The sequence below is a fragment of the Volvox carteri genome (assembly GCF_000143455.1).
Source record: "Volvox carteri f. nagariensis unplaced genomic scaffold VOLCAscaffold_60, whole genome shotgun sequence".
NCBI classification, from domain to species: Eukaryota; Viridiplantae; Chlorophyta; class Chlorophyceae; order Chlamydomonadales; family Volvocaceae; genus Volvox; species Volvox carteri.
This window is the reverse complement of record NW_003307603.1, coordinates 109,297-178,151: the sequence shown is the minus strand read 5'-3', so window position 1 is coordinate 178,151 and position 68,855 is coordinate 109,297. Positions and strand designations below refer to the sequence as shown.

The 68,855-nt window shown below is 57.9% G+C and overlaps 8 protein-coding genes across 8 annotated transcripts in view; 5 read left to right on the top strand and 3 right to left on the bottom strand.

Annotated features, from left to right (window-relative positions):
- Positions 1-4,832, top strand: part of VOLCADRAFT_97335 (uncharacterized protein) — a gene marked incomplete at both ends in the record, with an annotated part of 6,053 nt that extends 1,221 nt beyond the window's left edge. The window contains 5 exons of the mRNA XM_002956362.1: positions 1-251; positions 677-2,202; positions 3,620-4,014; positions 4,305-4,460; positions 4,821-4,832. The exon at positions 1-251 is cut by the window's left edge and continues 859 nt beyond it. Of these exons, the coding sequence (XP_002956408.1) occupies positions 1-251; positions 677-2,202; positions 3,620-4,014; positions 4,305-4,460; positions 4,821-4,832 (2,340 nt within the window). The remainder of the gene's footprint in view (positions 252-676; positions 2,203-3,619; positions 4,015-4,304; positions 4,461-4,820) is intronic.
- Positions 4,833-6,634: 1,802 nt separating this feature from the next.
- On the top strand, positions 6,635-11,824 carry VOLCADRAFT_107185 (uncharacterized protein; the record flags this gene model as incomplete). The annotated part of the gene is made up of 6 exons (XM_002956361.1): positions 6,635-7,579; positions 7,676-7,883; positions 8,487-8,623; positions 8,940-9,938; positions 10,474-10,757; positions 11,323-11,824. Exons 1-6 carry the CDS (start codon positions 6,893-6,895, stop codon positions 11,822-11,824), a joined length of 2,817 nt encoding a protein of 938 aa, XP_002956407.1. The 5' UTR covers positions 6,635-6,892.
- Positions 11,825-20,251: 8,427 nt separating this feature from the next.
- On the bottom strand, positions 20,252-22,479 carry cyc36 (guanylyl and adenylyl cyclase family member; the record flags this gene model as incomplete). The annotated part of the gene is made up of 4 exons (XM_002956302.1): positions 20,252-20,491; positions 21,049-21,152; positions 21,683-21,694; positions 22,383-22,479. 4 exons carry the CDS (start codon positions 22,477-22,479, stop codon positions 20,252-20,254), a joined length of 453 nt encoding a protein of 150 aa, XP_002956348.1.
- Positions 22,480-36,246: 13,767 nt separating this feature from the next.
- VOLCADRAFT_107184 (uncharacterized protein) lies at positions 36,247-38,419 on the top strand (the record flags this gene model as incomplete). The annotated part of the gene is made up of 5 exons (XM_002956360.1): positions 36,247-36,299; positions 36,461-36,941; positions 37,094-37,159; positions 37,482-37,661; positions 38,195-38,419. 5 exons carry the CDS (start codon positions 36,247-36,249, stop codon positions 38,279-38,281), a joined length of 867 nt encoding a protein of 288 aa, XP_002956406.1. The 3' UTR covers positions 38,282-38,419.
- A 271-nt stretch (positions 38,420-38,690) lies between these two features.
- On the top strand, positions 38,691-50,178 carry VOLCADRAFT_107183 (uncharacterized protein; the record flags this gene model as incomplete). The annotated part of the gene is made up of 11 exons (XM_002956359.1): positions 38,691-38,847; positions 39,065-39,278; positions 39,513-40,006; positions 40,362-40,489; positions 40,970-41,268; positions 41,580-44,706; positions 44,957-45,169; positions 45,881-45,988; positions 46,364-46,369; positions 46,855-48,675; positions 48,736-50,178. 11 exons carry the CDS (start codon positions 38,691-38,693, stop codon positions 49,144-49,146), a joined length of 6,978 nt encoding a protein of 2,325 aa, XP_002956405.1. The 3' UTR covers positions 49,147-50,178.
- Positions 50,179-51,281: 1,103 nt separating this feature from the next.
- VOLCADRAFT_119361 (uncharacterized protein) lies at positions 51,282-53,169 on the top strand (the record flags this gene model as incomplete). Its single annotated transcript, XM_002956358.1, has 4 exons — positions 51,282-51,500; positions 51,812-51,943; positions 51,974-52,163; positions 52,973-53,169. 4 exons carry the CDS (start codon positions 51,282-51,284, stop codon positions 53,167-53,169), a joined length of 738 nt encoding a protein of 245 aa, XP_002956404.1.
- A 1,924-nt stretch (positions 53,170-55,093) lies between these two features.
- VOLCADRAFT_107181 (uncharacterized protein) lies at positions 55,094-57,511 on the bottom strand (the record flags this gene model as incomplete). The annotated part of the gene is made up of 4 exons (XM_002956301.1): positions 55,094-55,967; positions 56,218-56,373; positions 56,698-56,832; positions 57,319-57,511. The coding sequence occupies 4 exons, from the start codon at positions 57,509-57,511 to the stop codon at positions 55,819-55,821; spliced, it is 633 nt and encodes a 210-aa protein (XP_002956347.1). The 3' UTR covers positions 55,094-55,818.
- Positions 57,512-58,908: 1,397 nt separating this feature from the next.
- On the bottom strand, positions 58,909-67,462 carry ttlE (tubulin tyrosine ligase TtlE; the record flags this gene model as incomplete). The annotated part of the gene is made up of 13 exons (XM_002956300.1): positions 58,909-59,106; positions 60,682-60,713; positions 61,156-61,729; positions 61,941-62,003; positions 62,314-62,391; positions 62,726-62,770; positions 63,100-63,182; positions 63,702-63,820; positions 64,228-64,389; positions 65,051-65,484; positions 65,563-65,849; positions 66,414-66,598; positions 67,377-67,462. 13 exons carry the CDS (start codon positions 67,460-67,462, stop codon positions 58,909-58,911), a joined length of 2,346 nt encoding a protein of 781 aa, XP_002956346.1.
- Between the last annotated feature and the right edge of the window lie 1,393 nt (positions 67,463-68,855).

Below are 68,855 nucleotides of genomic sequence, written 5' to 3'. Positions count from 1 at the left end.
GAGGAGGATGCAGCAGCGGCAAGAGGGGGAATCGGAGCTGTGGGAGACACGGCGGTAAACAGCAATGGAGGAGGCAATGCAGTGACGGCGAAGGCGGCCAGCACCTGGGCTGGGGCTGGGCTTGGGGGCAAGTCCGTAGCGTCTGCCCCGCAGACAGCTTCCGGGTTGCTGTCCCGCTTCCTCGGCGGCCTTACTGGCGCCTTCGTGTTCCCTGCCGCGACGAGGCGGGCTCGGTCGTCCTGTCCGAACCGGTGGGCGGAGGCTGTCGGTCTGGAGGGGGACTTAGGGCTAAAAATTGTTGGAGCCGGGCCCCGGGGATTCAAAAAATAATTGGATGCACGAGTTTGAAATACGTTTTTGGTTATTGTGGGGTTAAGATTTCCTCGCTGCTTTCTGGTGCGTTGGCCGTCTGCTTGGTTGGTTGGTTGGTTGGCTAGTTCACTGCCGCCGCAGTCGCAGCAGCTGCTGTTACTGCTGCCACGCTGCCGCTAACACCGCCGCTACTGCTGCTGACCTGTTGCGTCCCGCCATGCTGCGGCTGCTGCTCCAGGCGGAAGCGCTCTGTGTCTTCCGAGGACGGCTTCATATTGGCTCTGGAGGAAGTGGCGGCAGGCCTCAGACCCAAACTAGCGTCCATGCTGCCGCAGTCCGCCACCGCGCCCAAGCGCCTGATCAGGATAAAGAACGGGGTAACGAGTTCGGGTCAGCCGGCGGCGGCTGCGCCAGCTGCCGGCGGCACGACACAGGCGGCGGCGTGCAGCGGGGCGCAGGGGCCCCAGGATCGCTGCGGCGGAGAAAGGAGCTCGACGGGGTGGGGCCCTGCAGTGCAGCCGGGATGTGGGGCGGGAAATGGCGCAGGTCCTGGCCTCTCTTCCGTTGCCACGGGCGGCAACGGAGGCGTTGCCTCCGCGCCGGCGGTTGGCTGCGCGGTTGGGCCTAAGGAAGGAACTGGGTGCGGCGCGCGGGCAAGTCCCGCCGCTAAGCGCGGTGCACAGCCGCAGTCGCTGCAACAGCACGCAACGAAACGGCAGCAGCAGCGGCAGGCGAGCATTGCGGCGGCGACGGCAATTGCGGCAGCGGCGAAATCGGAGGACGTGGCGGAAGGGGAAGATATGGAGGCAGCGGCGGAGGCGGCGTGCGGCGGAGGAGAAGGAGGAGGAGGCGCAGCAGCAGCAACACAGCAGGACGCCACTGTACCTTCGGCAGCATCAAAAGCCAGCGCCCCGGCCCCGCCCGCGTCGGAACCTCCGTCCTCCTTGCCTCAGGACATCTCCACGGCTATGGAGGAGCCCGCCAATGGCGCTTTCGGGACCGACCCGGCAGCAGTAGCAGCAGCAGCAGCAGCATCCCAACGTCCCGTCGGGGCCGCGGCGGCCTCAGCCCTCCCGCATCCCCCGTCAGCTCCCCCTGGCGCGGGTGGGGATGCGGATGTAGCAGGGAGAAGTACCGCCAAGTACCCTCAATCCGGCCCTCCTCAAGGCACCTCCCCGGTGCAGCACTACCAGCAGCAGCAGCAGCGGCTGGTTGGTGCAGCAGCTGGGTCGCAAGGGTCATCGCCCGGTGTGCTGCTGGCGGCGGGCTTTGCGAACCGGAAACGACCAGCGGTTCAGGAGCTGCTGCGGCCCGGGTCCCGGCTGCGAGGCCAGATGCTGGTGACTGGACCCAGACCTGTCGGTGTTGGCGCCGGGGTACCACAGCAAAGACCCCTTCCTGGCGTCGCCAGTGGCAGCGGCAGCAACGGCGCGGCGGCAGTTATGCGAGCTCAACAGCCAGCGCAGGTGTCAGGGCAAGGGCCGGTGCTGGGGTCGGGCCAGCCCATGCAGCGCAGCGGGACTGGACCCTTGCCCAGCCAGACGGCTGGATCGGGGGCTATGGGCGGAGTTGCGCCGCCGGGTCAGCGTCTGGTCGGGACCCAGCCCCCTAATTCCAAGGCCCCTGGCCTGATGCCCCTGGCGGCTATGGGGGGGGCCCCCGGCGGGACCATGAGTGGTGCGCTGCGGCAGAGCTCCAACGGGCTGATGCCTCCGGGCATGATGCCGACACCTGGCTCGGGGCCGGGGATGATACCCACACCTGGAGCGGGACCTGGAGGCATAGGGCCCAAGCAGGCCAGCGGAGGCGGCATGATTCCCACACCTGGCGGAGGCGCCTCACTGACTCCCGTGCCTGGCACGTTCATGATGATCGCAACGCCGGGGCCCGGTGGAGGCGGAGGCACATTACCGGGAGGGCATGGCGTGATGTCGACGACATGTGGCATGATCCCCACTCCAGGGATGATGATGCCGATGCCGGGGGGCTCCAGGCCGACCTGTGGCGGGGCCGGGGCCGGGGCCGGGGCCACACACGTGCCGCCGGGACCGTGCCACCAGCAGCATCACCAGCAGCAGTACCAACAGCAGCAAACGGCGGGCCCCAGGGCTCATCCTCATCAGCAACCCCATCCGCACACGCACCCACATCAGCAGCAAAATGGTCAGCAGCAGCACCAGCAACTGCCTTCCCAGCGATCGCTTCCAGCGCAAGCACTGAGCCACCAGAATCCTAATCATGGATTGCCGCAGCCGCATCAATGGGGCAATACAACGCAGCAGCAGCAGCAGCAGCGGCCGCAACACAGCCAGGCAAGTGCAGGCGTCGCGCTACATCACCAAACGCCGAACGGACAGAGTGCCGGTGGCCCCGCATGCCAGTCGCAGCAGCAACAGCAACACCAGCAGCGGCTGCCGCAGCAGCACGCAGCAGCTACGGCCCTTCCCCCGCAGCCCATGAGGCCAGGGCCCCAGGCCGTAGGGACTAGTAACCCAGCTCCTGCACCCACACCCGTGACTAGCGGACCGGGAGGGTTGAGCTCCCACACATTCCACCAGGACCACCAACAGCAGCAACAACAACAGCAGCAGCAGCAGCAGCCGGGCATGTTGGCAGCAGCAAGTGTTGGAGCTCCCAGGCCACAGGCTGCAGTAGCTTGCAACACCCCGGCTGCGGCGGCTGCAGCCGCAGCAGCCTCGTCAGCAGCGCAGCAGCAGCAGTACATGCTGGCGCATGTACGGCCGCAGCAGCCGTCAGCGGGGCCCCAGTCCGGGTCTGCTGCGGCCCCGCCAGCTTGCGGGCTCCCACCGGTCCCCGGTTTGCCTGGTGAGGAGTCTATCGCGTGTAACGTCAGGAGAAACAGAAAACCAGCTCAGAACCTTTCATAACTCCTTTTAGACTTGGTTGTTGGTTAACAGTTTGTTACCTTTTTGGTCACCTACCACCGCCGGGTTGTACCATTAAAACTCTAATCAAGAGCGAGCTTTACGATCTACGGATTTAGGAGTGCAGCGACAAATTATGTTCCCTGGCATCGGGTAGCGTTGATTGCTGCGCGACACGGCGTGGTTGTTTGCCATTCCAGCTGGTGAACCAATTTATACCGCGCTGGCGGACTAACGAGCAAGGACCCCGTGCCTGTGCCTGTGCCGCTCGTCTCCAGTTATATCCTTTCATACCTGCCCCTCCCCACCATTGCCCCAAACCCCCAAAGGTTGGCAGTTGGCATTTTGCTTCTCTTGCATTTAGTTACCCACCCACGCACACCAAACAAAACTTTGCCTCTTTCGAATCTATTCTGTTGCAGGATCGAATGCCGGACCTATGAAGCCGCCCGCGCTCATGACTGCGCCGGGATGTGCAGGACTGCCGGCCGCTGCAGCTACGGCGGCGGCGGCGACGCCAGCGCTGGCGGTTCCCCGCGCTTTCGTGCCTGGCACTCTCCTCACTCCGGCTCAGGTCCAGGCCACGGCGCAGGCGTTGCTACAGGAGCAGCACCACTTGCAGATTGCGGCGCAGCTGCAGAAGGCACAGGAACAGCTACAGCATGCACAGCAGCTGCACCAGCAAGCGCCGCATGGCTCACAGGCACAGCACGCGCAGCAGCTACAGCAGGCACAACTGCAGCTGCAACACGCACAGCAGCTGTTCCAGGCGCAGGTACAGATGCAGCTGCAGCAGCGGATCATGGCGGCGTCGCAGGTGGGTGCGCCGCCGGGTCTGTGTTGTTGACGCCAGGGAGGGAGGGCACCTTTTTTGGCCCTCGCAAGATAGCTATGGTGGGGAGGCTAAGGTGGTGCTGAAATGCTTTTACGGTTAAGTCTCCGCGTAACTGTCTCCTATAACTTTTATAGTTGGTTAAAGTCTCCGTTTGCTTCTCGAAAGGGATAGAGCAGCGCTGCCCTGCCATGCACCGCCTCGCACCGCCCGGTGTCGCGTCGTCGACTTCACTTCCCTTTCGCTTTTATGATTGGGCCCTAATCCCCTTGCAGGCACAGGCCCAGCTACAGCAGCAAGCCCAGGCTCAAGCTCAAGCTCAGGCACAGACGCAGCAGCAGCAGCAGGGCCAGCCGCAAGCAGTGCAAGGGCATCTGCCGCAACAGGCACAGACGCAATCGACGCAGCAGCACTATACGCCTGCTACACAAGTACAGCAGTCAACGCAGCAGCAGCCAGGGGGAGGGGGGACGCAATACCCCGGAGCAGCAGCCCCGCACATGCAGCAGCACCACCACCACCAACAGCTCCAGGGGCAGCAAATGACGCAGCAGCACTATCCGCCGCAACACGTCCCGCTACAGCAGCACCACCAACAGCAGTATGCCCATCAGCAGCACCAACAGCAGCACCAACAACAGCAAACACAGCAGCATTCGCAGCCCGCCTTCGCGCCGCCGCATCCTTATGGGTCCATGCAGCAGCACCCCCATCAGCACCCCCATCAGCCTGTATTGCCGACTGGCATGGTGCCGGTGTCTAACGGAATGCCGCCGCACACCCATCCGCAGCTGCAACAGTAGTTGATGAGGTGCTGACCTTCTGTGCCGCAGTGCAGGGGGCATTTGGGTGAACCTCGGTGACCTAGGGGCCTTATGAGAGAGGCCAACAACACGCAGGTACCTAGGGCGGAACTCCACAGCGGGGAAGGGGTAGCTACGACATCCGTAGGGGAGGTGGGAGGTTCAAGGGGGAGAGTGCAGCGGGGCCCCGCTTGAGGAGGGAGACTGGGCAAGGGCCCAACGAACAGAAGGGAGCCTAACTATGGCGAAAAGCCAAGCGGGGAAGGCTGGGGGGCATGCAAAGAGTAGGGAAGGGCGCAGGAGGGGAGCTCAGCGCAGGAAGTTCTTGGTTCAGCTCTGCCCTCACCGGCGCTGTGGGCGTTGGTGAGGGGCTGCTGCAGCGGCAGGCGGCGGCAGGCAGCAGGACTGAATAGCGTCAGAGGGTAGTGATTTTTTGGTTTTGAGCTGTGCAGTTTACGGTTACCTTTGGTGTTTGTAGTGTTGGGGTTTCGGAGTCGAAGTCGGCAGCCAGTCAAAACTGGGGACCAGCGTAGGAGGTCGAAGAGTAGGAGCAACTGAAGGCGGTGGAGGTCATTGGTCTTGAGGGAGGAGGTGTTTCGTTCAGCCCATTTTGGGGCCCTCGCCCTCGTTTTGACATCGCGACGAGAGACAGACAGAAAGGCGGGTAGACGGACAGACAGACAGGCAGGAAGGCCGGTAGGCGGACAGACAGACAGATAGACATTCGGACAGAAAGGTAGACCTGTCGCCGAATTGCTTGCTAATTTCCCGTAAAGCTCATGCATGTAGTTGCTTGGTGGGGGGTTAAGATCGATGGACGGATGGATGGATGCCACAATGGTCCCTTATGAACTTATATCCTGTCCCGGCAGCAGCTTGGTGCACTTGGTCGTGGTAGTGTCTACCAGCAGCATTTTTGTTTTAAGATTCCGAATGACACCGTGCTTGTCTTTTTTGAAAATGAACAACTGTTTGCGATCATCATGAGACATGTACATGGGGCATGGGGTGTGCTCGTAGTGTTTCTTAGAGTTCAGACATAGGGTAGGGCATGCGGTTTGGCAGTGAGGTAAGCACGGGGGGGGGGAAATCGGGAAAGCGAGCCAGGTGCATCACCGTACATAGCTGATGCACAGCAATGCACGACTCCCCGTCGGTTACTCTCTTATCGTGCGAATGGTCAGGACGCTATGATTCCTGTCGGATTGTTGGCTGGTTTAGGCGCAGTTGGCTCGCGTGGCTGGCATTTCAGCAGTACGCGCTACGTGCACAGAATGCGTCCATGGATGTTTTCAACTTCAAGCGGCTTTCTTTTCCGCCACTGCACTATGCCCGTGCAGTAGCCTTAGGGATTCGATACAATCTTTGGGTCCCTGTTAGCGCCAAGGTAAGGCTTTTACGAGCAAGTGGACACTAACATTACGAATAAACGGCCATGGAGTTGGCTCCCAAGCTAAGGATTGCATTGTTAAAAGCTTATGCCCCGATTCATCCTGCCGGCCCGGATTTCCACGCCATGAAAAGGGCCAACCTCAACCCTGGGGCCAACGGACCGCGTAGAAGGGTTTCTTAAAAACGGTCTTACCGAGCTGGACTATCCATAACAGTTTCAGGATGGCTTGCACTTCCTTTTCTCAAATGAGAAGCGCTGGAAACCTAATTGCGTTGGGCCTTAGCCTGCGAACTTGAGTCGGGTGTACTTTATCTACGCTATCCGTACCGAGCAGAAACAATAGACGAGAAACCTTGCAGCACCACTTCAGGGTTTCCCACTTGTACATTTATGATTAGAACCTATGCCGTTATACATAACCTTGAGAATCTGTAATCTCTAAGTCGACGCCACCTTGGACCTGCCAACGCTATCGTTCTTTGAGTAAAGTTATTTTGTCTAGTCGCTTTGTCTAGCACACACCTTGCCAGCATGCTAGGTTATCAGAGCGCACAGGGTTGAGCAGTCGCTTCCTGAGGGCTGCCATGGAGCCTGGATTGTTATTTGCTTGTTTTTATTAAGTAGAATGCTACTTTACATCGGTTCTCCTTTGCTGCGTCTGACGTGAATGGGTTGCAATACCTCAAAATCTGTGGATTCCCTAACGGTGCCAGGTGGGGGCGTACCGTATGGATGGCAGCGGTCTGATGACAGCAGCAAACCCTGGAAGAAGAACCAGGTTGTGCCTGCGCAGCAACAAATTGCGTCAGGCGAGGGCGCGGCTTCCCGGCAGCAGCGCCAACAGGGCAAGGCCGCGTTTGTTAATGTTGGCAAGGATACAGAGCTACCTTTGGACCAAGGCCCAACGGACGTCCTTGATGAATTGAAGGGCCTATGCTCCGAGAGGGTCGGAGGTGATAAACTCGCAAGCCTGGCAGAGCGACTCTTCGAGGTCCTCAAGCAGCAGTTACCTGGCGCACTCCGTGGCTTGACATCGCCAAAGGATCTTACTGGTGTCATAGACGTTGTCAAACGGATAGTACAGTGCTGTAACTCCATTCTCCAACCTGTCCTTGTCCATATCAACCGAGTGCTCAGCAACCGGCAATCTAGCACTTCATGGTCAGAATTGACAAGCTGGGAGCAAGTAGAGTTCCCTGATTTCCTGGGTGTGCTCGAAGACGCATGCAACGCCGTTTACGACCTGGGCGTCATGGAAGTGGGCAGACCAGTCGTCGCTCTCATTGAACTTATCCATGAGCTGCGGCGGCATTATGATGCGCACAAAGCTCCCCTGGAAGATTCCACCTGCCGGGTACGCAACCTCCCACCACAGCCGCTGGGGTTGGCTTCCCACAGAGCCCCGCTGGAGGGGTCCTTGATAATAATCACTTCCATCCTGTCACCGCAGGTTCCCGCTCTCGACGAGCTGATGGGTATGCTGGGCATTATCTTCTTCCGCAAGGTGGTTCTGGAAACGCCTGATTCTGCACAGAGCAAACTGGACCAGTATCAGCAGCTTCGGGAACAGATCGGCTGGTCGGACGTCCAGCTGGCTACATGCACGGGGCCGGAGGCGAGGGCCATGCTGCTCTACCTCAACCAGGTGTCCTCCTCAGGTGTGTGTGAAGGCGGTGCTCCAAATCCGTGGCGGCACGGAGAGCGCAAGTGCCGGGAAGGTTGTGGCCGCTGACTGCCGGGAAGATGGCCTCGTGCCTTTCCCCCTCGCTCGCCCCCCGTTTCCCCTAGTGGCCTCCCGTGCAGCTCTCAGTGTCGCTGCTGCTCGTAGCTGGTTCGGTTGGGATTCATACGCAAAAGCAGACACAGTCCCGGACCCAGACCCAGATGCATCCGGCCCCGCTGCAGAGAGTAACCTTGATCCTGAGTGGGTCTTTCCTCGGGTTGAGGCTTGGGATTGGCCCCATACGGACCGCGTGACCTTCTATCGGGAATCTCCCCTAGTCATACACGCGTATGTATGCACGGCAGCGCAGCGTGGAAGTGCACTCTTCCCCTTTTCGGTTGCATGGGGGCCGCACACATGAAGCTGCTCTTGCCTGAATCCCCCCAGGGAATTACCACGCGCACTCTTGCCTTTATTTTGTAACACCTTGAAGCCGTGCATGCACTGTGCCTCAATTTTACTCCGACTTGTACACAACTTATCGCACATCGTGCTTCTCATGTAGCAGTGCGGCCCCGGCGTTGTGTGCGTACCGCAGGTGAAAAGCGCACTAATGTGACGGTGCGGCGCTCCGCGGCTTTCTGGGATGCCTTTGAGGCCTTCCGTGGCGCCGGTCTGCCCGCGGAACCGATGTGTTACAAGTATTTCCCAGCCTTTGTGGATGTGTATAGCCAGGTAGGACCGCATAGCTCTGTACAACAACAAAGCGCACGACGCGCGTTTAACGCCCTATGTTCCCTGCCAAGAGGGCTTTTGTGGGGTCGGAGGTGAAATTGCACATCTTGGAAGCGAGTGCTGACGATTGTTAATCTATGCCGTCCGGGTTAGAGGTTGTGAACAGGAGAAGGTGTCGATTCACTCCCCTGCTCTCGGCGCAAGCAGCTAGCAAGCGCGCACATAAAAGTGCACATCGACCTCCTGAGACGCCGTGATCGCGTTCATTATTACAACATTTATCCATGCTGCGTCATTTATTTTGCCGAATGTGCAGGACGGTAGCGGCCGGGGCGGCAGCGGCCGCAAGCCGGCTGTGGAGGCTGGCGAGGGCCACGGGCCTCGCAAAGAGTTCTTCTCCCTGGCCGGTCAAGATATGGCAGGGCAAGCACACCAGCAACAGCAGCAGCGATCGCAGCTGCAACAGCAATTGCCGGACTGCCCTCCGGGGCCGGTCGGCGCCGACAGCAACGTCCCCCGCCGGCCAGCGCTCTGGGTTTTCAACCGCACCGCGGGCGCATACTGGTACAACACCACCCTAACAGAGTCGGAGGAGCTTCGTGACGCCTACAACTTTGCGGGCTGGCTGCTGGGCCAGTCTCTGCTCAATCGCGCGCCGCTGGGGCTGCCGTTGCCTGCAGTACTCTTTCGCGCGGTACTGGAGGGCCATGGCACGGACTGCGGCAGCGGCGGCGGCGGGTTCCTCCCCTCCCTGGACATGCTGTCGGAATTCGACCCTGACGCCGCGGCGGGTGTGCGCAACGTGGCGTCGTTGCCGGCGGACCAGCTACGCAGCATGCTGGAGCTTGAGGGCTTGCCGCTGGACTGGTCAGCGGAGCTCTACACGCAGCATGCTGTGCGCAGGATTCTCCGCGACGACGTGGCGTGGCAGTCGGAGGCGCTGGCGAGTGGGTTCTTTGCGGCTGTCGACCGCAAGCTGTTGCGGGCCTGGCAGCTGAGGCCAGCGGCGCTAGCGGTGCTGGTGGCTGGCGGCACAGCCGCAGGCGGTGGTGCCGGGGGCGAGCCACCCGCAGACCTTTCTTCTCTGTTCCGACTGGCGCTGGACGACGAGCTTTCGGGGAATAGCGCCGTGTTGGTGGATTTGTTGTGGGCGGTCCTGGCGGAGTGGTCGCCAGAGCGGCGGCTGCGGTTCGTGGAGTTTGTCACAGGCACGTCGCGGCTACCGCTTCCGGGCAGCGAGCTGCTCAAGATCCAGGCCCCGTTTGTGGCGATGGGCGCGGCAGAGCACAAGGCGACATTGGGGATGCTGCCACAGGTAAGGGTCGGTGATGCGGTGGCGGTGGCGGGAGGCTGTTTGGGATAGGCGAGGATTCGGCTCCAAAGGAAAAGAATACTGAAGGCAGGTACGGAGCATATCAATTATAGAGTTAAATTCATAAAACCAGGAGTGAGCTGCTGGACGAGGAGGACGGGGTTGACAGAGGGAAACGGAGAGGTCCAAGAAGACCAACCCACAGGGCCCAGGAGGCGCGTCCGGGTAGTTTGGGCCTCGGCTTAGTACGTGTGTGAATACCCACCCGGTAAAAGTAGGAGGGGACGAAGGAGGAAATCTCTCCTCCCGTGCAAGACGGCGGAGGAGAAGGCATCTCGACGTGCGCCCTGGTGCAAGTCGCCAAGCCCCTTGTCGTTAAGCCCACCGGCGCGGCAGTTGAGTTGCATCATGGCCCTTTTGTCTGCTCTTCTCTCCCTATGCCCTTGGCCTTAAATACAAACGTATCGAGCCGCAGCATGTCCTGGCTGAAGCCGACTGTATCGCGTCATCCCTCGCTGCCGTCGTTACCCCTCCTCAGGCTCATACGTGTGATAACCTGCTGGAGCTGCCCAACTATTGGGAGAGCCTGCTGGCGGTGCGCGGCGTGCGGGGCGGCCCGGCGGCGGTGGCGCGCGGTACGTCACAGCTGACGGAGGGCCAGGTGGAGGAGCTGCGGGGCGAGGTGCGCCGCATTTTGGAAAACCGTCTGGAGATGGCGGTGCTGAACTTCCAGGGATACGGCCTGGACGAGCGGTCCGGCGGGCGCGACGACGACGACGACAACGGCGCTGGCAACGGTGACGAGCTGGGCGGGAAAGGATTGTGAGTTTACATGTCCAGGATATCTAGGGACGCGGGGGTTAGATATAATGCGTCGGCGTCATAGGAGCGGTCTGTGTGCAGAAGTGATGCCGTTTTTGCGGCGGATGAACTTTGCCTGTGGAGAGGTATTCTACCTTATGGATACCTTTTGTGAGTGTATTGTCGCGTGATGACTCCTCTTCCATTAATGTGTTCGGGCGTTACATCGGGCAGCGCAAGGGGGCATTGGGAAAATCATCGGACGTCGTACAGTAAGCTGCGCGATGCAATGAAGCGCACAGGCGAGGCGAGGGCACACAAAACAATCTCCGGTCCTTAGTTTGCGTCCGACCAGTTGCCGCGCCTAGGCACACCCTCGCCCACTGCTGTGGAACCCACTTGCCACCAGGGCCTTGGCACCAGCCCAACGCCCGTCTACCAGTGTTCAAAGCCACGGTTACGAGAACAGCCACATCGGTATCGTTGTCGATTGATGGCGCCGCAAGCAGCTGAACCCTCGGCCCCTCCGACAGCGTTCTTCCTAATTTTTGTCCCCCCCCCTTTCACGGCAACCCAACCAACGTAGGCGGGGACCCGAGCCCTCGTCCGAGCCCGACATTCCGCAGCTCCGGCCAGTGGCTCTGACGGCGGACAGTTTGGCCTCCTTGGCTCGGTTCTCCGCTGCCAGCAGCTCCGTCCTACATTCCTCTCACCCGCTGGCCTTCAGCGCCGCTGCTGCCAGCGCGCCGGCGCCGACAGGCCTGCGCGGCAGCGGCGGGATAGGGGCACGTGCATCTGGTACCAACGTTTCCAAGCCGGGAGCCCGTGGCAGCGGTGCTGCTTCTGGCCTGGGGTTAGGGACTGGGGTTGCAGGAGCTGGGGGGTGTCCTACGCCGCCACCGTGGGGGAAGATCAGCATGGAGTTCAAGACGGAGGAGGAGGAGCGCCAGGCGTCGATTCTGGCGAGGTTTGACGTCGATACAGTGCCGGGCATACGCAGCGGCGAGCGAGCGTTGAGCGGGCCACCGGCGCGGCCGCCTTTGAGGCAGCAGTCGTCTACGGAGGAAAGCCAGGACGCGTTTAAGTGATCCTTCTTGCTTTTGCGGGCGTGGGGTATATATCCCCGTTGTGCATCCTCGGCGGGCGATGACTGGGAAGGGAGGCTCGCCCGGCCCGGCTGTGTGTGTTGACCGCATGTTGGGCCGTGAGGGGCATGCAGGCCAAAATTGATATTTGATAGTGCTAATGTTGCAGTTGGTGATTTATTCTTGTCCGCGCATGGGCCCCTGGCTGGGTACATGCTATCCTGCACTTTCTGGGACCTGGCCAGGCCCTGTTTTGTTGTCGGCCTAAACTTTATCATCTCTCCTGGACATCTTCTAGTATCATATATTCTTGGGAGAGCGGGGGAAAGGAAAAGGCGGCGTCTTGAAGAGCTCGGAAGCCGTCGTTGAAGAAAAGCTTGCTGGGGGAGCGGTTGGTGGATTGGTCTCATTTTAGGTTTGGGTTGTGGCGGGGCAGTTTCGGACAGCCTTCATATCAAAATAATAGGCAACCCGCGATAAGGTCCTAGGATGCATGGACGGGGTTTAAGAATGCATGGCTTTCGATGCTTTTGGCGGTTAATTTTGGACGTAAATGAGTGTTGGCGGGTCAGGCAAGGTTTGTGCGTTATCGGTGTGGTTGGCTGTGGCTTAATTGCAATTGAGGGCTGTTAAGGGCTCCAGGGCATGCTGGGGAGAGCGCCTCTGCTGGCCCCTGCGCCGCACACCTGCAACGCGCCGCGCTGTGCTGCGCCCCTATACCCTGCACTCGTAAGGGTTCGGTCACCCTACCTGTACACTTACGTCTCCTGCATTGTCGAGTGTCCAAACCCGATTGTGGCACCCTGCGGCGACAACTGTCCGGAGGCTTGCTGCTTGGCGCAGTTGAGCCTGTTGGTAGAAAACACTTGCGTGCGCGTGTGGGTCCCGTACAGGCCGTGGGATTGCTGATGCGGGGCTTCCCGGCCGTGTCCCCCATCAGAATAAAAGCCGCTGTTGCTGTTTGACGGCGCGCAATACTCATTACGTAGGGAACGGAAAAGTATGGGAAGGCAATGCAATGCGGACGGTAATGCATATACCTTAAGTTGCGGTCACACGTCTTGTGTCATCGCCCTCAGTGTGCAGTCCGCCAGAACCTGCAGCTCCTTGGCAACATCACCTGTTCCGAGGTTCCTTAGAACTGTTGAGACCCCTGGAGTTGCAGTGTCGGAAATGCAAGTTGGTGCTGCCCGTCTTAACTCCACCTCACGAAGCATAACTCGGTGCATGGCGTTTTGGGGATATCTAGTGCTGATGGACCCGAGGACGGTACGGGGTTTTTGAAGTCATAGGTTGGGGGTTGGCCCCTGGAAGGGGGAAGCTGGTGTTCCCATGCCGGCGACAGTGCGCCTGACTGACCGCGCGCATACTTCGCTGCTTAAATGAGTGTGTGCTTGGTTCAGTTGATTATGGTCTGGGTGCACGCTACCTGCGCGCCCCTCGAGTTTAGCTCAGTTGCTTCCGAAACGCGGCCCCCCACAACAGCAACCCGTCAATAAAACAACAATAACCCTCCAATTTCCTATTCCCGGGAGGCAGCCCCTTGGCTCCCAACAAGCTGTAGGTTGCAGCTGTTTGTGCACTGCTGTGTCGTATATCACATGCTCTCGGCCATCGTGGGTGTGCGAGTGCGGTTCTGTGACATGTTTATCTGTTTACCTGTCTATCTATCTACCATAATATGGTGACAGCGGTTTAGCTAATCATGGATGCAGCAAGTTGACACAGTAGGCATTGATGTGGGGTATGGGTGTATGTATATGTTCGTATAGCGCAGGGAGTTTTGCTGTGACTTTTGACCATGCGGTATGATTTGGGTTTTTTAAGGGTTGTCTACAAATTGGTGTTGGTGTCAGGGACAACACCAACTTCGTGCTAGGTGCGCTAATCGCCGAGTTGCAGTTGTGGCGGAGGTCGTCACTGACTTCAGGGCTCCTCAAAAGCCACGACACTGAGCACGCAGTGCTGCAGCAGTTTACCATATAGGACCACCATATGGATGTCGGGGGATTGTTGTGGGGCGGAGGATGCTGCCTTGCACCGAGGAGCGTCTCCGGGAGAACATAACCACGTCATTGGCTTTTAGCATGTGCTTTCGCTGTGCGGACCGGTATCCGAAGCGTTTGGACTGTGTTTTGCATTTGGTTGTCGTTTAGCATATGTAATTGCCGGAGGAACTTTTCGGCACAGGGCGCTATGCCCCAACACATTTATACATATGGAGCATGCAGGTACGTGCGAGATCCTTTGGTAATGTGGATATTGGAATTTTTCGGAAGGGTTTGTGACCAGTATGCTTTATTCTAGCAGCTTGTGTCAGACGTTTACAATTAGTAGCGGTGCGTCTGACGGGAGACAAGTGTAGTGTTTAGGGTTGTGTACAGTACAGCCATCCGGGAGGGCAGATAGCTCTCCTGATAGACTGGGGCCAGTTCAGTCCGCGTGTGTGAAGAGCGGCTGCGTAACAACTGATGTATGGGGTGTGGGAAGGGAGCAGGATTGAGGGCGCTGTGCAGACTTGCCCAATATCGCCGCTGACTTGTAATTGTACCACGCGCTGCTGCTGCTGCTTCCGTGATCGCACTCAACACGAGTGAATCTAACGTCTACTGAGTGCGATGTTGAACCACGCTGGGATCAGGGCCCGACCCCACCGAAGTCGCTGTGTAGTAACAGGTGACATTCAGGGGCTTTGGCTAGGGTGAGAAGTGTAAAGAGGCCGGCATGAGAGCCGGGGGAAACGTGGCTTGGGGGACGCGAGTGTCGCTTCCCTTAATGGCTTTAATGCGTGACTTGTTTCGGAATGATGTTTAAGGGGGCACTCGCGCTCTGTAAGCAGATCGCACGCCTCACTGTCCGAACGCAACAACACACGCACATGCGAGGTGAAAGGCCTGGCATGTTCGTTCCTCCAGGTCACCCATCCCTCTGCAGCTGTGTGGTCCCAACGCATCCGTCCAGATCATGCGTTCCGAAGTTAACTTATTGAAAGTCTGCGTACACAAGCGAATCGGGATATTAAAGCTAAGGTCTTGTATGTAATTTGACGAAAGCAAAGGCGGACACGTCAGCGCCCACCTGGCTTCTTGTGTTGGTTGTCATACAGTGTTTGGTCTTTGATTTCATGGTGTAGGCGCGCGTTGATGAGTGAATTGTGAGTTTATTAGGCAGTACGATATCATCGCATCGTGGGCATTTGCCAGTAGCACCTGGCAATTAGCAGCCTGTGCTTCGATGGACCAGTAGGCGCTCAGGCCATCCCTTAACGAAGGTGTCACCATCTCTCTCTGCGTGGAGGTAACAAGGTGACACTGAACACTGTAACGGTGCGCCTCGCATCAGTCGCACGAAAAATTACCAGCACAACACTCGGTGTCATTGATTACTTCAGCCACCTTAGGCACCAGCCAGGAACGAGCGGGTCGTACAGTCACCCATTCGAAAGCAGAGCACCTCGTCACAGGGAATTCGCCATCATGGAGAAGTCCTGACGCGGGTGGTTGGGCAGCCTTGGCTTTCAGCTATGCTTATGGCATCGCATCGCTTGCGTCAGCAGTTGTGACGAACATGCAGGCTGCGTGTGGATTGGCGAATCATTCCCCCCTCTTCCTCTTGTATGCCCTTTCGTACGAAAGCACATCCCAGCGCCGCTACCAACAGTTCTTATACACGGCGAAGGCAAAACAGCGGTGCAGCTTCGGCATCATGCAAAAACAGCAGTGCACAGGAAGCGCTTCAAAATCAACTCGCCGGCTACGGTCAAGCAGCAGGTCTGCAATTATGGCAAGGGCGAGGAATCTGACAACTCACTTGACGTACAGTCTACAATTAGACGATGCCTCGCCCCAAACAGCAGCTCCGAGGCCCCCAGCGCCCCCACACCGTTCATGTACCTATGAAAGCACTATATATCTCCATTCTCTGTATCCCTACCAAGCGATTGCTCGTAATGATGTTGCACTTTCTGCTGGTGGAAGTGAACGCGCATCGCGGATTGCAAGGCAACCGCCCGCCCGACCGCAGCCAAGAGCGTGTTCCGCAAGCACTCAGTCAGACAGGGCGACCCATCGACACGAACATAACTTGTTGATGTTATTGCTAATAAACGATAACCAGGTCCGTACGGTGAATAACACATGGTAACACAAAATTACGCGTATGGCCGGTTAGCGTCGCAGAACGAAAACACAAGCACACCATCCCCAGCCGCTGCTACAATTCGCGGTGTTCTACTCCAAACCACCAGCAGGCGTTTTTTCTTCCATATCGAAAAGATGAATCCAACTGCGCAAAGGGGCCGCCTCCGCGGCTGTTCCGGAACAGTTTCGTGCTACAGTTCTGTTTGAGTGAAGGTTCCCGTGGTGCCATGAAGTCTCGCCAACCTCGCAATGTCACATTGGGGCCCAGAAGAGGAGTAAGCACGGGTTTGCCAATAGGGGTCCTCGAGATCAGAACGGCATGCAGTCAGCAGGTAAATGTGTCCAACCACGACTACAAGAATAAGCCATGAATAAGGTTGCGATGCACGCCCGTTAGAGCTTTAAGTTCATAGCCCAGTACAGTCAGCTGGTGCTTTCATTTCGGCTGGCATGGTACCAGGCTTCGCCGCCAGGACGGCGTACCGAGGCATATGTGTTTGAAGGAACAGACTAGCTCATGCACACTAGGTCGAATCGGCCCGCTTGCCAGTTCACAAGAAATATAGGACGCACGCACGCGCCAGAGCTTCGCCGCACCCCGCGCAACCGCGTAGTGGCGTCAACCACAGAGCGGCCGGCGGCCCCACGCACACACCACAGCCTCTCCGAGCTCAACGAGCGGCATCCAGACGCTCCCACGCGTGGTTTCAGGGAAAGCCGTGTGTTTATACGTGCGCATTAAAGAAAAGTCAGAGCGGAGATATCTGTCGTCGACCGCATCAGAAATTTGACGCGGCCTAACTCTAAAGGCAGTAGTGCCCCAGCTTGAAGCCATTAAAGCCGCCGCCCCGCGCATAGGTGCGCCGCTTAAGACCGTTCGTGCAGCTAGACACCCATGCAGGTAGCTAGCCGTGCCGTGCGCCTCCATGCGGTCCCCCGGCCGTGAGCTCCCCCTTCCTAATGGCTCATCGCCAGCGCTTCTTCCTCTTGTTCATTGCGGCCCAGAACCGCGTTCCATGTCCATGCCTGATAGCGGTTACGACATTTCCAAACACCGCCATCTCATGGACCCCCCCCTCCGGCGAGAGAAGCCGGTGCTGTCAGGCGGCTATGGTGCCCAGAGGAGCTCATGCCGCTACTGCCGTGGGTGTAGCTGCAGCTACAGCTCAGCTCAGCTCGCATCATGAATTTCATGCATTGCCCTGAAATGAAGCCCAAGAACCCCAGGGTCACAAAGGCGAGGCGCAGTGGCGCGGCAAACCTTTGTGGCCGATTGGGTAAAATCCGCAACTCTATCACCACCAAAACAACCAGCTTAGGGATTAGGATTCGTTTTTATGTTCGCGCAAAACGTGTCAGCACCACGAACACAAAGGCGAACACTTCAATCCAACGCACCAAGCCCACAACGCATTAAGCAAATAGTCCAAAGCAAAACAGTCTCCACCAGTCCAGCACGGTGTCGACAAATTACAAGGCAAATTATGTACGCGGACCCGTACGTATTTGATGTACGTGCAACGCGAAGCAAGGGATAAAACAGCGCGCATGGAAAAGTCAAGCAGGGAGGACCTACCGGCCTGTGCTTGCTGTACATCCCAGCTCCTGCCTTCCCTGGCCTCGAACTCACGTCCCCCCGTGTGGAATCCACCTCAATATTAACACCTACCTTCAGCGGGTCACCCCCTCGTTTTGCCTTCATAGGGCACCTGGGACGCATTCGTCCATTAGGCAAATTGATGTGTTTAATACCTGGTGGGCTCTCTGTGGTTTTACCTTTGGACGCAGCGCCGGACGCCCGGCTGCACATACGTCCGGCTCTTACGTACATACATACATACATACACGTGCACGCGGCCAGATGGCACCGCGTCCTTGGTGAAGTATGCTTCAAGGCTGTTCGGCGACAATACACATAAATTTCCATACAGAGGCCAACGGCGACGATTAAAACAGCGACAGCAGCAGCAACAACAGTACGATTAACAACAATATGATCTTCAAGCAAGCTGGCCGTTTGAAGCGGCCCCGTGACGCTTCGTTCACGCGCTGCACCTGTCCAATCACGAATGGGCCGAAGCCATTGCACAGCCACGCAGCCATCCCCCCAATAGCTCCTAAACCAGATCCCCACATTACCCATTGGCCAAATATATTTATTTTAACAAAAGACAAGGCATATGGCTTTACGTTCAGCTCTTGTGCATCGAACGTCCAGCTGCACTGCTCGCGCAGCTTCTCGCCGTACACCCCGCCGACACGAACCCATATTCCAAGGAATGTCCTGATTCGCGCGGTCAAGCCCGCGAAGATGTCGCAAGACTCTGTTAATAAACCGATCCATGGGTCACTCCATGCATACACAACACGACAGCTTCGCACGGCCACCAAATGGGTGTGCCACCACAGCCTCACACAGCCTCACACACAGAAGCACATCGCAGCTTCTCACCCAAATCCGCCGCAGTCGCCCCGCACCGCCCCGACCCGTTGCACACCTAAATCGCCAAGTTGCCATACAACTCACCACCCGGCACGAGAACCCGCCTAGTCCCTCCCTCCCTTTGCTTCCGACGGGGCCCCAGCCACCGCGACATCGACCACACAATGGCCATAACGATGACGCAGACGACAAGGATCGCGGATGCCAACAGGCGTCAGCGGGAGGCGCTGGCGCTACCGCTGCCGGCCCCGCCAGCCCTTGAGCCCATCGGCGCACGCAAGTTCTCTCCCAGGTCCTGAGGCTCGTGCTCATCCGGCCCCTCGAACACGATGGGCGGCAGCGCACCAGCCTGCAGTACGGGACCAGTGGCAATGACGCCCATGCCGCTGTCAAACAACAGCCCCGACGCCGGCATCACCGCGCCTGAAGACAGGAAGTCAGGTCCGAGCTCCGTGCGGGTGGTCGGGGCAGCGATGAGGGCGACACCGGTGCCGCCGTCCGGCGTCGATACACCGTGCGGAGGCCGCAATGGAATGTTAACGCCGCCGCCGCGAGATACCGGGCCGGAATCGGCGCCAGCGGCGAGCCTCTGTCCCTCCGCCATTATATTCACCACACGCAACCCGGGCGTGGGCGATAGGCTGTCGGCATCAGGGTCTATGGGGGCGGCGGTAGCGGCCGCTGTCGCAGATGCTGCCGCCGCGGCCGCTGCAGCGGCAGCCGCCGCAACGGCGCGTGAGGGGTCCATCATCGGCGCAATGTACGGCAGTTCTCCAGCCGGCGCAAGGTTGCGGACGAGTGTGCCGGTTGTTGCCGTGTCGGCGGGCGATGATGACAACATTGTCGAGGGCAGACGGAGGTAGCCGGAGTTGGTTGTGACGGGCAGCTGCGGGACTCCAAAGGACATATTGGCCCCCGACCCCTGACGGTGGTTGCTGTTGTTGCTGGGCGATGCGGGACTCGAGGAATTACCACCTCCGCCGGCGGCGGCGATTGCCGCGGCGGCAATGCTGCCTGGCGGCACTAAAGAAACGTTGCTCGGTACGCCACCGCCGGCGCTGCTGCTCGCCGCTGCAGCAGCGGCGGCGGCCACAGCGGCAGAGGTAGTGGTGAGGGCGCGCAGGCTGCTGTTGCGCCGGACGCCGGATCCCAACCGTCGCAGAGCGGAATGACGGCCAGCAGCTGCCGCCGCGGCGGCGGAAGCGGCCGCCGCCGCGGCGCCCGTGGTGGCGTTCATCGCGGCAGCGACGCCAGGGCCTGCGGCAGCCGCCGCAGTGGCGCCTGCCGCGGCCGCTATCGGGCCAAACCCGGACCCGAGCGGGCGTGGGGTCGGCAGGAAGCCGCTGCCAAGTCCCAGTCCCAGTTTCCCCCTCACCTCCACAGGCTGGCTGCTCACCAGGTCGCTGACGACACCGTCATCGACTGGTTCCACCGCCCCGGCCGAGGTAGCCCTGGGGCCAAGAAGAAACGTACGCATGATGCCCTTGCCCTTGGCCTGCGGGGCAAGGCGGTATAGTAGCATGGGGAGCAATAGGCGCGGGTTAACACCAGAACCATTGGTGTTTGCCGTGCGTTGACACTGCCACATCCACCGCGACCTCAACAAACAAGGCAGGAGCCTCTTCGCCCCACAGCTCGCCAAAAAATCGCCCCACAAAATCTCCCCACTGCACCTCCTTCCACTGTCCCCGGGCCCCCATTAACCCCATTAGCTAATCTGCATGCATTACGGGTGTTTTATCCACCCACCGCATTCATGCTGCACCTTTCCGAACATAAGGCATAACTACCACTTTTCCCCGAATTCTCCACCTCCTGGAACACCCTTCTCTTCCTCCTCCCTCTCCTTCACACTCTCACCATCACCCCTCCGGTGGCCACCCAGGGTTCCTCGGGCACCAGGTCCCGAACCGCCGTGGTGGCGTGGATGGAGCTGGGCGGGCAGGTGGACTCGCACCGGGAGGCGGTGTTGATGGTGTCGCCAAAGAGGCAGAAGCGGGGCATCTTGGTGCCCACCACGCCGCTCATGGCGGGACCGCTGTGGATGCCCACACGCACTTGCAGCGGTTGGCCGTTGGGCATTCGCATCTCTCGAACCACTTCCAACAGGTCCTGAGGCCGGAGGAGAGGGAGGAGAATGAAAATTTGTCGCAAGTCGGAGGCCAGTGCAGACGCTTTTCAAAAGTCAAGGTAGGCGTTCCAAAGCCAAAAATTCTAAAGCGGATTTTGTGTGTTGGGGGATGGGGGATGGGGGATGGGGGATGGGCGAAAATGGCCAGGAGATAAGAGGTAGTAGTGGTACGGAGGAGTAGTGGGGGAGTTGAAAGAAAAAACAAGCAGAAGCATGGGCCTCCTACGAAACCCACATGTAGCCCCCCGAGGGAGCGTGAACTATAGGAGGATGGACGATCGCGGACATTTTCCTCAAGTGCCCGCCAGCGGTGAGCGGCATGGGGGCGGACCAGGGGTGTGGGGACTTTGGGAGGACAGTATCCAGGTAAAGGCCTAAACTCGCTAGCAAGGGGGCCCTGAGCCGCTCTTGCCCGCCGAAGCGAAAAAGCACCTGCCTGGTCGTAAACACAACTCCGCCTCTCCCCTTCCTCCTCCTCCTCTCCCTCTCCAGTCCTTACCTTGGCAAAGTTGACGATCTTGCGTGCATGATGAGGGTCGAACTCCCCCGGCTCAAGCAGCGAAGCGACACCGTCAGCACACCGCCGTACCAGTCCACCCGCCACCATGTAGCAATCGCCTTGGAGGGTGGGGTAGATTGGGGGTGGGGTGGTGAGGGCCAAGGACGCAGCGGACTGGGTTAAAAGAGGTACCCAGCGGGGTGAGGTGGGAATGAAATAAGCACATATGTACGCTGATAAAGGCGCTCAGAAGCAGGGAGGCCAGCAGTGAGCCAGAGCCAGGAAATCTGTCCAAGAGAAGTCGTTGCAGGAGCCGCAGTCGGCGGGGATGGTAGGGGGTTAAGACGAACCACTGGCGAATAGAGCAGATACCAAAGACGGATAGTCCAGGAGAAGATAAATGCTGCATGGATAATGGGGGGCTGCAGCGAAGGGCTGACGGCAGCGACGGGGAGCGAGGCAACGGTGCACGAGAGGGGACGAGAGGTGCACTCTGGGATGAGACAAGACGGTCCCCGCCCGATGGAAGGGGAAGCGTGTGGGTGCCGAAAACAGGCCGGATAGCCAGCCGAATGCAGGACCGTTCGGTAGAAGCCAGGTAGACCGCGGACGGAGCCTGGCTCCGTGTTGTGGCGAAGTTTGGGCTCACCAATGGTTTCCACTGCACATCAGGTGTGTGCCGAAGCAACGCCAAGCCACCACCAGCCACGTGTTCCATCCGTCCATCCGTGCACACAGCCGGCCGCCAACGTCCACAATTCGGTTCAAATGATGCCAACAAGTGATGCAGCAAGTTGATGGTTGGGACGTGGCACAGCGGAAAGGGCCCGGCGAGGGGGATGGGGGCAGGGGGCAACATGGCCATTTTATTATTTGTAAAAATGCGCGGTGGGATTGCGAGGTATACGAGCAGAGCGGGAGCATAGCTTAGCGGGGCGGGAAGGGATGGAAAACCAACATCATACCGGATCACAACACGGAAAAGCACTGTGTGGAGTCCCGGGAAAGCGCACGCCCGCCCGCACACAAACCATTTGCCTATCGCCACCGTTGCGACCGAGCACTGAAGGCATATGCCGCCAGGAGGTCAAAGGACACTGAGCGTCCCTCCCTCCCTCCCTCCCTCCCTCCTAAGCATTGAACCAGAATACATTAAAGCAACCCTGACTCAAAAGTTGGCTACCAACCTTCTCTACTGAAGACTGAGTATTTTTTCTTATAGAAAGAGCTAGACAGCATAAACAGAAGTAACCTGCGTCCAACGCGTGGGCCACTCATCCGCATCACACTAGCTTCACACCGCACCTACAGCACATCTGCAGCGCCGCCCTGACCCACCCCCGGCCCACCCTTGTAGACGTCGTGCAGATGCAGCAGCGAGTCGAACTGCGTGTACAGGGTGTTCAGGAAGGACATCACCACTGCGGGCTCCACACTGGAACACATGGCCTGAAGAGGGGAGGGGCGAGGTGGGTAAGGGAGGGAAGCGAGAGGGGGAGAGGAGAGGGAACTTAGTGCGAAGGGATGCAGTTCAAAAGCCCCCCCCAACTAACAATTCCAGCCCGCCTCATCCCAAAAGTTACAATCTGCGGATGTCCTCTCTCTGCACCAAACACAAGGGGTAAGGATTTGTGGCGGCTTCATGGACCAGGACCCAATGCCAGCGAGGGCTCCCCGTGTCGCCCCGTTCACTACTACCATACGCCGGTACTCGCACCATGCTGTGCTGCGATGGCGCGATGGCGCGATTGAAGTACCCTGTAGGGCGTATCATCATCACGGGAGATCTGCATCCGCCGATCGGTACTTTTTCTGAAGTCGTGGTAAAACACTTGACCCCGTAACCGTTTCCCGCCTGTCGCTTCCCCCTCTTGGCCCCACACTCACCGTGAAGCCCTTCACGTCGCAGAACAGCACGGTGATCTGCGTGAGCCCCGGCCAGGCAAGAAGGTAGCGGTGAGGCACGAGAGCGGACCCACAAATACGCACGCACACACACACAGGTTTAGTTTACACACTTGAGGCAACTGGATAGTAAGGGCTGTGGCTGAGGAAGGCTGGGGTCTGCCCCCTGCCGGGCCATGGCCCTGCCGGAGATGTCAACCTCCTTCAGGCGGGCATTTCTGTCCGCCGGACAGACCCTTCAACCCTCTCTCCGCTCTCAGTGCTTCTCTCAAGTTCAATGCTCCCGAGCGTGGATCTCGGCCTTGGCCTTGGCCCCGTTCCCGGCCCCGGTGCTGGCCTGGGCTTGACGGCTCTTTTTAAGATGACGCATACAGACACGTATACCGCTGCCTGGGTCACTCGTCTTCTCCTTACCTCAACCCTTCAATCTATTCCCTGTAAGTAACTGCTTAGGCCGTTTACGTTGGGGTCTTTGTCTGAGCTGCCGGCCTTGTACTTTTATTTGTTCCCTTCCCCCGTTTGTCTCACCTGCTCGTGGTGGTGTGCCAGCTGGCTGCAGTCCTGGCTCTTGAGCAAGTCGAACTGCGACATGCGCCTCTGCTTGCGCCCGCCTCCGCTCCCTCCGCCTCCAGCGCCGGTGCCGGTCTGCGCGGCGGTTCCGCTTATGTTTTGCATGGCGATGTACTCCAACACATGGCGCGGGAAGATCTGCAGGCGGCACAAGCCAGGCGCGTGGAAAGGGACTTCAGGGAGAGAAAAGCGGTCCTCATCGCCGCGCGCGGGGTAGGGCGAGCTGGGACATAAAACCGGCGACTCAAGTCGTTACCCGGCTGTCGCGAGGTGGGGACTGTGAGCGGGGCCCGGGGAGGGGGGAGGAGGGAGGGTATCCGGGCACGTCGGGTCTAGCTCTCCAAACACCCCCGGCAGGCCGCTCACCTGTTCCAGCAGGCGGTGCTCCACCTCCATCAGCTCCGTCAGCTGCATCTCTGTCTCCACCTTCTCACTGACATCGTTCTGCGGCAACCATAATGGCGGACTCCTGGAGGGTGGTGCATAGCCGGATAAGGTCCCCATAGCGCCCGGAAGGGAGGCGCGTGTCCAACGGTCCCTCACGCTTCGCCCGCAAGGCGGACCCTTGCACACTGTATTCACATACGCACATCAAATCCTGGCCAAAATGGCCAAAAACGTCAAGACCAGACCCGGCCTAACGGTCCCATCACCATCGTGTCTGTGTGCAGAACCAGCAGCCCATCTTGGAACAGTTTGGCCTTCACAGCCATAATACAACACGGCTCAGACAGCGCCGCTCAGCCTACCTCACACAAAGAGCCCCCGCCCCATAAGCCGTTTGATGCACGTTGGTACGGTGATACACGAGCCGGCATCGCGGGCACGACTCAAGCTCACGTACCTGCACCAGAGCCACCACCCGCGCCCCCGTGACGGGGTCCGTGAAGCTCGTGGCCGCCACCTCGTGCCATGCCGAGCCAACCCGCCGTGCCATCTCCGCAGGGGACATCTCCCGTGGCGACACCATCCGCATCACGCCGTTGCCGACCCCGGCGGCCCACTCCTCCGAGCTGCGTAAACGGGCGAGCTGCGGCGGGAGCAGCGGCGAGGCAAGCGAATCGCATTCGTAAAGCGGCGGCATGGCCCCAGGCCCCGCTGCTGCTGCTGCTGCTGCAGAGCCCGCATCCTCGCTTGAGGACGACGGCAACGCAGCAGCTGCTGCGGCCGCCGCTGCCGCCGTGGGAGACTGCGGCATCCCTCCATGCCCTCGTGAGCTCTTCTGCAGCGGCTCTTCCGACGTCATCGAGTTCCGTCCACCAGCACCGGCATCGGCTGTGTTCGCGGAGCCGGATCCCGATGGCTCGGCGGACGCATTCACCGGTTCCAACCCCAGCCGCAGCGGTGGCGAGGCGCGCGGCGGTGGGTACTCTGCCGACCAACGAGGCGAATGGCTTAGCCGATGCCCCGGGACGCGGGTGCCAGCGCTGCCGCTACCATCCAGCGGCGCCAACTCGAACGTGTGCCGCCGTTGCGGTGAGATCGCCATGGGTAGCGCGGTGCTACATTCGCCGCCCGGAGCTGTGTTACCCAGCTGCTGTTGCGCGTGCTGTTGCTGCTGCTGGCCTTGCATTTGCTGTAGCATCCGCTTCGAGGCGGAGCGCATGAAGCTGAAGATGCGCGGGACAGTCATGCGTGGCTCCGCCGCCGCCACGTTCAACGTCTGTGACCTGGAACGGTTAACACCACCGGCCGTAGTGGCGCTGGTACAGTTACGTCGCCCGAGGGCCATATTGGTGGTCGACGCGCGCAGAAGCGCGCCACCGCCTCCACCAATCACATCCTCTGCGGCCGCGCCGCCATCACCTTCATTGACATTGCCCTCTTCATCATACTCCATCTGCCGCAGCGAGTGCACCCGCCCTAGCACGTTGAGCGTGGAAGTTGGAATCGCCGTCATTAAGTACGTGCGCGTGGAGCTACGCGACAGTGGCCGCTTGAGCGAATGAATCTGGCGCCGCACGCCGCCACGCGCATGGCCGCTACTCCCTGGACCGCCGGGCGCTGCACCGACACCGTTGGCGCTGTGGTTGCGTCCGCCAGCTGGCTGCGTCGGCGGGGCATCGTCGGCAACGCCGGGGCCGTCTGTCTCCAGGCGCTTGATCGGCACGCTGTGGGCTGGACGTGTGCCAAAAAGAGACTGCTTGCCGTCGGGTAAGAGGGCTCCTTGCTCCTCCGCTGTGACATTCATTGTCGTGGTTGTTGTCGTGGCCGTTAAATCCTCGCCGCTAAAGCACGGTGGCGGGGCTGTGGCGCACATAGCCACTGCCAGGGAGACGGCTGCCGCATCTGCAACGACGTGCCCTACGTCAACGTCTGCGGGATCCGCAATCGCGGTCCCCCGGGGGAGGACTGGGTGCGCGGCTGGATCCGACATCATTCGGATATGTCGCTCAGCCACCAGGTTGAGCGGCGCCGGCGCCGGTAGCAACGCAGGACTTGACGGTCCATTGCCTGAAGCTGCGGTGATGACGACCGCAGGTCCTTCTGGGGTGACGGCGCTCTGTCTGGAGCTGAGTCGACGTACTTGATCTTCCCCTTCTCCGTCCCCTGCCGGCTTGCCAGCAGGGGGATACGAATCCGCAGCGTTCACCGCCGCCGCGGCGAAGACACCGCTGCCGCAGCCGCTAGCTGCGGCCACGGCTTTCAATTCCACTGTTGCTGCTGCGGCAGCTGCCACCACCGCGGACGTTTCCTCTACCGCTGTCGGCACTGTTGGCGGCGTTGCTTTCACCTCTTCGTCCTCCGCTGCAGCTGAAAGTTCCACATCAGCTGTCTCCGCCTGCGACTTTGCGTCAGGAATGAACTGCGCCGTGAAGGGGCTGGCAGGTGCCCCAGGCAGCGGCCCGTCCGGACCCGATACCAGCGACAGACCACTCCGCAGCCGCCGCGGCGCAGGCCGCGCGCCCGACACGGCGCCGATGGAGCCACTGCTGGCACGGCTACCGTCACCCCCACCGCCACTACCGCTGCTGCTGCTACCACCGCCCGGGTTGCGGCCGCTGCTGCGCAGGCGTTCTGCAAACGCCAGGACCGAAGACCGCTGCTTCGCGGGAGCCGCGAAGGCTGGGCCGGCAGGTGAAACGGTGCGCTTCATAACCTGGCTCGAGCCGCCGGCGGGCTGCAGCGTGACTTGTTGCTGCTGCTGACCCACGGCAGGGAGGAGCTGTTCTGAGAAGTGCCGCTGCGGCAACAGACCGCCCGGCTGCCCGGCGGTGAAGCTGTAGAACTGGTTTTCGCCCATCGCGGATCGCACGTGTGAGTGCGGCTGGTGGGAGCGTGTCGCCGCGGCAGCCGGCGCGGGCACCCCAGACGCCGGTTGCTCTGCCGCCGCCGAGCCGTCCCCAAGCGCGAGCCGATGCTGTCCGGGGCCTCGGACATTTGAGCTGGTCTGCTGGGCACTGAGGCTGTTCACCATAGGCCGCACCAGGGCTCGCAACGAGTAGCTGCGTGCAGGTGGACGACGGTACGGCCCAGGACGCGGTGACCCCACCCGGCCGCCGCCCCCGGCATCATCGCAGCCGCCGGTGCTTCCGTCGCCGACGCCGGCCCCGACCTTCATGCGTTGCGGAAAATGCTCTCCAGCGGCCATGCCGGAGAAGGCCAGGGAGGTGGCCAGTCGCCGCAGTGGTGACGACACGTTAACGTTGGGCCGTCCGGAATTGAAGCTACGGTGGTGCTGCAGGACGCCGCCTGTTGCGTTCCCAGTAACACCACCACCGCCACCACTGACACCATCTCCACCTACGGCGCCGGATGCTGTGATGGATCCGGTGTTGGTGGAAGAGCTGGAAGAGCTGCTGCGCGGAGATCGCGGCAACTGGCTGCCAGCAAGTGGCACAGCGCCAGCAACACCGTCACGGATGTTCAGCGGCATGGTGGCAGAGCCATGATCCATCCCCGGCACTGGCCCGACTCCAATGGAGCTTGTGCCATCACCATCCACCATACCGCCGAGTGCAGTTTCGGCAGCGGCTGCGTCGCAAGCATCACCCCCCGCGCCGGGTGAAACCCTCGCCGGCGTCATTCCGTTCGCCGCCGCCATCGGTGCGGCCATGGCCCTCACCCCAGACGGCCCCGCGGGAGCCTTGCCCGCGGCCCCCCATCGCTGCGCCGCACGAATGCAAGGCCGCATCACGCGTGGCACCTGCACGATCCCTCGCCACATGTTGCCGCAAATCACCTCCTCCAGCATCTCATCCAGAAGGTCCGGACAAAGGCAAAAAAGAACGGACAAAACATCCACCTCGCAAATGTTCATTAGCGACGATCCGCTTGTAAAAGCACCCCCAAATTCGGCCCCTCCTCCACCTCCACCTCGACCGCCTCCACCTAGACTGGGGCCGCTGTTGAGGCCATTTCTGCCTGCGGGCCCCTCCCCACCCGTCCGCAGCCCAGATGCCGTGGAGGTCTGCTGTTCCGAGCCCAAACCTGCCGCCGCACCCGCGGCAGCGGCAGTGGCGGCTATCGACTGATGCTGCTCCATCGGGTCGCCAGTAATTTCGCCCATAAAGTCCACCGATCCCTGCTCGTTTCGGTTGGATTGGGGTGCGTGCTCTGATCTGACAACTGAGCCACATTGTTTGCATGCATACAGCATTGAACACGGTCCGGGGGGTTTGAAAGGCTGCTAGCAACAAGCCATCAGTGACTATCGGTAAGCATTACTAACAGCAACCGGCGATAAGAATTCAACAAGGTGAAGAACCTGGATTAAGGTCAGAAACAAGAATGGGCCCAGTTTTATGGGCCCAAACCTAAGCCGCAAACCTGAAGGTGTGGCCCCATACTCCCTCACCGCCCAACCGACCCTAATCCAGCACCGGCCCGACGGCACTAGGACGCCAACCAGCAACACACCCACCTGGTTCTGCTGCAGGACTCGCCCCTGCGGGTTTCAAGTTTCACAGCATGCGAGACACATGGACACCGTATCAGCAGGCTGAGAAGCAGCAGCTTGAGGGCGGGCTTAGAAAGCCCGTGTGAAGGCGGGCAGCATTTGTGAAGCTCCTTCAGGGAAGAGACGTGATTCGTGAGCCATCCTCCCCTCGCCACTGTTCCGCCTGGGCCCGTACCTTATTCGCGCATCGGAATGGGCATGTTTGCGGCTTGCCCCAACGAATGGTGGAAGCACCGCAAGAACCAGCAACAGAACCCCAGTCCGGAGATGCAGCTAGACCCCGACCCGCAGCACTTCCTGCGCCGTCTTCCCACCGCATTCACTTACCCCGCAGTCGAAGAGCGTGATTGCATACGGCACGGACGCTAGCAACAAGTGGTGACGCTGCCAAGTCTGTATGACATACAGCAGGTCCGCTCCCGCCAGCGGTGCCAGCTCCGGGGCCGTTCCGACCGCGGGGGTGTCAAGTGTGGCTGCGGACGCGGGGCTGCCAAAAGCACCGCCCGCGGCTCTGCCGCCGAAGGAGCCCATGGCCGCCGCCAGGGTGGGACCCGAATCAATGTTCAATTGGCCCCCGACCCCAGCCAAGCTCGCTAGTCCAAGCGTTAGCGAAGGAATGGTGTTCATCGCCCGCGCATGAGCGCCAGAGGCATGCCCGTCGCCAGAGATGGGCCGCGGGACGGCGGAGCCCACCACCGGCGCTCCCAAGGGGCTTGGCACCGGGCATGGACCTTCGAGAGTCATGACGGCCGCGGATGGCGGCCGCTCGATGTCCGGAAAAATCGACCGTACCTGGGAATGGCCCACGGAGCCGCGGGCGAATGGCGAAAGTATGGCCGCAGTGTTGAAAGCCGCGGACTGAGTGCTGAAGGCAACCGGCAACGGCATCGTGGAAGGATGCGGCGTCGCCGGCTGCGGCTGCGGCCACTCTAGCACGATGGCGGGCACCCAGGAGCCTTGTAGGACAGTGGCGGTGGAGCTTGATGATAATGCCGTCTTTGCCGTGCTCAGCGCACTCGCCGCTGCATCGCCTCGCGTCACCTGGAAGACGCACGCATGCACACGGAGCTGGCCAACGCTCACCGCCGCCTGAAGCGCTGCTGTACCCAGCACGCCACGACTGGTGCCGCCGGCGGCGCCGCTGGGAGCGCAGGCAGCCGCATTGGTGGCCCCCGTCGCCGTCGCCACCACCACTGCTGCTGGCGTCAGAGCCGCTACGGAGAATGGGTCGCGGCCACCCAGGAGCCCGCTGTATGCTGCGGGCGCCAACGAGTGAGTCAACGGCGGCACGTGCTCCGGGCGGATGGCTGCCTGGCGCAGCAGATCCCTAGCCAGGAGCTGCAGGCAAGTGTCCTGGTCGAACAGCTCGCGCAGGGCCCACAGCACCCCGCCCGTCTCGCCCCCCTCCGTCAAAGCTGCCGACGCCGATGCCGCCATCACGACGCCGGTATCGCTGGCGTCACAGTGCCACTGCTGCGACTCGCTGCCACCGGCGCCACCTCCAGCGGCGCCGGCAGGCGCGGGGCTCCCCGCCGCCGCTGCAACAGAGGCCGCCGCCGATAGCAGCGCACCCGCCGCGGCATTGTGCCAGGCATGCAGCAATGCGACTTGCTTCCCTGCCGCCCCTTCCAGGGCTGAGGCCAGGCACGCGTATGCACGTCGCCTCGCCTCGCCCTCCGCATCCCCAAGAGGTGACGGCTGTGACGGGTGGAACGACTGCCGCTGCGTTGCGATATTCGAAGCCCGGGATGCTAACGTGGTACGGCGCCTGGATTCCATCTGCTGCGGCGTGGGAACATCAAGCTGCATACTCGTCACCACCCGCCCCGCCGCCAGCGGCCACCCACTCCCGTCATCGCCGACGTCTACTGCCTCCAAGCTGCTGCCGCCTGCGGCTGGCGCCACGCCAGCTGTCGCCTCGCTGCATTCCCTGGCCCCGGCCTCCACCTGGCCCCCGACCGCAGCACCACCATCACTGCCTCCCGGCCCGGCCCCTTCTAACCTCAGCACTAACACCACCAGCGGGCTGGACAGCCCCTCGACTCGCTCGCATACCGCCCGACTGAAGAGTGGCACCGGGTAGGCGGTGTGATGACTGTGTAGTGTGTGCTGTCCGTGCGTGGCTGCGGGTGAGCATGTGTGGAGTTGGCCATACGATGATCGGGAGGTGTCCCTCTCCTCCGCTGGTCGGCCCCCGTTCGACGGCATGTGGCCCAGCCCGGCGGCGATTGCCGCCATTACTGAGCCGGTGGCAGGAAGTGACGACGGTGCGAAGCCACCGGTTTGCGCTATAGGCCCGGAAGGCGGAAAGTGGGAGACGGAATGAATGGCGCTCGCACCCACACGCGGGACCAGTGCTGGCGCAGCCGCTGTCTGGCGCAAGATGTTGTGCAAAACCCAGGGCTCCGGCGGCGCCCCATGCAAACTCATACCACCGGCGATGCTGCCGCGGAGGAGGGAGGAGCCCAGGGCCAGCTGCATTGACGCTTTCGTGAAGTCCAAATCCAGCAGAGAGGCACGTCGACTGAAGGCCCCTGACGTGTTAATGGCGCTGAGGCGGTTGACGCTGCGTGCGAAGGTCATGCTGCGAGCGACGTGCCAGGCCAGGAAGGGCGCGAAGCCGTATTAGAAGATATTATTGGGATGGTCGCTGGTAGCGGCTACGTCAGAATGGAGACAAAGAATACCGCGGGGATGGGCCATGGACATGAGATTGTGCGAATCCTTTTCACTCTGGCGGTGCCTTTTCACTCTGGCAATGTGGGAGGGCGCCGAGGGCCCTTCAGAACGGTATGGCTGCCGTGTAGCGTCGTCCGAGGGTAACTTCCTCCAGCTTACCCCCGCCCGAGGGCCAATAAATTGTCTGCTCATAATTGGTTCTTGCAGCATTGACCAGCACAACTATGCAAGCCCTTCAGACGTTCCTTTAAGTAATGGAGTAGCGTTGTGCAGAAACGTGTGCAGGTGCTGTTTTCAGTCAGACTAGGGTACACAGGAGGGCATGTTTCTGGGAGGGCATAGTTACCTGCTGCTCTGGCTGCCAGCGTGGTTAGCTGTGTGCGTGGTGCCTTGCGATATCATGCTGCCATAAGTTGCCCCAAGCCTTGAGGCCGAGGGTCCCGAAATGGGATCATACAGAGGCTTCACCTCCTGCGTGTCGAGGTATGGAGGCCAGAGTATCAGACACAAATTCGCGCAGTTCGGATTATTTCAAAGGTCAGTAATTTAAGTAATCATGTATGGTGTCCTGATGATGTGAGCAGCGTCAAGATGTCGTCAAAAAGGAGCGGACACCTACATTTGGCACACGGTTGCAGCGAATGAAATGGTGTCGCCACTCACAGCAATGGCTCTCCGGCACGTATACAGTGCCACAATGAGAAACTCATTGATTCGGTTCTGTTTTGGAACAGTAATCCGTCTACCGGCTGGGTGCTAAACCTCACCTGCAGTAACAACCCTGCCGCAACAGAGCTGCCAGAATTTTCTGTTGCTGGTCCTTCCAAATTGGAAACCCAGCGCTGGCCTACAGCTCCACCAAATGAAGAGCTCTGCGACCTTTTCGATTTGCTCGGTTGGCGCTCCAGAAGGTGCTTAGCTAGCCTTCCAGCAGCTAGTTGTAATGGAGCGTCCTCATCTGCTGCCGGGGGCTGCATTAACGTGGAAGCCGCTGGAGCTCCTTCATTTTCCGGCTGGACTGCGGGGTTCGCCTCTTTTTGCACTGCTGTTTCTAGTGGCGCCTGATGACTCGCAGGCTTATTCCTCTGAAGCTCCCCCGTTTCCGCCTTATCACCGCAGAGGCAACAGCTGAAGATTTGCATCAGGAGTGGCCCTTATGAACGCAAAGGGTTAACTAGCCATAATCCATGTCTATGAAATATAGTCTTGCTTACAAAAACTTAGATCGTGCGTCATCAGCAGAATAACTTCTGAAAGCGCGCCATGGCATTTTTGTAGTCAGCCCCTCCGCAACGAGGCTCGTAGGATAAGCCCGCCAACAGGTTTGAAGCTTATGTCAAGTAGGCATATGTGAACCAAATAACCTTCACGGTGGGGAACTTCTGTACACAGTACTGCCAACATACGGCAAAATGCAAGGTAGCTTCCACCTCAAACCTTACCTGTTGTCTGCGGCTACACGCCAAACGTGGTATGCATCCTAAGTGAACTGCCCCGGATGTGCGTTCTCAGTCTCCGCATCAGCATCCGCAGTTTCAGCTGCAGGACGTTTGTCATTCCACGGTGCTAATGTCCTCTTACAACGGCCCTCAGATCCCGGTGTATTTCAGAAGATTGGAGCAACAAAGGAGATTTCGGGGATGCACACATCGGTCATTCCGTCTAAATTTGTGCGGGGCTTGGCGCACGGAATATATGGCCTTTATAAAAATGCTGCGCGCAGTTACGGAGACATCTGTTAGCTTCCGTTGACAGAAGACAGAGCACGCTCTCTGGCTTGACCTTTTTTGTAGTGTCATGCGGCCCCAACTGTGCCCCTTATCTACGGTAACTGCAGGGAAGCCATCATTCCTTTGCTATTGCAGGTTAGGACCAGAGTTACGGGCCGTTGGAAATTCTTGCCTGCATGCCAATATGGTACTCATGGGGATCGGCTCATGGGGATCGGCTTTGGCCTGGCATTCTTCATGCCGTACGCGCCCACAATCTCCTTCGTCATGCATCGCTGGGTCACAGTTATGATCCAATTTTCCACGTCGCACTTGATTGAAAGAACCAAAAACAAATCAGATTCACCCAAGTCGTGATATTTAAATCGCTGCATGATGGCTGCCTTAATGTCAAGAACAGCCTGCTCACTCCTAGCTGTGGCGAACATATCGTCGACGTCGACTAGGAGACATACGATTCCGCCATCATGACGGCGCACAAACAAACTGTGATCATTGCTCGATGCAACGAAGCCCGTAGATACTAATTTCTTGCTCAAGCTATTATACCACGCATAAGATGCTTGACGAAGGCTGTTTTTTTTCAGTACATGGCACGAACGTCAGCTTGGCGTTCGCAAGTCATGTGGCCACTGTGCGCCACAGCGCCTGAGTGCGGCATGTACCGGTGATCCTTTGGGACCTACCATGTACGATGAGGTCATTCATGCACGGGAGAGTTTCAAGGCGGCCCTTTGCATCTTGGCGCTCCTTTTCAGGCCTTTGCCAGTGCCACATATTGCCGTCCCCGCCGGACAAAGGATAGCCCGTCAAGGGATTTACATTCGCGATCAAGAAGGTAATGCCGTCGGGCCGCGCTTGGGGCACGGAAAGCGGGCAGCCTGGTGAAATGAGCTGGTGACCTTGCCAAAAGTAACGGCACGCAGTTGCAGCCGGGAAGGCTTTTGCTTGGGCGTATCTTAGTGCCATGTGGATTGGGTGCGAGGTGTGTGCCCCACCAGGAAGCTACCCCAATGATGCACCCGGCAACATGTGTACGGTACGGTGCGGCCTGCAGTATAGTGCGATGTGGGTTTTGCAGAGATCTGAAAGAATGAAGCTGTGTATGCAGTGCCGACGCCCTACCCAAACGACAGTGAAAGGGAAGCAGGCACATGAGGATTCCTGCTCTTGTGGTATATGTTCAAATGGTGTCACGGCGTCGTGGGCGGTCATGTTTGGAGGCCTCTCATGCTGGGTCGGTTGTCGCTGAACGTGCGTAAGGCTCTTCAAGAGCTAGTTACGAGGCATAGCTGGTGTACGCGCTGTCCTGAGCCCCCTGTGGGCGGCGTCAGGGAATATTTTCAGTTGGTATATGGCGCGGCACATGCCGCGGCATGCCTTTGAGGGCAGTATGGCTGTGAGCAGGAAGCAGTAGTAGTTTGGCAGTCCCACCAGGTCCCATTCCTGGTGCTCCGTTTTTATTAGGTTGGCAACCCGATTGTAAGTGCGAGTTGCGGGGAGATAAATTTTGCTGTTATGTAGGAACAAACTATCAGATACCCAGTCATGTGGTGCTACAGGGTATTGCCGCAGAGCGCCGGCCATGCCTCAGCTGAACTGGGGAACTATGGAGTCCAAATTTGTTGAAGCGTAAAGGCAGGTCTGTTTTTTGTGGATTGAAATGCACCTTACGGTAAGATGTGGTCCACTTTCAACAGTTCAGCTGGAAAAGCAGCGAGGACTAAGCAAACTATGGGCTGGCTCCCATTAGCCAGTTAGTGTCCTATAGATATGGTAAGATAAATGCCGCTCCACCCCACCAAAATCTGGCTATAAGTCGCGTCCTTCCATGGTAGGTTGGTAGCTGAGTTATGTCAACTGTAATCGTACCGCAGCTTCCATTGCAACTCCATGTTACCGTTAAAGAGGATATTTTAATGAATTATATAAATTGGTTAACAAGAGCTCGCGAACTTACAACCTGAGGTCGCTCAGGTGGTAAGCTCATCATGCACCGAAGCAAACTAAAGCACTGAAATCATGACAATCTCTTATATTAATTTTTTATCTATAAACTTGCTTACAATTCAGGATTGAGTTCGCGCGATTCTGAGTACGGACTAACTATGGCGGGCCCTGTTAGCTTGAAGGTGGCTAAAAGTTGCGTGATCCAAGTGCCCGAATTGAAGCTGCTCAATTATTTTAAATGTCCCCACTAACTCGCGAATGGGAGCCGGCCCTATACGACCCAGTTACGACCCGGTTTTGAGTTGACTGGATCCCCAAAAATTTTTGGAGCATGGCAACTCTCTTCCTGTATTAATCTATTGCTGAGCTAATGGACCTCTAAGGGCCTATTATGTGGTGCTACTTCGGGGTGCAGAACTCACCGGGAACTAGATCGTAAACCGTGTCATAGCTAGGAACTTAAGTATCCTTCCTATCCTATCCTATCCCTTAAGTTTACCTGCCTATCATATAACCCCAACACAATTATAGCCATGAAAAGACAGCTACTGCCTGCAGACGAATGTGCTCAGGTAGAATTTTGTTCCGAATGTTGAGATCAATGCGATCAACTCTCACCAACCTGTTATGAAACAGCATTTACCGTCACGCAAACGCTTGTTCAATTCTCCGTTGATAAGCAAGGCACTTCAGCAGGTATGGAAGCTTGGCTTATTGAATGAAATGCTAAGCCCATCACGGCGTCCGTCCTCAACAACACTGACGGCTCACTTTATATTACATATAATTGAAATTCTACAGGGGGCTGAAGAGCCTTCAAAGCTAGAGCTGGGACCACGCTTCTTCAAGGGCAAAATTGCTTGCCCAGTAGCGACCGCGCCAGTACGCTTGGCTTTCCGGCCGCCAGGACCCAGAAGAAGCTACCCGAACGATGAATTACGGTCCATAGGGGCATCGCAGGAGGTGACAGCTAATATGGACAGAGCCGTTTCGCCCCATGTCAACCTGAGGGTTACCTCTGGTGTGAGGGTTACCTCAGGGGGTCGGCCCATCGTCACGGGGGACGTTGGCAACGCATCCAGGTCACAGGGCTTGCATCATAACGTCGCAGACCTTAAGCTGCCATCCGCGACAATGCCGGCGCATAAGCTGTCGCCTGTTGGCAGCAAAAGCAACACCCGAAGCGACGCCAGTGAACCCGCTCCCAGCGTGACCCACATCGCGCCTTCACTGCGCCCTGCCCCAACCGCGATGCCAATGACTCGGGAACTTGACATCCAGTACAAAGCCACTTTGCCGTCCGCAGTCCACGCGCCCGCGACTAGCCCTGCTCCACTTGCATCGGTCCCTATAGACAAGCTGGCTCACTCGCTTCCACAGCACGAAGAAATTCCAGGTAATCCAGGACATATTCTCACTGCCGCTGACCTTATCTGAACTGATTCGTTAGTGCTGCTGCAGAACGGTGCGTGGGCATACATGGGTCGTCTGCCGGGGCCCAACGCGCTGAGGCCGATGCGGAACATGGCATGGTCAGCAAAGGCGATGACCAGTTGCTTCCTCCCACCTCCCGAAGAATGCAACCCACCCCAACGTCTGAGACCTTTCGCCCACAAAACACGGGGCCGAACCGCAGCACGGAAGTGATGAGCCCTGTTACCTTGCAAGCACTGGCCGATCCCCTTCACTGCAGTCACTCAGGGGCATCAACTGGTCGTGTTCAGTGTCGAGCTGCAGTGGAGTCCGATTCCTCTGATGAACGCAATAAAGCAATCTCAGGGGCGGACCCAGAAGGGACAGTAGGAACTGCCGGCGAGGACAGCGCTTGTCGAATGGATACACATCTCAGCCCAGGCAGGTTAAGCCCTGGCCAGCCGGGGGATGAGGACGACATGCTGGACGACACCCTGCCACCACTAAATATCCCGGTTAAACTGGTGCGCGTGTCGGATCTTCCTTGGCCCAAGCCGCTGCAAGATAGGGAAGGGAACCAGCAGCAGGAGCAGCTGGTGTGTCATGGTGCGGAAGGGGTCATGAAGGGTGCAACCGATACACCGGCCATGGCAACAGTGCATCGTCCAGGTGCAGGCAACACGACTAACACAAACAAGACAGCCGGTAGCAATTCAACTGGCTTCATGAAAAGCGAAGTGGCGGCGGCGATGGCCGTAAGGGTAAGATTTGGTGGTGATGTGGGTCAAGGCTGGGCGCCCGTGCTGCTTGGGCTGCATGCAGATGAAAAACGTCAGGAAGTGAGTGGTTCTCGCGCAGTTCGGCGGCCTGCAGCAGGGCTGAGCCCCTCTCGGGTTCTTTGTGCCATGTGCAGCGGCTTCCGACAGTGGTGCTGCTGCAACGAGATCCACCGAACTGTGTGAGCACGGCGAGCACTGGAGTAAGCGTCGAGAAGCTGTTTGGTAAGCACAAAACGTTGCCGCCTGGGTGATCTAAGCAAAGGCCGTCATGTATAGTTGGGTAGGTTGTGCATAACAGGATCAGGGATTTGCAAGGAGGTCTTGTTCCTTTCCTAAGGCTGTACGACCCTTGGCAAGCTTGGAACCAATGGTATTTTGTCTGGCCATGAGGTGGCACATGCGGGCACGGTGAGCCTAGGCCTGGGGGTGAACAATACAATACAATACAAGGAAAGCTGTTAGCTTAAGCCACAGCGGCGGCCAACCCTTGGGTGTCCCCTTCCATGCCCAACTGTAATGTAGGTGGGCTTCCTGTTTCTCGCTTGTTGGTTTCAGTGCCTGGCGCCTCCAAGACTGGACCTAGCCTGGCGAACCACGGACAGCTGTACGCAGTGCACTTGCAGCTCCGGCCTGTCCGGCTGGGGCCTGCCCATGAGCCCTACCCAACACGGCATAGTGCTACCGCTGCTGGCCGCGATGCAGGTGCAGCTGCTGATTATTCGGCCACTTGTGCACCGCACAGTCTGGTGCACATGACTCGTTTAGCTAGGCAGAACGTCCTAGCTTGCTTTGCGATGCCCAGCCGGTACACCATCAAGCGGTGCAACCTGATGGAAATATGTGCTGCAGCAGACCTCTGGTATGTATCTTCTTAATGTCACGGCGCAGATCCCAACTTAAACACGGGAAAAGTGACAGGGAACGAGTTTGGCACGAATTTCGCAGGGGCTCTGCAGCTGTGCACAGCGAAGAAGATCGAAAGCTCGTGCACGACATGCGCTTTGAGGTGACCAACAGTAATAGAGCCTTGGCAGCCGCGGAGACCACGAAGGGTGTGGTTACATCTAATGATGGTGAGACTGTATACGATTGAATACGCTAGGGAACACCCGTGACGCTGGGGTGAGAACACACTCGAGCGGCTGATTGCTGTCCTGTGGAACTTCCCCGCCTATCTTTGCCGCCGGGCGTTCAGTGCTGTGCTTGCGGTACCCATTTGCAAAACCCCACAACAGGCTCATTTGCTGGGGAAACTGGCGGCGTTGGCTGCGCGGCTGCGCAAGAAGGCCACAAGCTCCGCTACGATATGGAGTCAGAGTTGAACTACGACGGATTTGAGGGAGCGTGCGATGGTTGCCATGAGTGGAATGGTCTTTCCATGCAGTTCCTGGCAGGCCTATTTTCTTAATGCCCATATCAAAGAGTGTACAGGGGTGCTGTCAGGTGCCCCAGGAAATATTTGGGCAATTAGATAACTAGATGCCACTAGGGAATAAACAGTTGGTTGCAAATGAACCGAAAAGGGTGCGGCACATAAGCCCTTTGTAAACCTTGCCGGCAATAAAAGGCTGTGCTTGTGCAGATTATTTATTAGGGCACCAGGCCCGGTGTAAGTTCTTTTCTCCGTGGACATTGTTCCACTCTCGTTCCCAGCGCGCAGCCGATGGATGCGGATGCATGAATGTTTTGAAAAGGTTTTGCCATAAAACAACTTTTGAGGAATTGAGTACAATGACTTCTGTGCTGGCAAGCCAGCTGCAAGCGCTGGCCCGGCAGCGTCAGCCGGCATTGCCAGCGGCGGTTAAGAAGGGCAAGCCCTCGTTGCTATTCGACTTTCAAAAGGCGGCTGATATTGATTTGCAGACAATATATGACGTCGCGTGTCAAGGTAAGCACTGTGGAAGGAAACTTCGGGACAAATTTTCGATGTGGCGGCCTTGGCCGGCGGCCGCCGCCGACAACCCAGGGTGGACGTGGTGCCTTGCCAACAAATTTCTTTAAGGAGGTTATATTCCCAAGGGTAGCAAATATGTATGTGTCACTATTTTCGAAGTTGCGGTTTTGGTTGCTGTGGCCAAAATTCTGCCTTCCTTCTGTGTTTACAGGGCTTGACGAGTTGATGCATTTGGAACCGCGATTTAGGCCATTCCGGGAGAGCCTGTTCAGCCGTGCAAGTCTAGACATCAACCCAGATTTGCAGACTTCGGAATTTTTGTCGAAGCTGAGCGAGTCCGTCCATGAGTTCTGCTGCTTGCTAAGCAACCACTTCCTGTCTCCGGGAGCGTTCAAAGCTCTGGAATACCTAATTCGGCGTTACAGGTTAGTTGGCGCCGTCGTTGTCCACGCACAACCGCTCCCAACGACGTAGTCGGCCGTCCCATAACGCCTTGTAAGAGTCTTGCGCCGGACGCTTGAGCATGTATCTACATGTCCCTTCATGCGATGTTGCCTGTTTTTATTCGATAACACCTGGAGGTGGTACGTGTCTTTCCAGCTTTATAATGAGGTGCACAGTTTTTAACAACGAAACCCATCGTTGGTGTACTTGCACAGGGCCAATGAACGGAATGTGGACTCTCTCCTGACCGCTGCTCTTCCCTATCATTCGACGAACGAGTTCGTACGCCTCGTCCAAACGCTGGCCATCGGCCCGCCCGGCAGCTTGTGGGGATGGCTTGCCAAGATGCAGTCGTCGGGAGCTTCCCTGCCACGAGATCTCCTAGCGCAACGGTGTGTCAACGACCGCCAGCTGCTCCTCTTCATCTGCAAGGCTGCCGGCCAGCTGGGTGGCACCGCCTTGGGCTCCGTTCGCTCAGGCGCATCTGCTCTACGTACCCACAGCCGAACCTACCTTTCTTTCTACGCGGTGCTTCTCTGTGAAGTGTTGGCCCTGTTACCGGAAGTCGTGGAAGACTTTCTCGCAGCCATCTTGCCATACTTGCTGGAGGGTATCGGGAAGGGCGCGGCGCAAGAGTACCGCGCTGCGACCCTGATGGCAGTCGCGGAGTTGTTCAGTCGAGCTACACTTGGCAGGGACTTCGTCAAAGGTGAGCGTTTTGCATCTGTTTCAGGGTGTTTAGGTCATTGCTTAACGTGCATTTCATTGATTTGGGTTTGTGCCAATCGGGGTATTGCTGCAGGATGCATGATACTGGCGCCTGGGCAGTCAGGCGCAAGGAAGGGTTGGAATGCCGTTGATGAGAATATTGCTTTGGTGAGGCCCTAGGCGATGCGCGACACCAATTACAGTTTGTATTCCCTGAGGCTTCCAATCTTGCATGAGCCCGAATCCTGTGCGCTCACACTTGAAGGATTTCGGATCCGTTTCCCTGCGTTTGCGAAGCCACCTCCTGCCAAGGCGACCTAGTGACCCCGATTTGGCTATCCCCTGCCAACATGCAGTGATCCTTAACACCATGCTCAAGTACACCGAGCCGGTTCCGGAGCATGTCCGTACAACACTACTCGTCATGGCGCACATGGCCGTCACGCAGAAACATATCCAGCTTCTATCCGACAAAACGCTCAAGGTATGGTTAATTTTGCATTTATCTCAATTTTACATATTTTCCTTCCAGTACAAGGTCCATGTAACACGTGAAAATGGGGTGGGCTGTGGGTTGACATGCCTTGTCCCTGCAGCCCCCTAGCGGGAGCACCCGGTGTCGCTTTCGACGCACTTGTGGGTGTATGTTCCCGGGGAACACCGTACATTGACTGCGCGCTGGGTTTTTCATGTTCCCTTTGGTGCCTTGTTGCACCCTAGGTTGAGCGGAACTGGCTTGTGCGTCACCAATGCTGATTCCATCGCCTTGGGGAGCCCCGTCGGGGCAGTTACCTCTTGGGTCTTACCCAGCAAGGGACATCTTCAAAGCTAATCCCTTGTCACCCCCTTATTGCCCTTGTTCGTTGTATGTTTCGCTGAGCTGGTGGTTCCCATTATAGCTTTCATGCCTCGACTCCTTTGAAGCCAATAACATCGAACCCTTGCATGTTATACCGCGTTGCAGTACTTATCGTCGCTTCCGAATTTGATTTCAGAGCTGGGGTCTCTTGCACAACGCGGCAACATCCGGACGGGCCCGCTGCTGATGTTGATTGTCCGCTCTCTGGCCGCTTCCATGGTGGGCACCGGCAGACCTGCCGGCAGTAGTTCAGGGCGGCGCTGCGAGGGAGACCTGCTGGCTCTGACTCACTCTGGGGCTCTACGTGGTGAGCCGGCGCGCGCCTTGGCATCTGCCTTGCTGGAGGCTGGTGGCTCGTCGAATGCTGACTCGTCCGTACGTGAAAGCTGCCAGCGCATTCTCAGGTGCGATTGTGGTATGAACTGAACTAGTTCGGCCTTCATTTAAATGACTGGAGGAAACATGGTGGCTTGGCCCCAGGATGGTTATTTCGGAGTGTTGAGTTGAGAGTCTGTTGATGGAAAAATCAACCCTTTGCGGCCTGAATCCTGAGGGCGCATTCTTCCCTTATCTCTGAAGACTCGGTAGACTCCAGATATCCTTGCCTTGCGTGCCACCGCTTACATTCTGTCACAGGCCTATCAACGGTCATGGTACCCTGGTCTATACGTTGTTGTACCCTAAGTTGGAATGTGTGCACCACTGCATCTTTCAGGGTGCTTGATCAGCGCTATCCCGAGACTACGGATGAGGCTGTCAACACTTATTTGGAGCCGCTACGTCCTCCGCGCCAGAATGCGTCCGGTGTTAAGGACGACATGGACGTTTGCGAAAAGCACAAACGCCGCAAGACAAAGCACAAGGCCGATAGTAAGGGTCCGACATCCGATGACGACGACAGCGACGATGCCGTAATCGAGTCGGCCGAGGCGGTCGCCGCCCAACTTTCCTCGGAGAAGCGTGCACGCTTCGACTTTGTCAGGTCAACTTTTGCCTGTGGCGGCTACTCGGCACCGTGTGGCGGAACCATGCTGACGCTTGCTGCTGCGCTAGTGGCGCCACAGGCAGCTGTACGCCGACTGGCCCTTCGGCAATTGGATGCAGACTTGGCTGCGTCAACTGCGCAGCCCCTGGCTTCAGAGGATGCATCCACTTGTGCCGCCGCGTCCGAGGCGCGTGCAGCCCTGACGGCGGCGGCGTTGTGCCGCCTCCGTGATGACGACCTCGGCGTTGTGGTGGCTGCCCTCGGCCTGTCTTGCCTCAAGGAGCTACCGCCTGCAGCTCTGCTGGACGCAGTGGTTCCGCTGGCATATCGCTTGGGGGACATACTGTACGGTTCTGCGAAGTTGCCGCAACTCAAGGCCGCGCGCAAGGCTGCTCGCAAGGTTGTTGGGCTTTTGTCTCACGTTGGGACGGTATCGACATCGGATGAACTACGGCAATCTGCAGCACTACATCTGCTGGAGCTTATGATACCTACAAAGCGGGACGTTGCAGTTAGTATTGCGGCAGCTCGCGCAGCATCGAAGCTCGGCATGCCGCTGTTCTCCGAGCTTGTTGATGCCATGGACAAGGTGGAGGCGCATATTAAGGGCGTTGAATCTGCTGGCAAGGGCAAGGGCAGCTCAACCAAAAAGGCGACGGTTGTTGAGCGCAGCGTTGTGTCTGCACTGACTAAATCACTGACGGCGGATGCAGCGGCTTGTTTGCCCAGCATTAAGCATCTCGTTGCTGCAAGCGCTGCTGCTGCTGTTGCAGGCGGTGATACGGCAGCGTCAGCATCTGTGCGCGCCCAACATTTGCTGCTGCTTTCATCTTGTGTAGCTGCCGTTGCCGCTGCACCATCCAGCGCGGCTGGTGGCCTGTCGGACACAGCACTAAGTTTGCTTCGGTTTGTGGTCGACTTAGCGGAAATGTTGCTGCCGTACGCTCGGCTTGAAGGCGCTGGCGACTACGACTGGTGTAAAACCTTTTCTGAGAAGATCTCATCTGCGGAAGGAGCAACCCAAGATGATCATGCTGCCGCATTCTTCACAGACCCAATCTCGTTGCATTGGGCCCTTATTTTGGGATCACTCCAGGCTAGCTTGGCTCGTCTGCCGGAAACGTGCCATGGCTCTACCGCTGACGAGTCCACAGCAAGGCTTCGCGCTAGGCGCTTGTTGGGACTGCTGGCTTCATTGAACTACTCGCTCGACGGTTTGCGCGACTTGCCTCGGTTAGTGGTTACGCGCTCGGTTCAGGCATCAGAGCGGAGCGCTTTCCTGTCGGGCTTGTATGCAGCCCCGGCGTCCCCTGCTGGATCAGCTGCTGTATCTGGTGCATTGGAGTCGGCCGCTTCAGTTCCGGCGCCATTGCAGTGCATGGCGCTTCAGGTGCAGGCTCAGCTGGTCACGGCGGATAGTGCTCGGAGCTGTCTGGTCATGTTGCTCCCTGCGCTGGCGAGCTCAGAGGCTTCTGTTCGAGCCGCAGCCTGCCATTGTCTGGCTGCAGTGGATGCGGTACTCAACGTGGCACGGGTTTCTGGTGTGACTGAATCGTCCAAAGACGTAGCGCCTGCATTATCTTCGGCACTGCTGCCGCACAGAAAGCTGCTTTGCCGCGACCCAGATGCCATCTCTGTTTTACTACAAGGCGCGTTGCATCCAGAGGACGTGCAGTCGGGAGGCCTATCATTGCCACGGGCCCTTGCTTCTGGTGTTGCTTCCTACCTTGCGTCTAGCCTTCCTGGCCTTGGCGTGGATGCTCCCGGCGTCAACACCGCCTGTGTAGTGCTATCCTGCCTAGTGGCCAGACCTATGACCGCATCATCATCGACGACACCGCCTTCGGTTAGCTCGGAACTCTTCTTAGCTGGCACCACGTACTTGTCATACTTGATCCTAAAGCTTAAGAGTTCGCCGTTGTCCGCCACGGCCCTGGACGGCAAGGCGGTGGGCCTGTTTGTGACTTCACTGTTCACACCAGCTACCGTTGCCGCGACAACGGACGAGTCGGCGTTAGGGCGGTTGGCCGAGGCGGCCGAGCTGCCGTCGCCATTAATCTCTGCGCAGCAATCAACAGCTACCGCAGCTCTGGCGGCTGCACGTCTCGCAGCCGTCCGACAAGTCTCGCGTGAGTTGTTCGCCGCACTGCCGGGCCGTACTGTGCGAGAGCTGTTTGCTGTTCTATTGAACAGGCATGAGTGTGATCCTTGCGCGGAGGTTCGCTCAGCTGCTAGGTCTGCTCTGGAGGTCGTTCAGCTTTCAGCCGAGGTGCTGGTCCCTCTCCTAGAGCTGCGAGGTGACGGCTCGAACAAGGCTCCGGCTGAAAAATCGGACGGGTTGGATAGTCGGGCAAAGAAGAAGAGCAAGATTGAGTCGGCTGGCCATGGAATGGGCGCTTCAATAGAGCCACCGTCGACGCAAGTAACGCTGCCTTTGCTTCGCGATACCGTAGCTGTCCTGGAACTGTTACAGTGGCGCAACGGTATCTCATCCGCGCATCTGGTGGTTACCGCGTGTCAGGCGCTGCTGCGCAGGCTGCAGCCAATCGTTGGTAGCATTTCAAGCGTTCTGGAGGCTGAAAGCCCCGCAGCAGGGGATGAGCGCGGTGATGACAGTGCACACGAGGCCTCTGGCAATAAGTCCTCGCTTGCAGGGTATGCGGCAACGCTCGCCCTGCAGGCGTTAACGGCTTTGTCACTTAACACGGATGTTGCTGATCTGCACTTGTTTGACCTGGAGCTGGCTGTATGCATGGCGCGCGAGGCGCCTGATGCATCCGTACGAAATGCGGCATTGGGCTTGCTGGCAGCTCTGGCAACCAGGACGCCAGAAGCCGCTTTGTCTCACGTCCTGCAGGTAGGGTTTACCTATGGATCTTCGTTTAGCCTGTACTACTCCAGTCACTTGTTCAGCATTGCAGTAGCGGCGGACCGATGATTAAGAAACCTTTTGACAGCTTTCACAGTTTCTGAAGTGCTTCGTGATGCTTATTTCTTCACATGAGGTCTGCTGATTTTCACTGCCAATGCTATATGGGGAGGATGGTGGATGTGTCGTTAATCATTTTCTCCAAAGCAGATCAACCTCCGATGGTATTTGCCTGCAGGTGTTGGCTGTCGTGAACCAGTCGGCGGGACTCCAGGATGACGAACACAGTCGCGCGGTGGGTGCAACGGCCCTGGCGGCTGTAGTGCCGGCATGGGTGGCAGGCGGTCGGATGCAGGCCCCTCTCTGGGAGCAAGTTGTCTCGTCCCTTCCTTCGCTTCCGGCGCATCGCCGGCTTGATGTGTTGCTGGCTCTGCTGCGAGCGCTGCCCGCGGTAAGGAAGGTCTCTGGTTATGGGAACAAGGGCAAGCATGTCAGTGAGCATAGCTGCCGGCCGGCTGATGACTACTAGATGACGAATCCGAGCGGCATGACACAGTCTCCGGCGTTCTGCCGGTGCTGTAGCCGACTGCGACGACAATCGAGGCATTTGTCTGACGGCCCAGCATAGCTGTACGGAATTATTCTGTTCGCATGACTGACTTGTATAGCCAAAGCGACCGGTTGATGACCACTAGATGACGAATCCGAGCGGCGCCTATGCGGCATCCGGCGTTCTGCCGGTGCTGTAGCCGACTGCGACGACAATCGAGGCATTTGTCTGACGGCCCAGCATAGCTGTACGGAATTATTCTGTTCGCATGACTGACTTGCATAGCCAAAGCGACCGGCTGATGACCACTAGATGACGAATCCGAGCGGCGCCTATGCGGCATCCGGCGTTCTGTCGGTGCTGTAGCCGTCTACGATGACAATCGAGGCATTTGTCTGACGGACGCTTTGAATTGGGCTGGGTGGCGAATATAGTTCACACGTTATTCGTTTAATTGCTGCATCTTTCTTATCTTGATCTTCGTCGCATGGATTTAATCGTTGGTCGTGTGTCGTTAATGTTCTGCAGGTGGAAGACGGTTTGTCCAATGGGCTGTTTGTGTTGCTGCAACACACTGCAAAACCTTCCATACCTGAAGCTATCCCCACTCAGGGCGAGAATGGCAGTGCGGTGCAGCAAGCCGAGGTTGTGCATAATGGTTTGCGGGAGCAGTCTCCTTTGGACTGGCTTCCTGAATTGGCATCCCAGCTGGCGCTCCAGGTATGTGTGCCCAGTCGTCACTGAAATGTGAATTTCTGTTTTATCAGGATGCCTGCTATTTCCTTCCACTTAAACAGTGGTGGGCGAGGCCAGTGATGACAAAATATCCATTTTGCACGTCAGTCTTAGATAAGTTGTGCTGACTACTTTACTACGGTTGCTGAGGCCTCTTCAAGACCTACCTAACCCCCTCTCTCGGACATCCATCGGTGTTTTGTCGAAATCACAAGAGGGTTGTTTCGTTGTTCCATGCAGGTGGAGCTTCCTGTTCGGCTGGCATGCTTTTCTCGTATTATGGAAATGGCCATGAGTGCTAGTAGCCAGCAGGCACACAAGGCTTTCCCCCGCACGGTTGTCGTTTTTGTTACTGCTCAGCTGAAGGTGAGGACGCCTCTCTGGATTGTATCGTTCAGAAATCTGTTTGTAGGACAGCCATGCATGTTACGACCTACTCCCGTCGTGTCATCCGATAGCTTGCATTTCCCATGATGGCCGATGATTTAGCCAATTGTTACACACACTGATGTGGTGACCCTACGGGGCTGCCGCAGCGGGTGATGATAAAATTAGCGGATTTCTCTGAGGCCACACTTGCAGTTCGTCTGCCTGTCCATGCGCGTAGACGCGTTTTTCGCTTCATGCTGTTGCACGTGAACCTTTGGCCGATGATTTAGCCAATTGTTACACACACTGATGTGGTGGCCCTACGGGGCTGCTGCAGCGGGTGATGATAAAATTAGCGGATTTCTCTGAGGCTACTTCGGTTCACGCGATTTCGAATTTGTCCACGGTCATTTCCACAGAAGCTACTAGGCCGCCTTGCAATGATTTTTGCATTGCAACTGCTTCCTTTGCTACTCTTGCAGCTCAAGGTTGCTGTGGCGGCTGCCAGTGCCTCCTTCCGCCGTCCCGATCCCGATCCCGCCTTGGACATGGGCTGTCGCCGCCTAATGGAAGCTGCGTTATCGCAAATGCAAGTGCTCCAGCCCGATTACGCAACACCGGCGCTTGATCTTTCCGGTTCCGGGCTTCAACACGCGGTCCTGTCGGCCAGTCGGGGGCTATATGCCATGTTTGCGGCGCTTCAGGGCGTTATGGCCTCTGACACGTACCTGCAATCTCTTGTAACGCTACTGGAGCACACTGCCGACAAAGTCAAGAGGCGCGCGCTAAAGCTCTTCACGGACAAGGTTCGGGGTGTGCGTTTCGACATCCAAGACCAAATTGAGCTTCCGCAACGTGTCCGCAACGCGAAGTTGCGCCAGGCCAGCGATGCAGCGGGCCGTGCTTGTGCCATGCTGCCGTCGCTGCTCCAGGGCTCGTCCAGCCATGGCGCATCGCCGCTGACGCGTCAGCTTGCGCTTGTAGCGCTGGCTACTATTGCGACTGAGTTTGGATCGCAGCAACAAGTGGCGCTCCTGGCAAGTGTTCCGGTAGTCCTAGCAGCTACGAAGGATTCGCACGCCAGTGTTCGCGCAAGTGCGCTGGCTACAGTGGCAGCTTTCGTAGATGCGCTGAAGGCGCAACTGGTGCCTGTACTGCCGGCAACTGTGTCGGCGGCGGTGGCGGCAGCAGACTCAGCCTGGGCACGGCTGGCACGGGCTGGTGTTGGACCGGAAAACGGGAGCGTCGATGCAGCAATGGGGGATCCTGCGTATTGTGTTGGGAATCTGTCGTCGGATATGGATGAGCTTAGTGAAGACAGTGATTCGGCGATGCCAGCCTCACGGCGAAAGCGTAGCACTGCAGGCGACGCAGCCCTGGAGCTGTCCAGCGCGCTTGCCTGTCTGAACGCGCTCGTGGAGAATATGGGTGGTTTCCTCAGTCCGCACCTTCCGTCCATCCTGGCGATCTTGCTGAACCCCCATGTGTTGGCGTGCACGGCTGCCAGCTGCGACAAATTTGCTGCCAGCATTCGTGCACGCCTTCCGACGGCAGTGGCACCTCGGCTTTTATTGCCAGCGTTATACGAAAGGTTTGAGCCGTGCATCGCTTCAGCGACCGACGCTGAGCCTGGCGCGGCAGCAGTTGCTGCTGCGCCGACAGTGTCGCTGCTGAATATGGTGGCGTCGGCTGCCATTTCAATGGAATCGAAGATAGCGGCGCAAAATAGCGAGTCCATGTTCGCCTTCTTGTTGAGCGCACTGGATGTTCGCCAACGGCACCCCAAGGCTCTTGGTGTGCATGGGGACTTCGCGATTAACACTGTCGAAGACGCTGCTATTTCTGCGGTGGTTGCACTAGTGATGAAGCTCAGCGAAGTGCGGTTCAAACCACTTTTTCTTCGGCTGTTGGAGTGGGCGTCAACAGTCACGGTGTCGGAGGCCCCTGGTGCAGGAGGCGAGCCTTCGTACCTAGGCCGAATGGTGGCTATGTTTGGCGTCGTCAACGCGCTAGCAGACAGATTGCGCTCTGTACTGGTGCCATACTATCGCTACCTGCTGGACCTATGTGTACAACATCTGGGTGGTGCTGATGGCATGGACGGCAAGGGCGCACGCAGCAAGAAGAAGCCTCGGCGCAGTGCAGCTGCTTCTGTCGACGCAGCGGCAAGCTATAATGACCAACAGGTCTGCTTGGCTTGGCTGCTTCGCCTGCGGATTATCCGCGCGCTGCACCGCTGCTTTAACCACGACTCCGTCGGCTTCATCGACAGCGAGCGCTTCGCACGGCTGCAGACACCTCTGGTTAGTCAGTTAGCTTCTGAACCTCCTGATGTAGTGACGGCCTATCTGCGCTCTCCCCAGCACGAGGATAAGGACTTGTCAGCATATGTCATCCTGGGCGCGTCAACTCGAATGTACACTGCGCCCGATGGCGCAGCTTCGCTTGGTCCGTTGGGTTCAGCCGCGGTTGGTTCGCTGCTTGCAATGGCTGTGGCGGTAAACAATGACGCGCTGTGGAAGCCGCTAAATCACGCAACGCTTATGCTGACGCGTAATGCTAATCCAAGAACTCGTGCTCTGGCATTGGAGGTGATTGCCCAGCTGGTGGAGCGGCTGCGGGAGGAGTATTTGGTGCTGTTGCCGGAGGCTTTGCCCTTTTTCAGTGAACTGCTTGAGGATACGGACCCGGGGGTGGCGGCAAGGGTTCGGGAGGTGCTGACGCAGCTCGAGGAAATCAGTGGAGAAAAACTTGACCAATATCTGAAAATTTGATGATTCGATTTGCTTGAATATCACTGTACATTCATCAATCTGCATGCCGGCAGTTCGGAAATATGCATGTCCTGTCCATGAGATTATGTCTGTAGCAGGAATCGTACCGCGATTTGAAATGTTTGACACTGTAAATCGATCATTGTTTGGTATGTTGCAATGAATTCTTTGATAAGAACTACACTCGGACACAAACCAGGTTGTCCATTTGTTACCGATTTAAGAAATGACACAAACCCGGTCCATTACCCACTCCACCCAACCTCTCTCCGCAGCACTGACAAACTCGCACGTGATGCATCCTTCATTTGGCGCACCCACTGTTGCACGTATGTTATAACGCCGTACTAATTCCTCAATTGCGGGCCGTAGTTTTGGCACACCGCCGGGGCTGTGCAGCCCGCGGCCAACCACCAACACCAGCCGCGACGTACCCGCCTCGCGTCCGCGAGCAAGCGCCTGCTCCACCGCCGCTACAGCTTCCGTCACTCGCAATCCATGCAGGTCCAGAAATCCGGACCTCCTGCTATTGCGCTGGAGAATCAGAGCTGCAGCCTTCGCATGAGCCTGGATACTCTAACCAGTAGGAAGAGTGACAGAGAGGGAAAGGACAGTCTACTGCAAATGCGGTTACAACTTCTAGAAATCTAGAAGCGTGCGCCAAAACCACACCTGCGCTGCGTACTCCTTGCCCTTATGAGATAGCTCCTTAGCAAGCTTGTAGTCACCCGCAGTGTAGGCTGCCCTGCTGGCGGTGAATGCATCATGACGAGCCCTTGCCAGCTCAACGCCTCGCTGCCTCCAGTCCTGGGGGTCGGTGCTGTCTGGGATAATATTGGAGAACTCGCCATTGCTGCCTGAGGACTTGCCAATGCTGCCTAATGACTCGCCATTGCTGCCTGAGGACTTGCCAATGCTGCCTAATGACTCGCCATTGCTGCCTGAGGACTTGCCAATGCTGCCTAATGACTCGCCATTGCTGCCTGAGGACCTGCCACTGCTGCCTGAGAATGCGTTGCCCATGCCTTAGGCCGCTTAAGGACTGGGTCACGGGGTTATAGTCTCTTTGACGAAGCCAGCCACAATGTTCACATTGAGAAGCCTGAAAGAGGAGAGTGAAGAGGGATGGACAACACCGTAGATTGGGGAGAAAAGCTGTGTGTGGTTGCCGGGTTTGCCCAGGAAGACGAGGTGCGCAAGAGGAGAGGAGGAAAACGACGTGAAAGATGACGTCATGCTGGAGGTGTAGGTTTTATGGGAGGATCGCAGAGAGGTAAAGTATTGACGCGGCTATTTATTGCGGGACGGGCGAAAAGGGCGCCAAACCTTTGAAGGGCTTACCGCACGCTATGAGCTAGTGGTACCTTGTCCTTCATATACACAGTAGCCGGCTGCTTTTCTGCTGAGCCCTTGTTGATAGCTCCTTATGTCCCGGGTTCTACCGTTTCAACAGGAGGGCACGCGCAATAAGCATTGCCAACTTTTGTTTCCTTCCGCCCTAGTCTCCTCCACCGACATAAAACCAATCAGGCGCAAAGCATTATTTTGCCCCTGGCTCCGACGGTGCCGTATTTTGGACGATAATCGCTTTCCATTCGTCAGTCGCCTTCCAGAGACTGGTTTTCATATCCTCGTGTGCAATTTGGAAAGCAGTTATCTGCTGGAAGGCACTTGAAAGCCTTGAAGTACGTCATACTAGTTTCGGTTCGTCGCGATGGGTGCTAGAAGCGCCGAACGAATGATGCCACCATTAACCCAGACTGCCTCTGAGGCTCTATGGGGCCGTTCTTTTTCAGCAACCAGCAGCCAGACAACGTCATCGCGTGTCGACGATGAGGACGTCGTGGTGCTTCTCAGCGACGAGACGGCTGCTAGTGAAGCTGCGCCATTACTTTCTCATGACGCTGTGAAGCATTCAATTTGTGGTGGAGTTTCGGGTGCCCTAGCTAAGACCTGCACAGCGCCGCTGGCCCGCCTGACGATTCTCTACCAGGCGCGCATCACAGAGCCTCCCAATTATAGCCGCTACTCACATACCTGCCGGTATGGCCGCTTCAAGTTAACCACTAGTCGCGCTTCGCTCTACACAGGTTAGAGGCCTTTCAGTACCTGGTTCCGTCGCCCACGGGCAGCAGATGGGCGTGCTTGCAGCTCTTCGCCACATTACAGCCACGGAGGGTGCCTGGGCGCTATGGAAAGGCAACTTTATTACCATTATTCACCGTATCCCTTACTCCGCCACCAACTTCCTTACATACGAGTACACGAAAGCGAAGCTCCAGGGGCGGTTACCCAATGGGTCAGCGCGAGCCTGGGTGGCAGGCGCCGTGTCGGGTCTCGTCGCATGCACAGTGGTACGCGGGCAAAGGTCGAGATGAAGGGGTCTTGTCGCGCCTCTGCCTTCCTAGCTCTCTTCCTCTCGAGCCTCCAGTAGTAGTTGTTCCTAACCTTAACAACGATCAATCAATTACGGAAGTCGTGTCGTTCGGGTTACCGGAATCCATCTGGAACGGAACTTAGTTTGGTTGTGCGGCCCCAATTGCCGTACACCATGTACGCGCTGAGCTCATGATTATCACGCTTGGGCTTTCTTTAGTTTTTGCAATCCCTTCGGCCCCCCGCCCCTTCCTCCCGCGTGGGCATGAACACCTGGACCTCTACATAGGCTTATCCACTGGATCTCCTGCGCACCCGCATTGCAGCGGACATGTCCCCCAGCAGCGGCAGCAGCAGCAGCAGCAGCGGGGGTATCAGCGCCGGCGGTCCTCAGCATCCGCGCCCTCAGGCGCAGCCTCAGGTGCGCCACATCCCCACTGCCCTGCGCCAGATCCTCACGGAGCGCGGTGTCGCGGGGCTTTACAAGGGACTTGGCGCCACCCTGGTGCAAGTAGTGCCTGGGCTGGCCTTCAACTTCTGTTTCTATGACACGTTCAAGCACCTGGCGTTGAAGCACCAGCAGCACTACCAGCTGCAGACGCTGCACAGGCGGCAGCACCACCCGGAGCAGCAGCAGCAGGGTACGGCGGGGGAAGCCCCGGCGGCGGACACCAGCTGCGTGTCACCTCTACCACATGGGAGCCAGACTCACCTTCACACTCAGCAGCAGCAGCAGCAGCAGGGGCAGGGGCAGCAACAACAATACCAAATGCAGTGGTATCGACACTTGTGGCAGCTGGCTGGTCTAGGTAGCAGCAGCGGAAGCGGCGGCATAGCCGGCCATGGACAAGGCTGTAGCAGCAACTGCTGTAGAAGCTGCTGTAGCAGCAGCGGAGGCGCCGGGAATAGCGAGGAGGGACCTCAGGCACCAGAACTTGGAGGTACAGACACGGCTGGTGCGGGCGCTGCGAGGAGAGCAGCAACCGTTCCAGTGTCTCTTTCGCCGCTGGCCTGCGCCGCGTGCGCCTGTCTGTCCGGTCTCTGTACGTCCACCCTCACATTCCCGCTGGACGTGGTGCGGAGGCGGCTGCAGGTAGGCAGCTGCCTGGGAGGGGAAGGGGGAGGGGTGGACGTCCGGAAAAGGATATTGGAAATGCTACTCGTAGGACGGGTGGGGACCTGGAGGGGGAACGAGGTGGAGAGCTACGGGGACAAGGATGGGCCCGAAAGCACGTACTCCTTTAGGTCCTACAGTCAGTCAGTCTATGGCACCAAGACAATTCAATCAACATCTTCCTTTCAGCTCCTGGGTGACGTCCCTAACGTCACGTCACCTCATGTTATGCCATGTGCGCGCATTTGCGCTGCACTCCGCCGCTGACCTTGTCCCCTCCTTTCCTTTTTTGCAACATGACATCGGCTGTTTTCCAAACTTGCGCATCATGATGAGCGGTAATACGGCAGGTGTACGAGCGTGGCGCGCTGGGCCGGATGCGCTACCTTGACGTTGTTAAGGCGGTGTATGCGGAGGGCGGTGTGGCGGCCTTCTACCGGGGGTTGGGACCGGAGTTTGCCAAGGTGCTCCCGGGCATGGCCATCGCCTTCAGCACCTACGAGAGCCTCAAACGCCTCACGGGTGCTGCTTGAGCTTTCCATGATGCGAGGTCCTGAGCACATGACGTGATGAGCTGCTGACGACCTGGGGGTGCCGAACCCCGGGGGGTACGCGGGGACCTGACTGCATGGGGCTCTTTTTCTCTCTCTGGACACCTGGGGCCCCTGGGGGGTGCCGGGGAAAGTCGGAGACCCAGCGTGGGCTCAGGAATCAGGGCAGCCTGAGCACATTAGCGGCATCATCCATCGCAGGAGGAGGAAGAAGCCCCTTTAGCAGCGCATGTAGGCTGTTGTTGATGGGGGGTCGGATACTGTGTCGTTGCCTCTCTGCGGGGTTTTGTGACGTCGGGTTGTTGGAGGCTAAGTTCGAGCTCTGGGCTGGTGTAAAAGTCAGGAACGCTCTGTTGGCCTTGTTGTTGCTGTATCTCTTAATTGCTGCTGATGATGATGATGAGGAGGAGGAGGAGGAGGCATTTCATGTTCATACTTAGGCCCTGTTGGGTCAGTTCGTGGCGATACCACCACGCTGCATATGATCTGATGAACGAATGAATGAATAAGTGAAAGCTGTCGTATGCTCCATTGAAGCTATGTGCGTGTTCTCCCCTGCGGTTGGCAAATCGCGGGCGTTACAAAACTGATTTGGTTGCGCGCTGCCATTCCGTTGGCTGTGTGATTTCGCATCCATGCGTCTGCATGTGTCCGTCCGCCGGCCGTCTTTGTGCCATGTCAGTCCGCACCCCGTGTCTGCTCTACTGCGACATTCTGCTGGTCGGTCTCAGCATTCGGGGGTATAACAGAACTGATGGATAGCAGACCTCGTGGTGCGACACGCAACCGCCAAGCTGGCGGCATAGGGCGACATAGGGTGGGCTGGTGCTCCGCTTGGCCGCACCCGCAGCAGCTGTCACATCCGCGTCCAGCTGCGACAGCTCCCTATCGTCAGATCTGTTTGTGGTCTGTTCCTGTATGCGGCTATTGCTGCGGCTGTACGTCAAGTATAGCCTCCTGCTGGCAGATCTGTGTATTGGAAGGAAGGTTAACTAGGGCCGAGTTCCCTAAGGAGGGGCCCCGGGAGGTCATTTACGGTCTGAGAGATGCTGTAATAGGTACGAGAGGCTGTTAAGAGAGTGGCCTTGTTGAAAGGTGTGTTGGCAAAGGCTTACGAGGGGGTGTTGAGTGAGTGCCTGAAACGGGAGGGGGAGATGTGCGATGAGTGGGATCGGAGCTCCTGGCGCATTGCTTCTGTGATGACTAAGGAGCGCATTGTTTGCGGCCCAATAGAGACATAAAGGACAGGCAAATGATGACACGGCGAATGAGGAGCAGGTAGGAATGCAGCTGATGACTTGTGTGTGAAGAGTCTTAAAGGAGTGAGAAGGAGAGAACGGCCTCAGCGGTGTGGAGCTCCGTAATGGTGTTTGGTGTCGTTGAGCTCCGCATCGAGGAAAAGGAAGGCGGGTCGAGGCGGGGCGTGACGGCAGTGGTTGTGTGCTTTCCGTGGTCGCGTGCTTTTACGGTTCCCTTGAGTTTGTTTTATTTTTTTCATGTTCGTTGCTGATGAGTTTATCTATGTTCATGATTATTGGTGTCTGTACTGCATGTGTTGTTGGATATGTGTGTTATATGTTGTTGGATAATAACATTCTTTATGTAGGCGCCGGGGTTAACTCTGGCTCGAGCCCTTACGGGAAACTCGCGCCGACTCAGGAGCCGGTGTAGGGAGAGTTGCTGCAAGGGTAATGAGTATCCACTGCATCCATGAAGATGACGTGTATGTGTGTTACGTGGTTGGGGGTGCGTGGCCCCAATACCATCCATACGATCCGGAGACCCGAGGGCCTTCGGCCACATGCAGTTTGTGAAGATGTGATGCGCACTGCGTAAGGATAGGGTTTCCAGGGCACCGGTGAATTGAGTACCGCGATGGACGGGGGAACGGCAGCAGATACCGTCGCTTCGTTTACAGAGGTGGTTGTGTCGACATTGCCAAGTTGTTGCGAGCTGTTTTCAATGTTCTCAACTCACGGCTCCGATTTTCTTTTTCTTTTTGCGACGAATACGAAGCAAGTGTGTAGCCATCTTGCCCTCCTTCAACACACACACACACACACGCGGGTTGTAGTTTGTTATAGTTTCATTCCAATCTCCTCAACCCCCCACACACACAGCGGTCGCACTGCCACTAGCGCGGTGGCTGTATACATACCCGCTCCGGTGTTGTGTTGGTATCCAGCCCGCCCCGGTCCTCCCGCACCAGCCCCTGTGCAGCTGCCCTAACCCGCACCGCCCCGCACCTCCAGCGCAAACAGCAGCCGTAGTACCTAAAACCAGCCGCACCAGGTGCGCCATGCCCAGGGCCACATCAGCCAGCCACAACAAGGTGCCAACACATACAACAACACGGCGAGAGTCCGTACGGGCAAATGCCAGGTCGAGTGAAATGTTGTACTGCTCGTCCTGCTGCCCAGATGATGCTTCACCACACGGCGCCGCAGCTCTTCAGGGCCGCCTCTAGAGTGCACATTCGCGCTGGAGCTGCCGGAGCTGCGCCCAGATGCATCTGCGTCTTTACCCCTTCCCGGCCGCCAGGTGCACAAGCGACCACCTCAGAAGCGACCACTCGATGTTTTTTACGCCTCCTTAACGTTTCCCTCCCAAACCTCCCCCCAATCGTCTCTCTCAGTCTCGTTCTTTTCCCAAACAGACTCCCGCCTCCGAGCTGCTGTCGCCACTGCTCATGATGACATTGATTCGCTGAATGCGGTCCCGGTCGGCCTGTGAAGTGCAGCACACGTCGCAACCGTCCCGCAACATCACTGTCTCCACCACTGCGAAGGGGGGATTCCGCGGGTCGGCAGTCCGGGGAGGGCGTCGGGGTCGGGGTCGGGGTAGAGGGGAGAGGGACGAAGGGGAGTACGGCACGTGTTTGGTTGGACGTTAGTAGTTTTGCTGAAGGGTTTCTCTCTCTCCGGCCCCCACTGAATAACACCCCACTGCATCTCCGCCGTACATCATTCGACAGTTCGTCTGTGAAGTAGCTAGTTAGTTAGTTAGTTGGCTCTTCAGCAGTTGTCTTACGTTTGTTGGAGACCTCAAAGGGGTCGGTGAAGGACGCACGGAAGGCCGCAGCCAGCTCGGGGCGAAGCAGCTCCGAAGCCACAGCCAGAACCACGGAACCCATGTCATCCTCTCCTCGCCTCCGCAACTCCACGTAGGCGCTCGCGGCCGCCTGACCTGCGGGTGTGTGTAGGTGGCCACTCGGCTGTGTGCTGTGTTATGTATGTCTGTGTATTGTGTGTATGCCACGTGGGTAATGACGGGGAGAGTGCGTCCGGTGTTTCATGCGGTGGCGTATTCCCCCTAGGACCGGATGTCACCACCACCACCACCACCACCACCCTGAGGGGTGAGAGGAATCCCCAAATGAGACACCCTCACGCACCCGCAACTGATTGCACGTTCGACCAATGTGCACATTTTATAAATGAGAAGCGAACAAGGGAACGTGAGCGCGCGCAAAGGCAGACTACATACAACAGCATCTCGGAGCTAACCTACCGCTACGTTCCGCGCTGCTGCACACACTGCGCCCGTGGGCCGCTTCCCTCCCTCCCCGCTTCACACCTAGCTGTTTATGCTCCGGAAGCACCGTCCATTCCTCATCAAGCCATGTGGCCATGGCGGTAGCCAACCCTGGTTAGGCAAGAAACACAACGGGGGGCCAGGGAAGCCCCCCAGGGTTGCGATGGTCCCACACGTCTCGCTGCGTAATCCTCGCGGGCCAGGCACCAGGCCATACTAACTGCTCAGGGCGGCGGTCCTCCACTTCCAGCAGCGGTGCTTTATTTCACGGCGATAGCGGGACGCAAGGCCAGGTCTGCCAACGGACGCGCCCCCTGGTGCCACATACATGAGTCTAGGCGCGGCCCATACTCTCCTCCGGGGTAATGTACTACAACCGTATAGGCCGTGGTAGTCAGAAGAGGTGGTATCGTCGTACAGCTCCCAGGGCAGTGCAACGAATTGAATTACGGAGATATTGTAAATGTAAATCACATGAGGGGCAGATTCGCTAGATTTCATGATGAAGGTATGCCGCCAGCGGAAATTCAGGTTACAGCAACCGGGGACCATGGACCACTCGTCATGGTTCCCAAACCCTGGGCGAAGCAAACCCACATGTTCGCTCCGCCTCCAAATCTGCTTCGTTTGCGATAGGCTTCACAACGTAGCTCTCCACGCCGCTGCTTGCGCGTAAGGTTTGCAAACAACGTGGACGAGTGTGCAATTGCGAAAGCAAGGGTTGCGCCCTTACAGAGCTTCGTCGCGCTAGCGTGTTGGTATATCGCGAAAACGTCGTATTCTTTAACATAGTTAATGAACTCTACGCTTTCAGTCCAACAGCTACCTGGAGAGTCGGAGGTTTGAGGAACCGAATGAAGGTACTGTTCACGAATGACCGACCCTATTTGCCTTTTGCTAGCAGAAGGCGATTTTCTTTTTTTTATGTATTTTGGACATCTGTTTTGTAGGCATATAGAGCCGGTCATTCGCAAACTGTACCTGAAGCCTGCTGATGTAATCTGTCGAGCCGATGGAATGTCTTCCTGAAGAATGAATATGCAACCATAAATACATTTAATGGTAGCTCGATGATTAGCGAATGACAACTTGCCAGGCTTTTTTTTTGTGTGTGTGTGTGTGCGCGCCCCAACGGAAAGCCCACCGAACCTCTCTCCCGTGGAGGGGAGAGGGGTATGAGGGGCCCCTGTCCCCTCCTAAGCAGCCAAGAGCCGCAGGTCCGCTAGTTCCACTCTCCTCCCCTGGGGTTGGGAGGTGTGAGCACGTGCACACACTCTCACGAGTCAAGGCTCTGTCATGCATGTTTGCACACTGAGCCTCAAACACACAGCAAGACTCCTCTCCATCCCCGGCCTGATCCAGCTCTTGGGGTGAGGGTTCACTATGACACAGGAAACCCGGAAAACCTGTACGTACCCGACCCCTCCCTATTAAGGCACGAAGCTCAGTCTCTCACCCAACTCTCCCTTGCAGGGAAGCGTGCTGGGTTCAAGAAACTCGTGCTAACCACCTATGGAGTGCACACGACGGGGGGCAGGCACTTGACTAAGTTAGCATCCATCAGTTCACCGTCGGGGCGAGGGATGCCTCGAGGCAGCACCACACCACTCGAGGCAGCACCACACCGGCAAAAGTCCTCGGAACCCCACCAGAAGGCCCATCAGCAAATACTGATAAGCACTTGCACGTCGTTACTAGATGAGGCCTGAGTGAGCTTGTGCGTATGAACAGCTAGATTGCACTGCTCAGACAGACGAAGCCACATAGGCCTCAAGCCACTTCAGCATAGTTGCGCCTGCGATCGGCCATAGCCCGCAGGCGCAGGCGCCACAAATGCGCTGTGTTTACACCCTACAGGCGTAGTTCACGTATGTATTCGCGTAAAAAGAATAATAGAAATTTTGCGAGTTCCTTGCGAGTTGCGAGTTGGATGGATTGACTCAGCCAAGTGTGAGGTCCTCATTTTTGGGGGCACAGCACGGGAACAGGAGCGCCTTATGGAAGCCGAGTACCGGTTATGTGGGGCGTGTTTGAGGGTACTGGCTGGTAACGAGACGGCGCGATATCTCGGGCTACATTACGGCCCAGGCACACAGTTCTCAGCCTGCGCCAAACAGTTACTAGCAGCAGGGAAACGTGCCACGTTTGGCCTCAGTGCCCTGTGTCGGGATAAGAAAATTACTACCCCTAAGCTGTGCATGTCCCTCTATAACGCGCTCGTTGTGCCGGTGTTTTCGTATGGAGCGCAAGTTTGGAGACGACTGATCCCGACGCGTTGGCGGTCTGTGCGCCGTTGGGCTCAGCGCCGGCGCCAAGGTCGGTGCGCACACCCTCTTCGACGCCGGCCAACTGCCTGCCAGTCTGAGCTGAGCTGCTATGGGGCATCTGCAGCGATGGGGCGGATTCTTCAAGCATGTCATAGCCGACGGCGTCGAATGACACCATGTCGTCGCCCTCCTCGCTGTCACTGTCGGAGCCGCTGTCCAGAACACGATCGTTGCGATGTTTGATCATTGTTTCCTACCTAGGGATGGACCACCCTACCAGGCCGCTACCGAGACGGCCATCGTATGGCCGATCGCAAGGCCGTTTCCCGACCTGCGACCTGAGTTCAGCTAAAAATATTTATTCAATAATATTTATTGCCTGCGATGTATGGAGCTTTTAAAATTGCAAAGAATTATCAAGCAGGACCGCCATGTCAAAGCGTCGGAGCGGGCCACTGTTTCTTGCGCTCTATGGCGCTGTTCCTGATCAGCAAATGTAAAGCTATCGATTGAGATTTACTGTTGTAGCGAGATTACTGTTGTCGCACTGGGCGATTCCGTTGGCGGACTCCAGGGAGGCTTCGCACCGTCTTCGGGAGTCCGCGCGGGGGTGCGTGCAATTACGAAAGCAAGGGTTGCGCCCTTACAGAGCTTCGCCGCGCTAGCGTATTGGTATATCGCGAAAACGTCGTATTCTTTAACATAGTTAATGAACTCTACGCGTTCAGTCCAACAGCTACTTGGACAGTCGGAGGTTTGAAGAACCGAATGAAGCTTGCTGATGCAGTTTGTCGACCCGATGGAATGACTTCCTGAAGAATGAATAATGCAACCATAAATACATTTATGGTACCTCCATGATTAGCGAATGACAACTTGTCAGGCTATTCGTACATAGACCACGTACTTTCGTACCAGCGCCACACATCTTTCGCTCAAACGCCGAACTGTTGGCAGCCGGAAGCAGAGCCTCTCCGCATGTCGTAATCGAAAAATAATGGGATCGCCGAGAGCCGTATTAGTATAATATCCCTCGCTAGTGTGTTCACTGCCACCGCTGCCGCATAGCTGTTTCCACGTCCAATTCTTTGGAACCGTCACCCAGCGGCCACTTCGGCACCAACCCACTTTATCTTGACCACATTAGGCAGTGAGTCCTGGACAGTCAGATCTAGTTCCAAGCTCGCAACCATCCACCGCCTCAGAGCCACGGCCTACTTGGGCGCGCGCTCCCCGTGTCCCGTAGCCATCGCACCACTGATGCCTCACAAGTAAAAGGTAGTAAGGCAGTCATAGTGGTGATTATCTCTCGAGGCAGGGGTAGGCTGCCGCCGAATCACGCACGGCTGACCGGTACAAGGTATAACGCTGAGTATCGAGTAATCCTAAACGCCTCGTAAGAAAGGCTTTTGCCGCAGCTGTCACCGACCCGGGAGGACGAGGGGCCATCCGGGGCCAGCACACCAGTAGGGCCTCGCGCCCTCCAGAGAGCCACGCATCCAGGTGAACAGCACCGAAACCAGCACTAGCAAGACTAGAGACCTCCCTAAGGGACCCACAACCCGTAGGAGTACGGCCGCCAGTCAGCATCACCAACACGCTGCTCACCTAGCGTACGGAATCGCTATTGCCATGTCAGGGGACTACGTGATAGACCACCCCAGCCCACGGTCAGGGCTTCTCCTACACCCACCGCCTGCCGCAATCCGCTGCCTAACCCACCACCTTAAGGTAAGGGTGAATGGCGAGGGCGCTAGAATCATGTGCAAAAAGCAAAGGTTTGAGTACCGACGTCCAATGCGATATGGAGGGGCTGGAGGTCTTTCATCCCCAGCCCCAGCCCAAGCCTAAGCCCGAGGGGAAGGCTTAGTGCTCGTCCGGTCCGTGCCATCCAAAACCCCAAAGCTACCAAAGCACAGGACTCTCACTCCGTCGCTCCGTCACGCCCTCCCCTTCCCCCTTCTCCTCCTCCCCGGCTGCCCCCACATGTCACATGCCACAAGCCACCACCATGCAGGTTAAGCTGCAAACGCCGCAAAGGCCAACATCACCCGAAGCCTCACCGCGTGATGACGTTACCTCTTCCCTGCAGCGGGTGCTCTATCCGGTCTTCTCAAGCCAACTCCTCAAACGTTCCTTTTTATTCAATCGTCACCGCTTTCCTCACCATCATCGTCATCTTCGTCATCATCATCGCCCTCCGTGTCGCAAACCCCGTCCGCCGCAACCACGCCACCATCCCGTCCCGCCTTGTGTCGCCAAGCACCCGCCCCTACACCCGCTGGCCCCGCCCCATCCCTGTCATCCGCCCCGCCATCCAACCCTGCCTCCGTCGCGACGCCGTTGCACCACTCCCCAGACGAAACCATCGCGCGCCGAAGCTCAAAGTCCCGATCGTCCCATGGAACACTCACCCCAAGTTGCGGGTCAAGCGGCATGAGCGGCATGAGCGGTTCAAATCCCCCTCGGTGCGTTAGCTCCTGAGCCACACGCGCCATGACGGCCGAGTCAGTCGAGGGTTGCAGCTGCTCTCTAATCTTCCGGGTGAAAGAGGCGGAGGGCTTGGCAGCGGCGGCCGCCGCCTTGGCTGCCGCTGCGGCGTGCCCGCCCCCTCCGCCGTCGGACGCAAGGGCTGCCGCTGCCGCTGCAGCGGCGGCTTGCTGCTTGGTCTTGGCTGCTGCTCGTATTGCGGCGTATCGGGGCTTGAAGCGTTCACGCATGCCCAGCAGCGACATCAGGTCCTGAACACAAGAAGAGGGCAGGGAAGGCGGGGAATTACAAACGGGAGGAATGCAGAGGGGGCATAGAAATATAGGTGACGCTAACTGACATACTAACCAACTACGACGAACGAAGGAGTAATAAACTGCCACAGAGCCGCATGTGTGTGTACACACAAATAAACCCCGCTGTGCACGTGCAAGTCCGCATGTACCGCTCTCCCTCTCTCACCTGCACCATGCCGTACTTTTGGTCGTGTATAAGTTGCTCCACGCGCGGATCCTCATGCTCCACCTGACATGAAAGCACGCGGAATGGAGTATGCACGTTTGCGTGCAGCAGGGGGCAAGGCGCCACGGGTAGGAGGAGAAAGAGGAGGGGAAGGTGAGTGATGAATGCGAAGAGCAGCACCGCGGAAAAGGGCTTCAGGCCCTCCCTAACCCCATGCAAAGTTCACATCTCCTCGGCGGCTGGACAACGGCGAGGGTGAGCAGTAACACAACATCACTGTAGTGCGCTTCCCGTCTTCCTCCCCACGCATGTTTTCACCGCTAGTGCACTCCTGCCCGACCCCTCCTTCCCTCCCCCCGTATTCCTCCTCCACCTGCAGCGAGGGTGTTCCATTGACCTCCAGCAGCCAGGGGTGCAGCTGGTCATCCACCAAGTAGTCCAACCCAACGACCTGGCATTAGCAGGAGGGCGGGAAGGGATGGAAATAACCGCTCATACAAGTAGCAAAAGGTTAGGGGGAGGGTGAAGAGGAACCACAGACGAGTGATTGTAGTAGCTGGTACACAGTACGGCACACATAACGTCTACAAATACGCGCTAAGCGCTCCACCAGCATCCCGAGAGGCCTTTTCAGCGAGGCCAGCCACTGCAGTGGTGCTGCGGAGCAGGGAGGGTGTCGAGGTTACTGCAATGGCGGCAGGGGCGGCGGGAAAGCCCGGTCCCCCAATTCCCCCTCCCCCTCCTCACACCCTCGGCCCCTTTCTCCCCCTGGCTTCCTCACGTACCTCGCATGTCATACCACTGGGGCACTTGAGCGCCTCGTGGTCGGACTGAAGCGGGTGGGGGGGGGGGGGAAGCGGGGAGGGGGCCAGGAAACACGGGAAGCATGAGGTGGAGATGCCGGCGCCGGGTAGGCCAGGAGGGCAGAGCCCGAGCAGACGGTCAGGGACGGGGTTGGGGGCTGGGGAGGTGAATGAGGTCGGATTGTGTCTCACTCACAGCTGTCCACGTGGCGTCACACACTGCAGCCCAGTGGTGAGGGAGAGGGGCAGCGGGACCCGACACACCAGGACTTCCCTCTTGCTGTGGTGTCCGTTTTCCACCCTCCTTCTCCCTCCCCTCCTCGCCCTTCCCTCCCTCCTCGCCCCCCGCGCAGCACCTTGATGTGTTTGAGCGCCGCCGCAATGACCAGTGCACTGTTCCGCTGCACCAGCCGCCACATCTTGCCGTACTTTTCCGTGCCTGCAGGTACGAAGGTCCATAACAGCCGCAGGGGGCCGAGGCAGTGAGACGGGGCGTAGCGTGGAACGCCCCGGTCCGCAGCGTCACGATGGGCCCCTGCCAGACGGATAGCGCTAACGGAGTGGAGAGCCTTGCCGGTGTGGATGCTACTTCCCGCAGCAGCAGAATTAATACAAACCTCCACCCGACGGTGTTCAAGCAGACGAGCATGTGTGGAAGTCGCCAGTGGTGGGTAACAAGAACATGGCCAGAGGGCAGCAAGGGGACAGTAACCAGATAAAGGCTAGCAGCTGGACGCACCAGCCGCCAGGTATCCCAACTTACCCACCAAGCGACGTACTAAATAACGTGGCACCTCTCTAACTCATCGCGGTGCACCCCAAGCCCCGCTGTCGAAATGCCGGCAGTTGTCTTCCCCCTTACTTCCCCCTCCCACCGCAGCGTCTTGTCAGTTGAAATGTAAGCTTCATGCATGTAGGAGTTTCCCCCCTACCAGCCCCATATGCGCCCTCCACGCACCCAGGTGGGCCTCCAGCTGTTGTAAGCTCCACACGGTTCCGTCCATATTCTGCGCATAATTGGTGATGTGGCCGAGTGCCACGTCACCTGCTTCCGTACGCCAACTGTTGTTGTCGTACCTGTACAGCATGGGCACGATCACAATCAGGAAGACATGTTATATGCACGGATGTATGTGTGTCTTTCTTCTTCATCATCTTGTCCCCACCCTGCTTGCGGTTGTGGGCTCCCAAATGAGCGCGTATCCCAACGAAGCCGTTGCGTGTGTCTGTCTGTCTGTATATATGTAGGGAATATAGGACATCCGGGGATGGCACCAAGGCCGGTTGGGGCCCCTTATCCTTCTGAGCACTTATAGACTCGTAAGGTACTTGCGTGTACGGTACGGTCCTGCCGTAGCGCTTACAACCTGGCTACTGTTGCTGTTGCTGCTGCGCGTATCCTACTCCTGCGCACACCGCACACCGCTTCATCATTACCTCCCGCGTCCCCACCCACCCATCCACCCGTCCATGCAGCTGCTCACCCGTGTGTGCTGAACAGCACCAGTCCATTGCTGTGCAGGTAGGCCCGCAGCGGGTTGAACCCGGTCACCGCCACCCACACGCGGATGCCGAACTTGCGACCGTCCACTAGCAGCGGCCGGTCAACGTAGCGCTGGGCCAGCACGTACGGCTTCTGACTCGGCCTGCGCAATATAGGTGTCGCACATAAGTATATACATGCATACATACGGATGATTCGAAGGGGGCACAGGCGGGCCGCAGTCCTGGTCCCCCCCAACCTGTCAAGGCAGCAAGCCCACCGGGGCACCCAGCCCAACCCAAGTTAACCACATACGCGGAGACCTACACGGTTGCCTATGGTGATGGAAAGGTGATGGAAAGGTGGTAGGCGGAAAAAGGGGGCTCTGGAGTACTATCCGGAGTATGAGGGACCCACGGGGCTTCGTGGTGTGTCCCCCCGATGGAGGATGCTATCCCCTTGCCCCCCACCACCACCGCTCTACGGTGACATAGCTGGAAGGAGAGGTGCCGGCAGCCCCCCGCCATGACACCGCGTGGCATATGACACTCGGCGCCACGTTACACAGCCCCGCACCTGCTCCTTTCGCTCCCTGGGGGCCCCCATGCCCCCCTCCCTCTGCCCCATAACGCCCGGTATATTGCCCCGCTGGAGGCCCCTCTCAAGATCTCGGGACGTGTTCGAAACTTCGGACCCCATCCGGGTTCATGGTGGTCCTAACTCAGTTTGGCCTCCCGACCCGACCCGACCCGACCCGACCCCATTTCCAAGGATCACACACAAACACACAGAAACAGTCAAGAAGTCAAGATGTTCTTCCCCACCTTCTCCGCGGCCTGCTGGCCTCCAGCGCCGCCGCATCCAACGGCACCAGCTTCAGCCCCTTGCCAAGGTGCTGCGCCGTCTTCAGAATCCACAGCTCCCCGGTACGAGAAGCGACAGCCGACGATGCTCCCGCCGCGGCAGCCTCCGTCGGCGCAACTGCCGCTGTCGCCTCCGTCGCCACGTCAGTAGCCGTGGCTGCGACGGCGCCTGCTGTCCGCTCCTCCACTGCTGGCCCTGTGGCAGCAACCCCGTGTGCAGCCGCAGCCGCACTCGTAGCGGCAATGACGGTAGTGGCAGTCGCCGGCGCTGTAGCTGCGGTGACCGCATGAGCTGCCAGCTTGGGTAGCTCCTCCGGTAAGCTGAACGAGTGCGGCACAATGTCCCAGGCGAGGGACTCTCCAAGGGCCTCCTTCAATGTGGCGGGCAGGCGGCGCTGCGGGGAAAACAGGGAAAGCGTAAGAAGGTGAGGAAAATGGACATGCGAGCCTATTGCAGCCCTATTATGAAGCACGTTCCCGCGCCACCCATATTGCGCGATGCCAATGGTTGGTGTAACCCGTCCCATGCCTCCAGTAGTCAGCCGGGCCAACCCCTTGCCGCTCCTGCAGCAGCTTGCCTTCTTGGTGATGCTCATAAGTCCCGGGCATGCCGAAACCAGCTGCCCTGGCTTGAGGTGGGGAATGGCCTTGAGCGCCAGGCGGGCAGGGGCCCACAGGAAGTCCCAGTCGCCCGGCCGCTGCCAGCCAAGGGGTCCCGGGATGGGCGCGGATTTGGGGTAGCCACCGATGCGAATGCCGCCTGGAGAATTGGGAGGAGAGGTGAGATGGGATGTTGAAGGTGTGAACTGTAAGATTATGGACATTGGCAAGCGGGGGTTCCCGGCGGGATGAGGGATCCTTCTGCGGAAAATGGCAAAGCTCTGCGCACGATTCCTCTTTCCTGCGACGCCACCGGAAAGGGGACCACGCTGCTGTAAGCTATGTAGGCAGCCCCGCGGCTTTAGGGGCCCTATTTAGGCCGAGGAGATAGTAGTTGTCAGGAAGGGTAGGCAGGGGGTGGAGATGCGGAAGAGACAGTGCCAAGTCCGCATGGCCAGACTTGCAAGTTTCGGATCCTCTCCACGTTAGTAATTGAGTATGCTGTGCCAATGCCTCCACTGGTTTTGATTCGGTGCCCCGATAGCTTTGAATTTACCGTTTTCAAACAACGCCCGCTGCACGATGCAGCGTTCTCCGCTTCCCTTGAATCGCCGTTCCTCGTGCCAGAATCTAAAAGTCCCTTTGTTTGCGCTGGAGCTGGTGCTTGCCGTAGGGACCTGGCAGTGAAATGTCACGAGTTCAGTAAATGCGGCCAGACACTCACGAAGCTGCTTGATACACCATACCTCCTGGCCTTCAGAAGGAATCGGACTCCCGACCGCGGACAACGGGTGGCGAGGCATGGCTGCTCCGGCGCCGACGCCAACGCCCTCATGCTCAAGTTTTTGCCGCTTGGAAGGCATTGTGCTGTCCGTCTTTGAGATTACGCGGACAGATATGTCCAGGGCCCTAGGCCGATAACGAAGTAAAGGTGACACGGTAGGAACCGACCTTAAGGGTAATGGTCCCGCACGCTGCATGTCGGGGCTGTGAAATAAAGTTTATCATGCTATCTTGGTATATGGATTTAACTGCGAAGTTTGGGCGTCCCATCTTCGCGCCAAGCAAAAATTGGCGCGATGAGATTTGCCCACGCTCCTCAGGAAAATAATATCTGCTTGTAGGCAAAAAATAATTGACGATTGGCTACAGAGCATATAAACCTCTTTGTATCGTTGTTCGCGTGTGTTTGTGCAAGCCACAGGCATGAGTTAGTTGATATAGCGGAGCCAGCGTTGGTACCGTAATGCGTCTTATTACGCCCGGAATACGCCCCCGACTTGATACGCTTAATACGCATGGCGGATACCCTGAGAAAACGCTGGCGCGCTGGGCGTATTTTTTAGGAGTAATACGGACAGTTAAGTTTCGGAGCATAGCTCCACGCAGCAGTCGTTTGGTAATAAAGGCTTTGGATCTTGCTGTATAGTTCATAGCGTGATGTTAGCTTTGCATGCTTTGTAAGTTAGAAGGCATTGCCAATCCTGGGGCATCCTGAGGCACTGGCGATGATGGTAAGTCCCATGGGAAGGGCTGCCATCTAGCTGCCATCTCGGTGTAGGCATCCACATGCAAGGGTCAGCTGATGGCAATAAAAAGGACATAGGTGCGTGTATATAGGGATTGCTAAATCGGCAAGGGGAGCTTTATGGACAGACAAGCTAAAACGCAACCCCATAGCACGCACCCGACGGCAAGTACTTCGGGTGCAGCGAGTAGATGAAGTCCAGGAAGTTTCGGGTCCTTAGCAACGCGGAAGGAGATGTTGTTCATATAGAACACCTTGGCCAGCTTCCAGTTCAGTTCCGCTTGCAATTCCGGGACTCGCTCGTGTCGCAGAACTGCAGCCCTCCGGTCTTGCCCTTCCCAAGGGACTAGCCCACCGGTTTCGACGCCCCTTGCGAGCACGTGAGGTTGCCGGTCAAGATAACGACCGGTTGGGTTATAGCTAACCGGTCGGTTTACAGACCCTTTTATGCCCTAGGGCCAACGCTGGCCCGAGCGGCTCGTGTGCAATGCCACGCGCACAACACTGTGGGCCGTACACGGCCAAGCATACTAGCTTCACTGACGATATAGCCTCAGCTAGCGCACAAAACTATATGTTTTCCAGCAGTATTTACTGGATGGATGGCAGGTATTTTAACCATTATCCATCAGCGGACAGCACACCACCAGCAGACAACATTTTCCCACACATGAGGGAGGACATCCAGTCCAGCCAAACCAGAAACGCCTTTGGAGGTCCTTCCCGTGCCCGCCACGGCTGCAACAGTCGGCACCAGCCCAATGTCAAGCTTCATCAGGCCGTACAGAATAACAACGGGCGAGCGACATGATACACAATGCCGGGTCGGCGGCTAGTGATGCCACCTAGGGGCCAAACAGATTTCTAATGTCCTATACGGCATAATAACGGCAAATCCTTAAAGCGCTAAAATCCCCAAGAGTTTCACGGAGGGCCGCTTACCGCCTGCCTATCTGATCACCTATCTATCTGTCCGCCTCTTTGCCGGTCATCCTATCTGCCTGTCTGTCTGTCTGTCTGCCTGCCTCTCCACCTGCTTGCCCCTGCCTACTTGCCTACCTGTCTACCTGCTTGCATGCCTATCTGCATGCCTATTTGCCATCACACTTCAATGCGGCAACCGAACAGCACAAGCCAGGGGGTCACAGCTCTGGGGCGACACCAACCCTGGAGCCCTCGAAACGGCTCCCTAGCCGCCTGCCCTGCCCTGCCCTGCCCTACCCTGCACTACACTACACTACACTGCACTACACTACACTACACTGCACTACACTGCACTACACTGCACTACACTGCACTACACTACATTGCACTACACTGCATTGTCCCCCATGGCCCCCATTAACCCAGGCCGCGGACGACCAGCACGACAGAAGAGCCGGTGGGGTGCTAGCTCCGCCGCTGGGTGGGTCAATGAGGATGCCAGCCCTTCCGTACGAAACTCAGACCTTGGTACTACAACGAGATCCCAAACCGCACAAAATCAGATGATGCGGAAAGATGCTATGAAATATCTATAGATGCTCTCCACAAGAGTGGGAGGAGCAGAACGGAGCATCTTCCTGTCTATTTGAGAGCTGATAGCTAGGGCCCACACCAATGAAGGGCTCACACCAGTGAATAGTCATGAGTCCAAAC